The 72,089-nt window shown below is 39.1% G+C and overlaps 1 pseudogene; it reads right to left on the reverse strand.

The window, feature by feature from the left end:
* Positions 1-10: 10 nt before the first annotated feature.
* Positions 11-638, reverse strand: LOC143341123 (uncharacterized; annotated as a pseudogene).
* Positions 639-72,089: the final 71,451 nt, after the last annotated feature.

Raw genomic sequence — 72,089 nt, forward strand, 5'->3', positions numbered from 1 at the left:
GGTGTACATGTTAAGCACCGGTTGATTCATTAATGGGAAACACGTCCGCCATTATATTAAAAAACGCAACAAGACGATCGTTAAAATTGAATTTTCGTCGAAAGAGAAACTCTGCTATGTACCCAATATAATGGTAGGTGCGTATTCCATAGCGGGGAATATTCGCCCGTGTTTCCCGCCATGTTCGCTCTATATTTTGGGTATGAGCACCGCTATTTGGATCCACAAAGTTCATTTTGTGGTTCACCGTTAAATGCTTATAGCCTTTGTGATTCAAACAGTCATATGCCTTCCAACAGTCCGAAATGATTGTTGTCCCCGGCTTAATTTTTCGTTGTATAACGGAAAGTAACGTTTCGCTACTTCGGTCTGGAACCAGCTCAATAAAAAATTGTTTACTGGTACGATCGAAGCCTCCAAATATCCACTGTCCACTCATAAGACGACCTTTATTATATTTCCGTTTGCCAATTTTTGCTTCATTGACTTCGACAATTTGATTTTCGCCTCCTATTTGAACTGAATATTTTTCAGTCCATAAAACACAATTCTCTGTAAAAGCTCGCCCAATCAACAACTGTCGTTGTAGATACACCCAGTTCTTTCATTAAAAATGTTTGCCGGGGTGGCCGTAGCATTATGTGGTAAGCTATAAATCTGCAGATGGCCTGAATTGGTATGCGTGCATGTTGGAACCACGTATTATGTAACGCACTAATTTGTACTACGCATTCTTTTTTCACGCGTTTTTTACTACTATTCTTCGTAAAAAATGTATTCCGACATTTAAACATTAATTTCTTACGATTAAATGCCATTTCCTTCTAACATTTTGTGCAAACCATGCTTCCATGAATTACCTTTTATTCAATTAAATATCTATTAATATTCCGTAGTCGCAACAAATATTTAGAAATTCATAGTTACCTTCCGCTCAATTAAAAAATCTATTAATTTCTCATAGTCATCACAAATATGTAAAAACTCGTATAATTTCATTATAGTTATACGTACTGTAACACTATACGCGAAAATAATGTTATAAAAGTAATTCTTTGGACGAGTTAATTGTGCGTGCTTCTTTACCTCGTGACGCGTACTGCACTAATTGTAAGGAGAAAAAAAAAGAATGAAAACAGAAGAAAGTCTACGCATCGGCAGTGTATACGTGAGCGTATACGTGGCCACGAGTTTTCACGCTGGGCAGAATTCAATATGTAATAGCACTAGTTTTTTACAAATATCTCAGAAACTAAGCGCGAGCGGGAGTAACATGTATAGGAAAAAGTTGTTCAAAATGTATGTTTCTACAACATATTTCAAAATCATCGAAATCGATGAGGTGTACCCTAATCTAAATAATTACCAAAATATCTTTTTTCAAAAATAGCTTTACGTCGCGGACCTATCATAAACTGAGAACGAAATATTCACGTGTTGTGTTTCTTCGTACGGAACAATCAGATTTGCAGACAACGATTGAAATGACTGCTGGGATCGACTTTATTTGTTTAAACAAGAAACTAACACTATGTTTCCAAAAAAATGCGGATAAATAAAGATTTTCAAATGTGTGTCAATACTTTCGTGCAGGTATCAGACGATGATAAAACAGATTTTTATTAATTATATGTTTTTTATTTTATTAATTTTGTTCTCACAAAAAAGAAGTGATATAAACAATTTTTTCAATAGTTTTTAACAGTTTTTATACTGTAAGCGATCGTTGGGGTAATGGCCGCAGTTGGGTGACGGATATTTAGGTTTAAGAGATCAGAGGTGTCGATTTCGGAAAGAGAGGGGAGTAAACCTTTCCGAGGAAAAGCGAATGTTTTGCTAGCAGTCGAATAAAAACTTTTACGAAAGAAGCAGCTCACCGCCCTTTAGTTTTTCACCCTTTTGTCCGCTATAATACCGAATTGCATGGTGTGCGAATAATTATGTCCACCACCGTATGTGTGTGGACCGGGGAAGCGTTATCGTTGGCGTCGATAGAAGTGTTTAGGCTAGGATCGTTGGCATTGAGGAGCAAAGTGTTTAGATTTAAACCAAAATGCATTCGAGGGTCTGCTCCTCGAACGTGCGTAAGAAAAAGAGTCCTCCTTATCGATGACCTCATTTGTGTATAATATTATGTAGATAGGAATCGAGAAGGTTCGACTTCGAGTGCAGAAAGTCATTCTGCATCAAACGCTGGTCGAGAGTAGTCACGGTTTTAGCGCTTATGTTTTTATGTTCTTTTATGTTAAATAGTTATTGTTGTCGGAATACAAATTCATATTTTGCGCGTGGCACATGGCAGAATCACCGGCCTAGTCAAATGAGCAAAGACATTGTTTTGATTAGCTGCGTGTTTACAACTCGTCGTCTGTTTCCCGTTTTGTTGCCTTCTTCCGTCTTGGCACGTGGCCGCGTACGCGTGTGGTGCCTGCGTGTGTTTACTAAAAGTGATTTCTTGTGCATCCTCATGTATCAAACAACAGTTATAATAATATTAAATAATATAGTTTATATCGTTGAATTTCGTGTCCGAATATTTGAATTCGATCACACGCCTATGACCATCCTTGATATCCTTACAACTTGGGATGTTCCTTAGCAGAATGGTACGTGTCTTGCTGTGAAGTTCCGTGAATAACTTGACTATTTTTTTAACATTGTATTAAAGAATGGATAAAGTTTGACATCTTGGCAAGAGAATTACATAGGTAAATTTAAAGGTATGCTATGTTGTTGAACTACAAAGTTTATATTTATAACTTATATTTTAAGGACAAAATAATTTAAATATGTTTGTTTGTTTATATGAACGGTAATTATTTAGATTACGGACGGTACTTCCGATTTCAATGATTTTTGAATATGTTATAGAAATCAACATTTTGAATAACTTTTTCCTATACATATAACCGCCGCTCGGCCTTAGTTTTCGAGATATTTTCGAAAAACTGTCGGAACTGATCCATTAAATTCTGCCTGATCGTGTGCATTTGTGTTACACTTCACGCGTTAGTATGCGATCGCCGCTTTTCTACTGTTTTGCAGGCAGCAGCACACCGACGGACACCAACATATACACATATATAACGGGTGGGCTGAAAAATCAAATTTAACTAATTTTAGCGATTTTGAATCGAAGTTTAGGTCTGGTCGCCGTTAGGCGACCAGAATATTACCTTAGACTCTAACCTAACCTAATTCATTGATTAGGAATATTAGATTAGGTTAGGTTAGGCTATTTTCCATTCCCGGTTGCCGTGAGGCAGTCGGTACACGCGGGTTCAAATAAAAAATCGTAAAATTTGGTTATTTATATTTAATTGTCACTATTTACAGTTGGAAATATATCAGCCGTAATATCAAACAATTTTATTATTCGATTATCAAAATCGTGTTGCCACAGTGCAATTAAATATAAATAATCAAATTTTACGATTTTACGAATGAAAATGTTTCATTCAAGAAAAAGGTTTAGGAATGATTTGGAAAAAAGTAAAGCAGACATATTAATGTAAATATATTTGTATTTATTGTGTAATAATGACAAAATAAGTGAATCTTGCCTAACATAAAAAAAATTAAGTTGTTATAATACAGTGCAGAAAACATCTCACAGCTAAAATCATACACATTAAGAATATTATTTTATATTTAAATTAAATTAAAAATTAGTACTTTGTAGGATATCCTCTGCTGCATTCTACGGCATGTAACCTTGCAATGCCTTTTTTTAAATCACTTTTACTAGAAATCGTATATTTTGTAATCCTTACTTCACAACAATTTCTCGGACCTCCAGTGTTGTCTGCTTCATTTATACTGTTACTACGATTTATTTCCTTGCTTCGATGCAATACCACATTTACTAGCAAGCTAAAACAATGTGATCTTCTTTTGTTTAACGTTCTTCGTTTCTTTTCGGGGATTTCTGGAGAGAAATAGCGTACGGTTTTAGCTGTGAGATGTTTTCTGCACCGTATTATAGTAACTTTATTTTTTTTAAGTTAAGCAATATTCATTTCTTTTGTCATTATTACACAATAAATACAGATATATTTACAATATATGTCTGCCTTATTTTTTTTCCAAATCATTCCTAAACTTCTTTTTTCGAATGAAACATATTTTCATATGTGGTGTACGATTTTAACTGTGTCTCACTGTATCATCAGTAATCGATTTGTTTTAACATTTCAAGCGGCATTTGATGCTGTGGTATGTAACAGTAAATATGCCATACGGGCAAGGAGCTGATTTGTACTTGAAAAATTGCATTTGGCCAGCTTTTCGGCAAACTAGGCCACTGTGCCACCTATACTTTTGGTCGTTGACCTGTTAGAAGTAATATATCAGCGGCATTTGCAATTGTTCAGCCGAAGACTTCAATTTTTTTTTTTTAATGTTGAGATATGTATTTGAACTTATCCATGGTCGTTTTGATAAATTCAATATTACCAACTCTGTTGGCTGCCATACGTCCCCAAAAAAATGATCGCACTCCCGCCGTGCTTGATTGTTGGAATTGTGTTATTTTTATTGACTTCCTCGTTCGGTTTTCGCCAAACAATTATTTCATCATGCGAGTTAAGTAAGGTAATTTTGACTTCATGCGAGAATATTATATTATTCCGAAATTGCCATATTGTTTTGCAAATTCCAAACGTTGGCTCGATTCACCTTCGAAATGTAAGACAGTTTCCGTAGAAATTGTTTGCTTAATTCTTGAAGACACATCCTTTGTTAATTTTGGTATACTGGTTTTGGGATTAATTTTACTTTGTCTCATTATGTACCGCTGATTCGTTTCACTCATTCTCTTCCTCCCACGTCTTACTTTATTATACAGTGTTTCACTGTATTTATAATTATCAATCATTTTCTGTACTGTAAAATGAGTCTTTCCTATTATTTGACCTTATGTCTTAACGATTTACCTCCATAGTACAATTTTATTACAACTTTTTGTACAGAAATATCGGTTTCTGATCTTTTGGAAGCCATAGTGCAAACTCTTACTATTAAACAATGACAAATGATGATCAAATGTAACATTACAACGTAGTAATGTGACCTAGATACGACTGCACAAATTCCAAATCGAAAAAATATATAACAAGTTCTACAAAATTCAGGTTTTTAATACTTCAGTAACTATACGCTCAATTTTGTAACAATGAACTAGGTGTACTTTTACATTTTTCGTTAAATATACATGATTAATATGTTTTATTAAAATTTGTTTAAAAGAATTGTCCGTTAAAATATGAAAATAAAGTATATATTGTGTTTTTACTTTTGAATATATCTGTTTTTACTTATTTCCCTGTCAATTTTCACCGCCAACCTAGGTGTACGTTCAATTTTGTGAGTAACTGTAAATCCAATCGAGCATATATGGCAAAAATTGAAACATTGTTCGTAAAAATATAAAATTACAAATAAAAATGATTTAAAAAATGCTTTACAAGAAGAATGGCAAAAAATAGGGGGAAATATAATAAATAATTTGATTGAATCTATGCCCAGACGATTACAAACGATTATCGATTATAACGGATATCCTACAAAGTATTAATTACTATAAATATGACTGATTCACAAACACAGAAAATTCTGTATGAACACCTTTTTCTCGCTGATTTTCTTACTTCATTCGGCATTTGAGATTTGTCCATTTTATTTTTATTTAAATTATAATAAAATTTATACTATCTGAAATGATGATGATTTGTAATATCTGTTTTTTTTCTTCTGCCAGCCATTTCGATATTATTACTGAAATAAATACCTAACAGATGGTCATTTGTTTTCGGTTTCTTAGCAACCGTATATCAAGAAATATTGAATGAGACTTTTCGCCAATAATATCCTGATTAAAGTTATATAGATACGCAGAATTTAAACAATTCGCCATGTGTATGCTCAATTTTGTTTCGATAAAACACCAGTAATCTTACATTTTCAGTTAAATATAAATAAGTACTTAACGCTATTTTGTTTTTCTTTTGATAATTGTCTATTAAACTGTGTTAATAAATATATACTGTGTTTTCACTTTCAAATATGCATAATTTAATTCACTTTCCCGCTAATTTTCACTACCAATATACAGTGAGTCACAAAATTATTCGCTCAGTCGATAATGCGGCAAAGATGAATAAAATAATCAGACAGCGAAGAATTTTTTAAAGCTTTTTTATTTGGATATACACAACTTAGAGTTCAATGTAACAAAATCATAAAAAAAAATTGAAAATTTTTGATTCATAATTGCAAAAATACAAATTATAATAAATCTTTATGCTTTTTCACGTCACAAAATTATTCGCTCATTTAATATTAATTACTATTTTAACGAAATTAATATTTAGTGGGATACCTCTTCTGTTTTATAACTTCCGCAAGTTTTTTTAAATTTATTATTGTTTGTCAATTTTTTGTCATTCCTCTTGTAATCTGTTTTGTAGTTCAGTTTCATTTGTAATTGAGTGTTTACGTATTTTAACATATAATATATTCTATACCATCTTGATACGATTTAAATCCGGAGACTGAGGTGGAGTTTTCATTACTTTCAGACAATTGTATAACAACCATTCTTGCACTAATCTCGATGTATGTTTGGAGTCGTTAGCTTGGTGAAAGTGGAAGACGTCTAAGATCCCCATCTTTTGAACACTTTGCTTTAAATTTTCTTTTAAAATGTTTAAATACATTATTTTGTCCATTGTATCCGTAATAATCTGCAGTTTACCCACACCATGATAACTAATACAACCCCAAATCATTATATGACCACCCCTGTGCTTAACAGTGCTATGCAGGTTCTTGGGATTCACTTCCGCGTTTGTTTTTCGCCCTTTCTCAGCAAAATTTTGCAGAGGCGACTTTATTCGGAGAGTCCTTATTTTTGGATCTTCTTTAATTTTCCTCACTACAAAACGCTCTTCTGAGCAATTTAATAATTTTTTCCTACAACGGCCTGTTTCGTTTCCTTCGTCCCTCTTCTTCGTATGGTTTAATAACATATCACACTGTAGAATAACTTTTGCAAACAATTTTTCCGATTTCTCTAATAAATTTTCCATTTTTCCAATGAAAAATAATGATTTTTCTAACTTCCAAACTTGTTTCTTTACTTTTTTTACCTATGATACTGAAGTGTTAAAACGGGAAGTTATAAATAAAAATTAATGCTTCCTGTCTGCCTTTCTACATTATACTGCATATTTTCAGCAATAGTCAGAAAAAAATGCCTATAAAATTTATAGATTGCATTTGCTTTAAATGGTTCGTAGTATGAGCGAATAATTTTGTGACATAAAAAAACGTAAAAATTTTGTTATAACTCGTTTTTCTGCAATTATAAATCAAAACTTTTAAATTTTATTTTACGATTTTCTTACATTGATCTGTAAATTGTGTATATCCAAACAAAAGGCTTTAAAAGAACCTTTGTTATCTTATTATTTCATTCATCTTTGCCGTATTATCGACTGAACGAATAATTTTGTGACCCACTGTAGGTGTATACCCAATTTTGTAAGTAACTGTATGTTATAAATGCTTCTGATGCGAAAGTAAATATTAAGCGAGATGCTATATATTTTGTAATGACGTCTTCGACAATGCGGCAGGAATTGTAATATAATATACAGCTACATAGTTGCTAAATTAAACGTACACGCACATTAGAAATGTGATTATTTAAAAAACTGATTATGTTACATTGTAGAAGCTCTTTGTGGAGATCTGGAAGATGGGCAAGCCACAAAGGAAAGCAGCATCGGGTGTAAAATCGATAGATTGCACGCGTCACGGAATATGTCTCTCGAAGGATCGAGAACCTCCGAAAGCGTTCCACGGTACGTGCTAAAGATGTTTGCACTCGGCTCGAAGAAATAACCAAAGGACGATCGGGCTCGCCTCTATAAAGAGAGGATCGCTAGCGAATAGCACGTCATTATAACCGCGAAATAAAGACAGTTTTATGGTGCTTTCTGAGACAAGAATCGTACGTCGTGCCGCGATTCAATAAAGATTTTATTTGTGAATATAGGCATATTTCTTTTTCTTGTCCGATGATCAGCGAACGAACGTCTTGCGCTATACACCATTTATGTTGAAAGTTATTAACGTACGTAACATTCCTTGCCTTATATTAATCAAGAAAGTCATTGTCCTTTCAATAACTATTCTCTATATCTGCTAATTACATTCAGAAATAAATTTTTATTTTAGGATTAGTAAAATGGTAGTCGAAATATCGGCAACGTCACAAGTTCCCGGCCACGCATATCTTCTCAAGTAAATTGGACTACACAATTCGTCGCTCGACTGACGCTGCAACACTCGTGTAAGTGACCACAAAATTTGTATATTGTTATTCTATTAATATTTGCGTTGATTGTAGCATATTAGATTGATACTCGAGTATCAATTTTGAAGGAATTTTGAATGTTGCTACTGTGCTTTTACGGAAATGGTTGCATTAACCCAGGTTTAAATGCATAAGTTGGCTAACAAGCTACATAAATCATTAATTCCTATTATTTTGCTATTATTCGATATAAATTCGTGATAAAATGAATATATTTTAACGATTTAAATTGCCTTAGCCATCCATCTGACATGATAGAAATCTCCAGGAATACGGAAAGGATTTCCTCGCGAAGAACAGTCACTTGCGATGAAATATTACATAAAAATATGGTAATTATTTAGAAAAGGTGGGGTGTCGCCGATGTCGATGATTTTTGAATATGTTGTAAAAATCAACATTTTGAACAACTTCCTATACCATAACTGCCGCTTGGCCTTAGATTCCGTGATTTTTCTTCAAAAAGATCGTTGCTACTACAATGAATTCTATCTATACGTATTGTGGCAGCGGGTGTATAAGCGTTGAATCGCCGATTGTTTATTGTTTTTATAGATACATCGAGGCGGTTTAACGGCGACCGGCATAAAAAAGTCTAACCCAAACCTTATTTAAACCTAACTATTCTACCTAGTAACTAATATAATGGATTAGATCTGGGTTTTAGATTTTCTTTTACCGGCCGCCGTAAGGCGGTCGGCCACGCATTCATTTTCTATTTCAGTTTTTTTTATTGATATTATCAGAAGTGGGAAAGATTTCAGCCATTATTTCGGAAAATTTCATTATTCGCTCATTAAAATCATAGTGTCGACAGAAGAAGAATTCAGCTAAATAGCCTAAATGTATTTAGCGAGTTCTATACTTCGGAATATTCGAACCTTTGATAGCAATGCGTTTAATAACGATATCAGTGCAGAACTAGATTTAGTTTGACATATTATACATTATTTGTCGTTGGTTGTCATGCCGATTAATCCAAACAAGAGAAAAAGTCGGTGATCGTGAACTGACATATACAGAGTCACAGACATGTACATTGTAGACAGAATTCATTGGAGTAGTGGCAATCTTTTTGAAAAAAATCTCGAAAACTAAAACCGAGCGGCGATTATATCTATAGAAAAAAGTTGTTCAAAATGTTGATTTCTACAATGTATTCAAAAATCGTCGAAATCGGTGAGACCTCCCCCTTTTCTAAATAATTACCAAAATATGTATATACAGTTTCGTAAAAAAAATGAGATGATCTTAAGTTTTTTTATTAAATAAACAATTGTTGTCAATTATAGCTATTGCGATTTCTTTACAAGTAATTACTGACAAAATTTTGTTCGAGACGTTTTTTTATTGAATCAACGGAAATGCCTGAAAAATCGTAAGAACATTCCTAGCAAACGAACCGTTCACCGATTGGGGTGAGTTATACGTCATTCAATTGGACTAATTTAGTACATTATTAATATGCATTTCATTATTTGCGGAAATTCGTTATTTTTGTTTAAATTTGTCATAAACTTACAGTAAAAACGTAAGGTTAAACATATTTTGACAGGTTCATTAGTAGAAACAAATGGCTGTTGTTATTGTGTTCGTGGTGTAAATTATAAGTGCCAGGTAGTCAGATGCTAATTTGTTAAACATGTATTCATAAAAGTAATTTTTTTAACCCAGACCTAACTCACAAGTAAACCTATTGAAGAGTCACTTTCCAATTTTCCTGAAATTTGGATATGTTGTAATATATAAAAAACTAAGGTACACGTATTTTTTATTAACGGCGGTGAAACATATTTAGGTAGTGAAACGACGCCTCAAAATGGGGGGGCAAAAAAGAAGAATTGCGATATCTTTGAGACCAGTGAAGCGGTTTTGACAATTTTTGATATGAAAGTATCTTTCGATAGAAGACGAAAATCGGCCTAGATATGTTGGTAGAGGAGTGAAAATTCAGGAGTTAACTATGAACTATCCCTAAAGTGACCAATTTCTTGTCTGCAAAAAATCAGTTTTGATCTGATCGAAGTAGTATCTATTAAAACTTAAAGGGGGAAGCTAATTAAGGAACACGTGTTTCTTTATTTTTTTGTTATGAACGATTCCTAAATTGCCGCGCTCGTTTGGCATTGCACATGGAAGATCTTATGAAACTATATTTTTTAACTGTTCGATCTTTATAATATATTGGTTTTTTAAGTCGCTGCATCCGAATTTGAAATCAGATCTTCAAAATTCAATATGACGGACGAAAACTCGACAAATTATTTGAATAGACAGTAACTCCACATGCGACTTTCAAAATACAGTAATATCGACTTTTGATATTTATTGTTAATTATGTGAAGTGAATTAAACATGTTAAAAACAGTAATTGTTTCTAAGAAAATTGTTTAAACAATGTAGCTAAAAAATGAAATTTTGTTAAATCCGGTGACAGCATTCATTGTACGCAAAAAATTACTATGGAAACATTAGTCACATATTTTATTATTTTTTTGTCCTTGTTTTAATTTTATTTTTTTGTGTTTTTATTTTATTTATTTTTTTATTATTACCTTTATTTAAAAAATGACTGATTTGAAGATTAGATCATTTTTTGAAAGTTTTGCATACATGATATTCCTTAAAGAAATGTATTATGCACAAAGATTTTTTGCACCAAGCTCATCTTATTGCTGCACACACATTGTAGAACCCGCAAGATGTTTTACAATTTTTAAAACAGAAATCAACGGGGTTATCAAATTCCAACAGTTTCTCTTTTATATACCCACTTTTATATCATGAGTATTTAATAAGATTTTGAAATCGAGGAGAAGAAAACTAATTGTGTATCAGCGATTGCAGTTTAATGACGTTATTTCGATGGTACAAATTTATGTGATAGTTGTGTAAAATGACATTATCTGAAAAATAGCTTATAAAATTCTTCCAAGGTCGAAAGAAAGACATCTAGGGCTTGAATCATCCCCGTTCTACCAGCAGGAATCATCGTCGTTTACAGTAGATTAAAAATCATACTGCGGTTGATCAAACGCTTGTTGCAAAAGCCGTATAATATTGTTTGGATTCATTGTGGACAGTGATACTGAACGGCAGTGAATTTTCTTTTCCATCAATTACGCCGCGCCGCTACAGATCTCGGTCACCCCACTATACGGCCGTGCGGAGGCTATACAAGAAAACACGGCGTATCGCGTGTTTCATGCACAATGCCAAACAAGCGTGGCAATTTAGGAGTTCTTTACCCCCCAACATTTATAAAAGTGTCAGATTACTCTTAGATCGGGATATGAAACTACCACTAACACAGGCACAGAATAATAATAGTTATATTTCGAAGACAAGCGATAATCGACACGCTGTGTTATGTCGTTGTCTTAAGCATGCCGTCATCGATACCTATTTACTAAGAAAAACAAAAAGACAAAAAAATACGTGTTCTTTAATTAGCTTCCCTCTTGAAGTTTTAATAGATTTTACTTCGATCAGATCAAAACTGATTTTTTGCAGCAAGAAATTGGTCACTTTATCACTAGGTTTACGGTATGCGTCAATTTGACGCATTCAGATTCTAAACTTATCGTTATAAGACTCATAAATATTATTTGTTAGCAATTTATGTTGAATTGAATTGATGTAACGATATGGATGTATACTCTAATTAAAAGAAAAAACTGCATTTCAATACAACTGTCAACGTAGCGAATTATAATAAAAATATGCGCAACGAGTGTCCGTAAACCTAGTGTTATTATCAAAAGATACTTTCATACCAATAATCATCAAAATCGCTTTACTGGTCTCTCAAAGGTATCGCAATTTTTCCATTTTACCCCCTATTTTGGGGGGTCGTTTCACTCCCTAAATACGTTTTTCCTCCGTTAGAAAAAAATACGTGCTTCTTAGTTTTTCATGTATTATAATAACATATGCAAATTTCAGAAAAATCGGAGAGTGATACTTACGTAGGTTTACTTGTCAACTACGGATGTCTTAAAATTAACATATATGCTAACTTACAATTATGAGCAATGTCATATTATTATATAACTAAAATTAAATAAAAATACTGTTTCGTAATGGTCTTATTTTATAGGACAAATAATGGTCGATTGGCTGTATGAACCTTTCAAAATATACTTAACCTTACTTTTTTATTGCAACTTTTCGACAAGTTTAAACAAAAATAACGAATATCCGCAAATAATGAAATACATATTTATAATGTACTGCATTAGCCGAATCGAATGACGTATAACTCACCCCGATCGGTGAACGGTCCCGTTTGCTTGGAATGTTACGTTCTGGGTAGGGGAGGGTGGTAGGTGGTTGTGAGCGATTGCTCGCATCCCAACGTAACGCTTAAACACCTTCGGGTTTTCGAAGGAAAGTATATGGAATCGGAATCAATCTAAATAAACTCCTCGCTCGTTGAGGACAAGATTGGGAAATGTACATTAAAGAAATGAAACGAAATGAAACCGAAATTATTATACTGGGTGTTCGGCTACCTCTGGGAAAAATTTACATGAGCGATTCTAGAGGCCAAAATAAGACGAAAATCAAGAATACCAATAGTTGATGGAGGCTTCGTTACAAAATTATTAACGTTTAAAGTACCGCATGTAGAATGGCAATCTGCGTATAGCTACGTTCATGCGGAAAGTTGTGGCAGGCCAGTGCTAGTGGTTCTCACGCAGCATGAAAAATTCTACTTACCGACGTTATCGACAGCCTTAGATTTTTGTCCACTTATGGAAATGCGAACACCTTACGTTGAATAAGATTCAACCTGTCTTATGAAAATCTAGAAGGGCATATCAAAACTCGCCCAACGAGATTTTCACAGAGAAAGGGTGAATGTCACTTCCAATACCACAACGTTGTGCACAAAAATCATACACACGCGATCATACACGCCCCCCGATCGTCCAGTGTCCGCAAGTATCCACAAATAATCCTTTCAGGCACTAACCGCTATGCAATTAAATGAACACGCACCGCGATTATGTTATTCGTGAGTGGCTATGTGTACTAGGTGGCCGAACACCCTTTATATCACATGTTAATTATTTGACCACGTGTTGGTTGTTCGAGCACGAGTTCGAAGCTGACGTTTATATTTGAGAAAGAGTGCAGAATGAAAAAGAAAAAGGAAATAGAATAATCTCTCGTATTTATAATATGGAAAAGTCGCAATAAAGCACACAGTTCTTCGTGGCTAGAAAATCACACACACACATACTCCGACAGTCCCTTGTCGTTAACTGAATAGGTACGACTTTCTTATCTAACGCACATTCTTTTCCCACTTGCGAAATTCGAATTCGCCGATAGGGGGCAATGGCCGCCAGTCGTTAACTTCGCGTTTACCGATTCGCACCTACAGATTCAGCCATTCTGATTGCTAGCTCGCCCTCGAACGTTAATACAATTTAATTATGAAGTAAAACTATAACATAAATAAGAATCAATAGTGAACATATGTACATACTTAAATCTATTCGTCACTTATTCTAATCCATGGCTGAAGTTTATCCGACGAAAGAATAGTATTCAATGGTTTTTGCGTTAAACTAAAGCCCGTTATATCAGTCACAACGAATCTATTTTTTTTTCAAAACAGTTTTAAGGGGGGAGTCTCATGCGAATGATAGGAAATTGAACCATTTTTCTTAATTTTTTTTGAGGAAATGTTACATCTGACGTTATAATTCATTTTCGCAATTTCCTTAGCTATCCTTTGGGAATTCAAAATAATTTTTTTATTAATTTTTATTAACTTTTAATGTTGTTATCACGTTCGCAGTAAACATGTGTTTAAACACTGGCGTAGGTGATTGCAGCTCTCAAGATTGACTAAATAAAAAAAATTAAAAAGATTTTTATTCGGTAGGTTTACAGTTATCGTCCATATCAAAATAATTAATTTATGTTACAAATTGACAAAATGGTGAAAGCTTAAAGTAAAAATTGCAAAATTTCGTCGTTTCTTTCGCAGCTTTTTAATAAAAAAAAATATGATAAACTCATTATAACAATTTGATTTTGGCATGGGCGAGAACTATTAGTATGTGGAACAACGTGTAAAAATTTCAAAGCAATCGAACGTATAGTTATTGAAATTTTATCTACGCCAGTTAAGAAAGTAACGTTTCGAGAGAAACGCATTAAAGTCTGTATGATCATACTAATCAATCCCAGCTCCATATAGAATTCCTTTAAGAATGATGGCACTCAGATGGCACAAACGCTAAAATGTCGACTTTTAAAAGCAACACATGTCTCTTGACCCTGTTGTAAATCTTTCGAAAAAGTAATGTCCGAGCTGTACAAGGTAATCACCCGAAGCAGTAACTCCGGTAATTACCGCGAGGGCTACACAAAAAATGTTCTACAATCCACAATACTTGACGTGCATTCTTATATATATGTACTTTCTAAAAAATGAAATAAAAAAAAAACATTGATTTTTTTGGGGTCTCACATGAGACTCCCCCATTAATTTGATAAGGCCCCTTGTATTTTGGGAGCAGTTTTTGATTTGTTCCTGGTGGATATTACAAAATTGTCACTAATACTAAGTCCCCTTCTTTATATTGGGTAGGATTTTATGCCTTTCGTCGTATTTTGATTTCTTATATTCTTGGATCGCGCGGTTTACAATTTGAACTGAATTTCGCAACTTACAAGGGACCATCCCGAGGTGTAAATCTCCAATTTTGATAAAATTTCGCAATTATGTAGTTCTCATAAATCTATTGGACACGTATTTTTTTGTAGTTGCTAATATTCACTTTAAGGGGTTGAAATCAGCCCGGCAAAGTTGGGGGTTCAAAACATACTTTGTTGAATATCTCGGAAACTATTAGAGATAGGGGTGTACTTCAAATGGATGAAATTTATGTTTTTAAACGGCGAATTTGATGGTGTAAAGAGATTTGCAAAACTTTTATTTGTTTAAACAATATGTTAAAAAATAGCACATTTTTAAATTTTCTCGTTGGATATTAATGATTTTTTTTCTCCATTTGTACAGAGAAACTACACATCCATGTACAAAATACGGATAAATTGGAATTTTGATTTTTTCACAATAAAGAAAGACAAATTTTATATCTGTAATTTTTTTTCGTATTTCGTGTTGTACGAAGTACCAGATCGCATGTAATACGGTAAATGCTATGGTCTAATGACTTTTGTTTAATTATATTATAGTATGCTTTGCTGGCTGATCCCAAAGTGGTAAAAATTTCGGTCTAATGACAGATATAACGTTTGCCTGCGCTGCGCTGCGTACTAAAGGGCAGCGTATAAGCGTAAGTAAGGTTTTGGCTTAACGATTGCAGGACCTGTTTATGAGTGTGATACTTTTATTAAGGAGTCTTTACTGAACGAGGGTCGTTTTAAATATTAGTTGGTTATATCTTATGTTCTGATGTTTGAACGTCAGGCAGCTCTGAAAAGAACTGTTTCATTTTCGACCTTTGCTGATTTCCAAGTAATCGTAATTTGGTTGCAGTTGTTACGTCCGTCGTTATAAATACTACTCCGAATATGAACCTGAGATATTCCTACGTATAATATATCTGGGAGCCCTGAAAAGGGCTGGTTGTATTATTATGTCGTGAAGGCTGTGGAAATTAATTAAGAAATTAGTCGCAGTAATTTTCACAAAAATGTTCACTCTCGAAAAAGTGTTTGAAACAATAGTGCTGTTTGCACCATGAACATTTTAAACAAACGACGTCATTATAAGAACAGCAGGTCATTGTATCTAGACACATAAAACAAAAATCAACTGGATTTTCAAGTTCTGGCGTTGTAACCATCGGTGTAACTACATTGATATCATGCGTATTTAAATAAATTTTTATATCTCGGACTGAACAACTGATTGTGAATTAAAGATTGCAATTTCATTATGTTATTTCTGGCATACAAATTTATGTCGATATTTAAAAGTATTGCTAAATCAGAAAGTTTTGCCGCAAAATTTTTCCAAATTCGGAAGCCGTACACATCCAGTGATTGTATTAATGCAGTTGTATTCTTCGGTATTTTTAAAAATTGTATTGTTTTGCCATGCGGAATTGCATTCTGCATCATGTCTTCATCATATCCTGTCCAGGAATCAAATATTAACACGGCCTTTTCTAATACATTTGGAATATGTTCGTAAAAGTTCTTTATTTAATTTACCCGACGTCGATGCACTGATGATAACTATAAGATCGCGACTCGATGCGTATAGTCGCGACGCGTTAATTTACTAATTTAATAGTGAAATAACTAGTTCAATTTTACTTTCGCATTGTCGTGTGGATCTGGATTATACTGGCTCGGGCGATCGGAGTCCTGTCTTTATACGCGCCTTTTCCCGATCGTCCGTTTTTTCTTCAAGCCGGGTGCAAAAATTCTCGCGCGCGCGTGCCGCGGAACGTTCTAGATCCTTCGAAACCATGTTCCACGACACGTGCTCGCTATTGATTTTTGCACCCGGCCCGATTCCTCCAATCGATTGCGGACGGCCCGATTTCGAGAATGTTCGGCCGGAACGATTATTCCACATCGGACGGAACAATAACATTAGGTGCTCTAAACACATTTTGTTGTACCCGTGGTTCTAATTGCACACTTACCTTTTTTAACACAATAAATAACGGCGAAAGTAATTTCCCATCTGCTGAAACCGTTGGTTGGATTGTATAGCTGTGCGTCACTGCTGCTGATGACTGAATTAGGGTACTTGTTTGTTTTGTGGGGGAATCGGGATAGGCAATGAATACTGACTCGATCCACACCATGACACTGCGGGAGTAACACCAACGTTTTATTATAATCTTTACACGAAATACAGGTCAGCGACTCGCGTCGGCAATCGATCGATCCCAAGTGGTTGATTTCTGTGGGCGTTCCACTCGGCTTGGTGATTTCCGGAAAGCGCCGTAATAATCCGTGTAAAACAGACTCCCCTTGTACCTGCTTAATGCTGGGAGTGTCTTCCCGAACCGGTGCGCCTCTCGTTGCCAGCGTGGTGATCTGATCGATCAGCCGCTGATTCCGCACATTGATCAGGAGCCCAAAATGCGCCAGGAAATCCGCTCCGATGATGGGCCAGGAAACCTCGGCGATGACAAACCTCCATGTGAAATCCCGACGGAGACCCAAGTTCAAGGTCATGGTCTTTCGTGCCGTACGTTGCAATCGGGGTGCCATTCGCCGCGGAAAGCTCGTACTCCGAGCGTGCACATGGTCCGCGGATCGACTTCCTCGGGAAAACACAGAGGTCGGCTCCCGTGTCGACCAAAAATTGCGTACCCGAACTCCGATCGAGAACAAAAAGACGACGAAACATCGGGCTGGAGTCGCTAGCCGCCATCAGCGACTGCCCTAGTCGTTTCCCGCCGTCGGTGTAAAAGAACAGGGCGCGACACATCGATGCGTCCTAGCTCCGTATCTTGCATGATACCAGCACATCCCGCTGGCCGACGGCGATCTCTCTCGCGAATTAAAACGGCGCCTCGACGCACTGCGTCTCCGATCGTAACGGCGGAACGGTCGAGGGTCCTTTCGCGAGGCGCGTAATTCCGCGATTTGGCCCTGCATAACCTCCGTTTGGCTTTGCAGAGTGATGAGTAACTGCATCATCTGCTCAGTCACAGAATCCACCGGAGCCAGCTGTGGTGGTACCCCCGCGAGGGCAGCCTCGGCCACTAAAGGACGCCCCGGCATGGTATCCAAGATCGCGTCCGCCAACTCCGCGACCTTGTCCAACGCCGCGTCTTTCTGCGTCGCCAATATAGCCTGCACATTTCCCGGTAACCGACCCAACCAAAGGGTTCGTAGGAGAGCTTCGGACACCGACGTACCCGCTAAGCCACGCAAATGTCGCAGGAACTGCGATGGCTTGCGATCTCCAATTTCTTCGTGCTCCAGAAGCCTTCTCGTCTTCTGTTCCTGGGACACACTCAATCGGCGGATTAACTCCCTCTTTAGAGTGTCGTATAGACCGGTGAGCGGCGGATTTAAAAGTACATCGCGCACTTCGGCGATATATCGCGGCCCGAGCGCGCCCGTCACGTAACTCGTCTTGACGCCGTCGGACGTGACTCCGCCTGCCGCGAAATTGCGCTCCAAAACGCAGAACCACAGCTCTGGATCGTCCGCGGTAAAATCCGGCACACGGAAGTTAACCCGTTCGAGCGCGGTCGTGGACGCAGTCGCCATCGACGAACCGGCACCTTCATTGCTCACCGACATTTCGAAAGTTAGTCTTATAGTCTACACGAGCCACTAACACTAAATAAACTACACTTATACTAATAGAGTCACGATAAAACGTTACTAAAGTTTCTCGCCTTTCCATGATAATGTTCTTGCAGAGTGAAGCTCCAGTTGAAACCCGCTTTGATCAATGTTAAAAATGTATGGTTCTTCGAAGTATTCAAAATATATTTTAACATGTATAACAAAATTCTCTGCAGATGCGGTTATTATCGACAAATTATCATTGTAATTGCGCGTGATTAATTTTGTTGTCTTTCTCGAAACAATGTTATATTTTTGTTTGAAATTCTAGAGCCAATGGTGTGATGCCCGGAAACCATCTGGTTCTCTTGCAATGCCCATCTTCTTATGTCATTATCATGGATTGCTATGTTTCGATCACGTGTTCCTATGAATTTCCTCAAAGTTTCCTTTGCAATAATTTCCAATTTATTAACGCGGGTACCGTCTCTATTTACCTGTTTCTCCCATCTATGTAAATGCCCTACAGACTTCACCTTTCTGTATCTATTTCTTACTGTTTGAAATGATAAATGTTTCCGTTTCCCACTTTTCCAAAAATTCACAACTTCTTCTTTATATTGGATATCTATGTCTTGCTCACCTTCCGATTCTTCTTCATTGTCAGGCGAAGTTCCTGACTCTTGATCAGTTAATTCCGATGTTGAAGGAGTAATAGTTTCCTCTTCATCTTCTTGCGTCAAATTTTCAAACAGTAACTCCTGCTCTGTTTCAATGAATGCATATTCCCACAATTTGTATTTATCTATTAATTCTATGATGATTTTAGATAACTCGACCTCTAGCATTTGCAGGAGTTTTGTTCCTATCACTAGAATAGCTAAAATTTTCAATTAAAATATCAATGATATTCTCCGGATTAACTTTTATAATTGTAATCAATCAAACTGTGAGACAAAAGAAATTAAAAAAAGAAAAATAGTAAAGAACAAATCAAGAAATTGAAATTAAATAAAAATTAAAACGAAATAAAATGAAATGAAATGAAATAAAAATTAAAATAAAATAAAATGAAATGAAATTAAATAAAAATTAAAACGAAATAAAATGAAATGAAATTAAAATAAAATAAAAACAGAGCAAGATAGTATAAAAACCGTGTATCACGACTTCTGATAATAATCACAGTGATTGTATACTGTACCACGAACACGCACAGAACTAGTTGAAATTTTAAGCAGCTCCCTCTTATATAGTTTCAATATGATTGCAGTACTGGTCACTTGTATCCCTACCCTAATTATCGTAACCAACCAGACACGTTTATAAAGTTCATTTTCCGAAAACAGAAGGTATAAAAGTTGTAGAAGGACTTTCCTAACAGTTTAGGAATGTGAACCATCATGGCAGGGTTGGAATAATTGGCAGTAAAAGATCGCATCGATCATATTTTTCGACCTCAGACAGCAATTACGATTGTTTAAAGACCTTAACCGCCCTAAGGGGGGTTATTTTAGTCTGACGTGGTCCGGATTACGAGGGAAAGGACACTGGGAAAAATTATTGAAATAAATTGATGCACCTGAATTTGCTCAAGAAATTAAACTTTTATTTTTAATCAAAAAGAAAAAAAAGGAAAAAAAACCGCCTAGACGTCGGTCCGACGTCTCGGGAAAAAAACCTGGGCCGGCTGCTCCTGGCCAAGTTCGCGATGTGTTGTTCTGTAACAAGGAAAGACAAGGCTGGATTTAAATACCTATTAACGCTTGTCGCGTCGCCTGTCTCGCTCTATCTCGCACGCTCCTGTCTGTGTCGTTCGCACTCAAGAGCGGAGATTACAGACACGTCTCGACGAACTGAGATATGTGTGAGTGGACTATATATATGAACGTTCTCACAAATCGAGAACCGTTCGATCGCTGTGCGGAAGAAGAGATCTAATTTCTCAATTCTCCGCTTTTTAGCGATCGTTGAATGCCACAGGAAAGGACAACAGGTGGAGGTCGTAAAGCTCCAAATGCTGTCCAAACCGCAGTTTCTCACCGTTCCCTGCTTACAAGACGCGGTGTGGTGTAGCCCTTAACGGCGCACGTAGCGTCTTACGTTTAAAGGAGCATACACCACGGTGCTCATTATGCGTTGCTCTACGCACAGGGTACGTACTCACTGGCGGTCAAGGAGCGTTGCTCGAGCAGGTTGAGAGCTAAGAAGTTCGGAATTTCTTAGCCCCGACCGGAGAAACGGTGAGCCCACGTAGGGTATCGGTCAGAGACCACCCTAGGGGTGATATACAAAACCGTGCGGACAATTCAACTTGTCGCACGACCGCCTCAAATGCAGCAGTCCGTACGACAAATTCTTACACGCCCGCGAAACTCAAACGTCACGTGAAGATAATCAGCCTCACACGACCGCGTGAAATGCAGCAGTCCGTGGAGAAATCAGTATTGAGTTGGCCGTAGCCACTGGCCGAAACTGGACTTCCGACGACCGCTGGTTGCAGCGAGACGTTGGAAAGTCAGCCTCACGACCGCGTCAAATGCAGCAGTCCGTGATAATGCCAGCATCGCACGACCGCGTCAAATGCAGCAGTCCGTGGAGTCGTCAGTACTGATCGGGCCGTAGCCCTTGCTGAGACTGGAGTTTCGACACACGGGAAACGATTCTTATCTCGATTCCCCTTTCATGACCGCGTAGCACAAACGTCACATGAAAGTTGGACGAAAACCCACAGTCTTTTAAATTTTGTTAATAACCTCGCCAAGCGGGAACCGAAGTTTATCAATTCCCTCACACGACCACGTAACTCGAGCGTCACGTGTTATTCGGCGAGATTGTACAGTCAATAATCGGGGCTGATAAAATGCCTCACCGATTTAGTTAATTTTGAGCAACAATTTAAAATTCTCAACGAAAGGTTCGAGTGTTCTCAGAACCTATATTCGGAGATTTGGTTTCGATCGCGGCGCTATCCCTGCTCTTCAATGTCTTTCTCTTCTTAATTTCAATATTTCTCTACCTTCTCTGTTTATGGATCTTCGACGATCGATCCCAAGTAAACATATTGGGTCGATCACGTGACTGAGAGCAGCCAACACTCGCGTATGGTTTTTCTAACCTGTATCGTTCCGTGTACCGATCTACGCATCAGAGAGTCTCTGGAATGTCGCGTACACGAAAACAATACTGTACGAGGAATTTATGGTTCTCAGTTATAATTCACGCTAAATTGAATATTTCTCTAAACGGTTCTCAAATCCGTCAATTAACGCGGTATTTAAACAACGATCACTCGGAAATCAGCAAAGGTCGAAAATGAAACAGTTCTTTTCAGAGCTACCTGACGTTCAAAAGTCAGAACATAAGATACAACCAACTAATATTTAAAACGACCCTCGTTCAGTAAAGACTCCTTAATAAAAGTATCACACTCATAAACAGATCCTGCAATCGTTAAGCCAAAACCTTACTTACGCTTATACGCTGCCCTTTAGTACGCAGCGCAGCGCAGGCAAACGTTATATCTGTCATTAGACCGAAATTTTTACCACTTTGGGATCAGCCAGCAAAGCATACTATAATATAATAAACAAAAGTCATTAGACCATAGCATTTACTGTATTATATGCGATCTGGTACTTCGTACAACACGAAATACGAAAAAAATTACAAATATAAAATTTGTCTTTCTTTATTGTGAAAAAATCAAAATTCCAATTTATCCGTATTTTGTACATGGCTGTGTAGTTTCTCTGTACAAATGGAGAAAAAAAAATCATTAATATCCAACGAGAACAATACAAAAATGTGCTATTTTTTAACATATTTTTTAAACAAATAAAAGTTTTGCAAATCTCTTTACACCATCAAATTCGCCGTTTAAAAACATAAATTTTATCCATTTGAAGCACACCCCTATCTCTAATAGTTTCCGAGATATTCAACACAGTATGATTTGAACCCCCAATTTTGAGGGTTGATTTCAACCTCTTAAAGTGAATATTAGCAGCTACAAAAAAAATAGGTGTGTAATAGATTTATGAGAACTACATAATTGCGAAGTTTCATCAAAATTGGAGATTTACACCTCGGGATGGTCCCTTGTTAGTTTATTTTGTGACTTGTTAGAGTAAATTTTGAATGCATTAAACAAAATACAATTGATTAAAAAGAATGCTGTTTTTTTAGACTACTTTATATTTTTTCAAAAGATACTGCCGTTCGCCAAATATTGATCTGCACGATCGACTCCTTTCATGTGTTTATTGTATTGCATTATGCAGAAAGGTTTCACGAAATTATCCGTAGAATTTCTTTTCCGTTTTCCAGTTGATATCATAGACGCATCATGAATAGTTGATATCATGCACACCAACATTTTATTTTTCTATGTGAGAAGAAGAATGGATTCTCTTCGTAGAAAAGTCATTTGCCCTTTTTGAAGATTCTTAGACTTTTCTATTAGTACCTTTAGTAAGCCACGGTTCTCCTGTATGGCACCGCATAGAAGTGTTTTCGTTTCTAATAATATACCAGCTGTAGAAACGCTGTTGTAGTAATTATCTTGATATACATGATGCCAATAATCAAGCTCCGGCTTCAAGACTTATAATATAGTTTCTTGTAGCTTTTTTCCTTCATCCGAATAGATCTCAAAGTTACAAATGTACCCAGACTCACTTTCACAAAGCATTTTCACTCAAAGCCCATATTTCGTTATATTTACCGGATTATATGTTCTGAAGCTGATACGTCTTCTCCATGATATTGCTTCAAGTGATAACTACTGTTTCGGTACATACAGAGATCGAAATTTTGGAATAATTAATCCAATACAGGCCTAATTTTACAACGTCTGTCTCCTCTATATGTATCTTGTGCATTATCCCTGAGATTGAAAAATGTAAGAATTTGCTCGAACCTCATTCTGCTCATAGTTTTAGGGAATATTGGTGCTTGAACCAAAGTGTCCGTTGACCAGTAATTTCCCCAATGTGATTTTTTAGTTTGTCGCATCAATATCAATAACCCAAGAAACTTCTTCATATCCCTAGTTGTAACTTCCATCCATGGTAAAATTTTAGCAGAGTTTTTATGAAATTGTTTCATTTGAAAGTGGTATAAATTGATTTGGGAAACAACCAAATGAAAAAAGTCGTTATCAAAAAATAAATCCGTTACTTTACTGATGCTCGGTGCATCACTAAATTCTATAGTTACAACCGAAATGTTTGAATAATCCTTCAAGGAAGATGTAATGTCATTTTCAATTCAATCTTCAAAATCACATTCACTGTCAGATTCTGTAATATTTCTTTTTTGCCGTTTTGGTGGTATGTCAGATTCATCACTTTCCGAATCACTACAATTTATTTCGAAATTACTCGGACAATCACATAAAGTATCGGCGTATAATTCATTGAAATTTTCTTCACCGTTACGTTCCGTTATGGTTGAAATTTTTGAATTACTAACATTGTGATAAAAATCTAAATATCAAGAAAAGTATTTAAAAGTACGAATTCACTATAGAGTTTTTCTCTGGACAGAAAAATCTCTCTAGAGAAAAGCTCTGTAGTAAATCGGTACCTTAATTTTCGTCATATGACGCAGAGGGAAAATTCTCAAAGTTGTTGTCACGTGTGGCATTTGATCTTAAATTACACTTCTGCTTCTTAGCAAATGTATGATATCAATTTTTTGAATACATGAAAGCTAAATGATCATCATCCAGCTCCATGGACTGAGTTTTCCCTCCGTGCCTTTAACGAAGATTTCACGATGCAAATAGAATTGACGCTGGTCGAAGAAAGATTATTGCGCTTCTTGGTCTTTACGTCAGGTAACATGGAAAACAATCTTTCTGCATCTGTATTAGAATTTGGGAGTAATCTGATGGTATTTAATAACTTCATTAATTCCGGAAATTTGATTTTGTGGTCCAGATTTCGCGTTAATAAAATTGTGTCCCAGAAACCATCGAATTTCATCTCGATAAGCGTTTGTCTATCTTTCGTTGCAAATTCCAAAGGCAATATTGACCATTCTCTTTGCAATTCTTTTTCGTCGAAACCGTCGAATTTTTTAGCTACAAAGAGAACATTTCTGAAGGGACTGTCTCTGTCTATCATTCAACACCAAACTAGGTTGAAAAACATACAACTGGCTAAGAAATTCGAGATTAGCAATCGATGACGAATTTCGATTGCAGTTATAATATAAAACGTCAAATAATTTTTTCTTACGGTTTCTACGTTGCCGGATTTGCCTTCTACATTCAATTGATGCAGGAAAATAACACACTTTGATCCTACGTTTATACTATTGTTACGTCGATCCCCGTCGGTATTAGCAAGAAGAGATTCCCCTAGGCTTACCCGGTCACCTTTCCCTCTGACAAGAAAGGTTTTTCAGGTGTCCGCCTCCGATTGTTTTGAATTTTGGATATGTTCTAAAGGGCCGAAAAATAAGATATACGTATTTTTTTATATCGGCCCGTTTTCATATTTAGGGGGTGAAACTACCCCCTAAATTTTCAGCTACGATAGGCTATCTCAAAAACTATCATAGATAGAAGAAACTTTCTTAAGGAAAAGTTGCATGATTTTTTATGTACATATTAATGCTGGTCATCAATTTTGTAAAAAATAATTTATTTATAACAAAAAATTTGTTTATAAGATTATTTTAAAAGAAATCACAATTTACATAATAACAAAAAAGAATGTGGCGTCACCTCCCATGCTCGCCACCAGAGGGGTCGCGCTCTCGCAAGCGCTCGACCGACCCCTCAGTTCCTATATACATACACTCCTCGAACGACTTCCCAATATCCCGTCGTCTAAGGCAGGGCCTGCTAGAAAAGCCTTACTGATGAGTCCACTAGCAGGCCCGGACGAAACGCGCCCCCTCCTTTCCTTTTCCGTCCGTCCTACAGAATTCATCGAGCAGCCCCCCCGTCGCAGCGAAGCAGCGCCACAAGAACACAATTTCTTTTCTGAATCCATTGATATATCACATAGTATGTTTGCCTCTTACAATTTTGCGTATTTCAATATTATATATGTGTTGCGCACACACATCGGGTGGCGGTCATACCAGATATAATGTATGGTTAATGTTCATTATAATATCTGGTATTTACTATGTATACTAGGCACTAGTAAAGTTATTTTTAGCTTACAATATTAATAAAAATTACTTTAGTATTTACGTATTAATATGCGATACATACATATGGTAAGGAATATAATTAATATAAATTACTTTCCGGTACTACTAACATCATTGGTGCAATTATATTTCAAATGTATGTAAAGATAGTATAAATTTATCACCTGAATTTTTTACATAATGTATGAAGTTTATAAAATGATTCACTTAATATTCAAATTTGTCGCAGAAGTGATATTCATGAAAAAAATGTTTTAAACAAAATGCTTTTTTACACCAAGAACATCTAACTATCGGTGTTACACCATTGAGTGCACATTTCGTTTGTGTACAAACTCCAGTATATGTCTTCACAGACCAATTTTCGTCTACATTATCTTCGTCAACAGCCTCAACCTCACATTCTTTAAATTGATCCAAAAAGTCCAATGACCATTCTTCAGAAACTTCAATTTCATTAAATTCAAATAAGATATCGAGTAACATTTTTTGAATGGTTTCCTTGAGTTGTACTTCCTCTCTCGTTACAGGAGTATCCATTAAATACATTGTTTGAAATGTTGCTAATAGCAAATTAATCACATTCATCAAATTGATAATCATTTTTAATCACTTTATTACAAAATAAATGCTGTGATCATGTCAAACGCTCGGATTTGACTTTACAACTAACCAATCGTCGACGTATATATAGAGCAGAGCTTCGCAAAAAATAACTCATAATTTGATACACTGCTATTGTTGAGTGTACAAAAATATAAAATGACGTTCCATACGATATAATGACGATAAAAAAGTGCAGAGTGCATGAATGATAGTTTAAAGAATTATATATACATATATGATTAATTGTTTACTGCTTGTTTAGTGCGTAATAAGAACCACTTCTTTATGCATCCACTGATACTATTTTATGGAGTTCATACCCATTTAGAGTCAAATGATATATCTCATGCTTGGCCGGCAGAACTTCCCTGGTCATATGATATACATATGTATAGATTGTTGTATGAGAAAGAAAGAAATAATGTGTAGTCGATCATATATGTTGTTTGCCAAAAAATATCGTCCCAACAAAGGCATCGACCGCACGTCATATTTGGTATGACCGCCACCCGATGTGTGCGCGCAACACATATATAATATTGAAATACGCAAAATTGTAAGAAGCAAACATACTATGTGATATACCAATGGATTCAGAAAAGAAATTGTGTTCTTTTTTGTTATTATGTAAATTGTGATTTCTTCTAAAATAATCTTATAAACAAATTTTTTGTTATAAATAAATTATTTTTTACGAAATTGATTACCAGTATTTATATGTACATAAAAAATCATGCAACTTTTCCTTAAGAAATTTTCTTCTATCTATGATAAAATTCAAAATTCAAAACAATCGGAGGGGGACACCTGAAAAACCTTCCTTGTGAGTACAGTCACCGCTCCGGCGGCGAACTTCCCCTCAGCGCTGACGTCACGGATCGCCTTTGGAAATGTTGGCGAATTCAGGATACCTGGGCGGCGGGGTATCGGCCTGCGGCTAGGCGGCGTTGCGGGTTGGTGGCGGGAGGTTTAACTTCGGTGACTAAATTCAAGTAGCGGTTTTGAAGGAGGCAAATTCAAGGAACGGAATAAACCACTCGCGGCTAAATTCAACCACTGTACTTTATTGTTTACAAAAAAAAAAAAAAAAAAAAAAAAAAAAAAGAAAGAAAAAGAAAAAAAAAAAGAAAAAAAGAAGAAGAAGAAGAAGAAGAAGAAGAAGAAGAAGAAACCTTTGCGCGGCTCCAACGTGTAATAGGTTATATTAGTTATGAAACGATCTTCGCTATTTATTAGCCGAGCAACGCCTATCAGTACAATAATTATGTTCACTCATTCCGCTCCAACTCTCTCCCTACTTTCCTGGAAGTCGATGTCCCCTTTTATTACTTTCAGATAAACGGGGTGAGAACCCTTCCCGGTGGTCCGAATTCCTTGCGATACCCGGCGATCCCGATATCCCTGGCTCAGACTTCGCGCCTAGAAGCGTTCCCATATTCCCCGTTACCCTATACCACATGTAGATATCATTCATTTACTTATCGACCGGCCTGAGCTAACAGTTCGTTTTGAAGGTATAAAATTCTCATATTTCTCAGGTTACCTTACACCGAATACAGATAACATTCTTCCACTCATTGATCGGGCTCGACTAACAGCTCGCTTCGAAAATACCCACTCCATTATACATATATCTCCTAATCCTATGCGTATTCAATTCATAACATTAATTAATCATTCCCCATAGCTTTTCATAAAACTGAAATGAATATCAACATATCAACTAATACATAACCTGAATTAAATATCCCGGTCTCCGCGATCCAGCTACTTACTATCTAGTAACTTACTATACAAAATATGGGGAGAAAGGAGTCAGGGTGGGGGAGACGTACGCCACGCGGACGTTACAATCGCATAAAAGTTTTGATGCAGTTTTTTGAAGCAAATGAATTCTTGTCTCTTGAGTTTGAAAAAAGTGCTAAATTTATTAAAAAACTCATGAACGTAATTTAGAAAATATAGATATGCTTTGGTCTCTGGATTCTGCATCGAGATTAACAAACGTTCCCGGAACTCTGCTTTCTCCCGAATACAGAGTTCCAATTCTCTAAATGTGTAACTACGGATGTATAATATTGTTGCGCCAGGGCGAGGCGTTTCTTAATGAACTCATAATAACACAATACAACACACAGTACACGAACGCAAAACTAGAAACTTCATTAACAAGTTTTTAGACACGTCTTCACTCTATGAGATCTGTCGTAGTTCTTCTCTTTCAAACCGTTGCCGGTCCCTCAGCAAGCGGAAGGCACGGGAACTCGCTTTCGCTCGTTCGAAAGGGGAGCTTCACATCGTTATGGAACAGCTTTCACGTTGCTGCAACGATGCATTTTCAGTCCGTCGCAACAATATGATAACCACCGCGTAGAACACAATTTTTAAATTTTTCTGTCAGTTGTCTGAAAGCATAGTTGAAATTCGCGGAATATATCCATACGTTTGGGACTACTGTATATGAAAGTTGCTAGTTTTCGTAACAAGTTCTCGCATACGTTTAGAATGATATTGCATTCTTTGCACACTACCATTGCAGACAGATGACAATGGATGATAAAAAAAATTTGTCCCTGCATTCTTTTGCAAGCTTTGTCATAACAGAACAGCTTTCACGTTTCCGCAACGATGCATCTTCAAACTGTCGTAACACTGGACATGGGAGAATCTGATGGAGACACTAGCCGTGCGGGGGGGGGGGGGAGGACTTTGTTTTACTATTATAACGAATTCTTTTTCGCTATGATTTGTTTCTCCGGCTGATTAAACTTCCTGTACTCTGCTTCTGAGGCTATTCAGTAATGTGGATTGTCTCTGTTTATTTTCAATGTCTCGTATCGATGTTCCTCGTATTCTGGGCACTCGTGCAACATGCAGTCTGCCGCTTCAATTTGATTGTTGCACACCGCAACTCTGTCAAACAGCCGTTGATAGGTCCGTACCCCGTTATCAGGTACACGCACTCTCTGTCCGGAGAAAATCAGCGGTTTTGCCCTTTGAAAGAGACGTGTCCTGTATAAGAGAAAGTGGCCCTTTAATGAATCTTGTCCATCGGGCCTGACATTCTTCGTGTAGCTTTCCCTGAATTCTTCTGTTTCCTGCCCTGAGGTTTATATCATTTGGATTTTTAGCTGCGCGATAGGAATATTTTTTCCATTGAATGCTTTGGTTTCTTCGAACCAGCGCCGTAACTCCTGCCTTCACTTCTTTTTTTTTTTTTTTTTTGAAGATAGGAAATGCTTTTACGTACACCGGTCGGATGTTATGACTGGTAGTGTGGGATTCACAAGATAAATGGAATCGTGCACACCCACTAAAACTCACCTTGTATTATGCCTGAGGATGTTGAGACAGGCAGCACCTTGTGTTCTTCGGCTTATACTACTCTCGTGCGTGGCACTCTGGTGTTAGGGTCAATCGCTGTTGTGCGGTTGAACCTTCAAAACGTGTTTGGCCCTCTGATTATAGCTCGTGTGGATATAATCTTGAGTTCTGATTTTTTGAGTAGGGTATTAGATTTTAAATACTTGACTGATGCTATACTCCATACGCCGCGGTAGGGAAGAGTGACAGTTGTATAAGATACGTGTTGAACTTCGTATCTTTCCTTGATGGCATTTTCGAGTGGTTGGTATTTCTCGATTTTTGTTTTGTGGGCCGTATCCAGTTCGACATTCTTACTGACGACCTGCGCGTCAAAAACGAGTATCGTTGTTCCCTTTTTGGACACAAGATCGGGCTTTCTTAAGCCATTTTCGGTGTTAAAATGGGGTTCCACCTCAACCCTATCGCATTTTAGGCTTATATTAGGTCATCCCATAAGTAATGTCGTCTTTGACGGTGACTTTCGATGAAAAAAATTAATACTTACATTTATTTTCAATCATCGATATATTGACCATCAGTTTCGATGACCTTTTCTTATCTATCAGTCAACTTTCTTATTCCATTTTCGAAAAACTTATGGGATTTTGAAATAAAATATTGATTTAGTGCTGATTTTACATTCTCGCTATTGTTGAAATTTTTTCCACTTAAAAAATGTTGCACTGACCGGAATAGATGGTAATCGCTTGGGGCAAGATTCGGAGAGTATGGTGGGTGTGGCAAAAGTTCTCAATTGAAATTTTTAATTTTTTCTACAATTATCCTTGCTGTGTGTGGCCTAGCGTTATCGTGGTGGAATAGAACACCTTTGCGATTCACTAATGATGGTCGTTTTTCCACTAACGCTGCTTGAAGACGTTCAAGTTGTTGGCCGTAAATTTCAGCTGTTACGGTCTGATTTTGCTTTAAAAGCTCAAAATGAATAATTCCTCTAATATCCCACCACACGCACAACAAAAATTTCCGGGGATGAAGCCCTGGTTTTGGGCACTGTAAAGATGATTGACCAGGTGATAGCCATTGACGTTTTCGTTTGGGATTGCAGTATAAGACCCATTTTTCGTCACCAGTAATAATCTGATCGAGAAATGAACGATTATTTTGTCGATCTCGCAGGGAAGCACAAATGTTCATGCGCTGGATACGGTTAGAAACCGTCTGTTCAGGCGGTACCCGTTTTCCCAGTTTCGATACTTCTCCCAATTGTATTAAATGTTTATGAACAGTACTGCTGCTACTGCCAAATCTCTCAGTGATTTCATCGGTAGTTAATTGTGGTTCTAACTCGATTAAAGCTTTCAATGCTTTAGGATTGAACGCTGTTGGTCGATCGGATCTCGGTTCGTCAGAAAGGTCAAAATCACCTTTTCGAAATTTGGAAAACCATCTTTTACACTTTCTCAAATTCAAAGCATGTTCACCATACACTTCACAAATGTTTTTAACCGTATCCGTGGTTGTACTACCTTTTTGAAATTCCTACAGCATACAATGCCGCAAATGAAGTTCGCACACGCTCATTTTTTAATTTTTTTTCAAGTGAAAAATGTCGATCAAACTGCATCGAACGCAACCGATAGACTGCCGAGAGAGCACTCTTTAAGCTACATAGAAAGAAGTTTATTTAAAGTACGATAAGAGACGACATTACTTATGGGATGACCTAATAGTATGTTTCAAATACGATGTAATTGGATCGTACCTCGCAATGCGGGAAGTCTTTCCCGCTTAAAAAGCGGGTTCCTTCAATGACCCAACGATGCTGCTGGGACTCTTTCTTTGACTCTTTGAGCGCTTTTCCGTCATTTGACGAGAGGAGGGCGTTCGCCCATCTCTGCTTAATTTTGTCCAGTGAGTCAATTACCTGGCGGTTATCAATCAATTTTCTTGTGGCTCTTAGGACTTCTTGAGGGACAAACGGGTCGGTTTGTTGACCTTCCCGCGTGAACTGTCTCAGTTTCAGTTTCCTATAAAGTGGCATAAGCCACCCCATTGGTGGTATGGAGAGACCGCCATCCGCGACATTACTGTGGAAGTAAGCATTTATGGTATCATGTGGGAGGCAACGCCATTTCCTCGCAGTCACACGCGATAGAGCATTAATTTTCTTGAGCGGACTTAGGTGGTATTCCCCAGGGTAAGCAGATGATATAACCCTGGTAAGACCATTACTTGCAAAGCAAACAGTCTTTGCTGAGATTTTAGCGGCGCTTTGCTCAATTTGTCTATCGCCTCGGCTAAATTGATTTCTGGCTGGGCCATAGTACGTCCCTCAGGTGTAAATGGGACGCCGAGATATTTGCAGCTCTTCTCTTTTCAGCGATGGTAATTGGAGTCTGAGGCAATTGAACCTTGTTCTGAAGTCTACCATCGATTTCTTCATGTGAGTGACATTCCTTACCGCTATAGTTGGTGATGTAGCGGCATTGACTCTTATGCCACATTGGGCGAGAAATCCGGCAACAGTGTCGATCGTGAGTTGCAGGCTGTTTGCTGTTGTGGCCATAAAAATCATGTCATCGGCGAACGCCAATGCATTAAAAAAAGTTGCTTCCAACTTGAACTCCGATCTCTGGTGGTAGCCTTTTAAGGAGTCTATCGATTACCATATTAAATAATATGCGAGACAAGGGATTCTCTTACTCGACTTCATATGTTGGACTGATTTCGTCGGATTTCCAGCTGCTTCTTTTCAAAGAAAAGAAGCGTATCCGGGTGGTGCTTATTTGACTACTTACGAAGAATCGTTGTAGGTATTTGAAAAGATATGCCGCAGGATATAATAAAACTATTGAATTGTTATAAAAGTAATACGAAAATGGTTTTTTAAAAAAATTATTTAGAATGTAAAACTTGAAAGCATTCTATACAAGGCTGTGGTTGGTCAGGACAATTTGTACAATAAGTTTTTTCTTTTTTTTTAAATTCTATTATCTATTTGATTCACTAAGAACTAAGTTTTCCATTTTTCTTTTTGACATTGGCACGAATTAGGGCAGAGATTTTAAGTTATACCGCTCGTTACTCGGCAAAGATTCAAACTGATCGTGTAAAGTGGCAAGGTAACAAGTGAAGACCTCAGGAATGCAATAATGGAAACAAATGGACTGGCATGATAACATGGAAACAAACGGAGCGGGAGATTATTCTTGCGACCAGGACCGATTCGCATTACTAAAGTATCGGTCGGAGTACTTAGCAGAGTATGCTTGGTTCAGCGGCACTCGTGGCCTGAAGATTTCATTGGAAACACGCGCGGCAGTGAACATGTTGAAAAATGATTTTTTTCCGGTTTTTTTGGTGCAAATACCCCACTGTGCGCCACGAAACAGTAGCTTGAGATTCGGGGGCCGTTTGAAGAATTGCCATTCTCGCGGCCCGGGCGGTTAAGCCAAGACCCCCGTTTCCTAACCCAGGCTAGAAAAGGAGTTGCGTATGGCTCGGGTTCGCTACCCGTACTATGGCATACTTTGCAGGCCGCGGCCTCTGAGGGTTCTGGCACTCCGACATTTGGATTTCGGCTCCGCGAAAAACTCGCCCGAATCGTGCTGAGCGGCGAACGTGTTAACCCTTTCGCTACGGGCGATTTCTCCGCCGCGGTACTCCCGCTGAACGAACCGGCGCACAGTGGTGCCATTGCACGCCAAACGCGGTAAAAAGTGGTTTTATACAAATATACCCACAATGAAATAATGATTCACTAATAGTTAATGGGACACATGAGCTATGATTTAGTGTGATTTTTTTTATCATTTGTCGATTTTTGATACGACTACATAATTTTCAAGGGACAAATAATACACGTTTTAATTAGAATTACGTATATATTTGGAAACGGAAGAAGTCATGAATCGATGAATGATTCTTCATCTGTTTCTTCATCCGTATTTTCTTCTTCCTCTTCTTCTTCAGTTTCCGAAATTGGGAGAAACGTTTCTGTAACCTCTTTGGTATAAGGTTCTGATTTTTTCTTAATTTTTTTTCGAAGGCTAGATAGTAAAGGATCCTACGTGACTAGAAGCCTATTCATAATAAAAATAGTTAAATAATATTCGATTTTTTGTTAATTATAACGTATTGCAGTAACTTACAGTCGATACTTAATCCTACCTCTTCAAAATATCCAGATTGCACCCTTCTCTACTAAATTTTCTTGCGTGATTTAAGCGATAATTCCGAACGTACTTGTTTCGGGCTTCTATCGCTTCTTCGGACAATTATCCGATTGGCATCAATGCATCTTGTATTACTAATGGCCCATGAATAAGAACTTTATGTACTGGTGGCAGCATTGGATACCAGGAATACAACTGTATATACAATTTAGCTGTGTCCATGATATAAATTCCGAATACTTCCACATTGATTTGGTGCCCACTGGATATAACTTCCAAAATAACTTTGAATCTATTTTTATAACAAAACCAATCTTTTTTCAAAAATGCAAAAGCAAGATGAAGTCTTTTTAAGTTAAACTACTGTTGCAGGATTGAAAAAAAGACGGTTTTTAGTCTGTACCTTCTTATTAGACGCTGACTTCAAAGTTACAATTTTTGTTTTCAAAATTTTCTGTTCCCCTACAGAATAAGTATCCTGGCTCATCAAGGACGACTCTAAAAATTCTAGTTTTTTTTTCAAAATCATGATTTTGATGCTGTGTCATGATATTATACAACTGCATCATTGCAAACACACACGTACTCGTGATGAATCTTAGGATTTAAAAAAAAATATCGCCCTATTAAAATGAAACTTTTGCTACGAAAACTGTATTAACTATATAGAAGATGAAACTACATAGAAGATGAAGAAAAATGGCGAAATTCAAATATATATATGTGTAGGATTGGAACGGTAAAATCTATTCCCTTAATAGAAATGCGCGAACGAATAGAATAAACGTATAACTCTTAAAAATGGGGGAAAAAACACACACAGTAACAAATAACTTTAGCAAACGTAACGTACAACACAACTTGTAATAACCGCAATCGTAACGTAACGTACAAAATATTCGTAATCGTATCGTATGATATCCGTAATCGTAATCGCAACGTTCCCCCGTAACGGAATGCCGTCAATAATCCTCTCGTCTTCCAGACGCGTGCTTTTATCCCTTTCCTCTCCAACACTTGCCGGTTTCACGTCCGGTAAACCTTCAAGAACGGTCTCGTCGTTTCGCATCGATGTTCCTTAACCACAGTTCACGCACTCATACAATCGATCATTTATTCAATCAGAGTCGACACATTTATGTAATTCAATCATTCCAGAACGTTCTTGACGTTTTGCATTTAAACCTTGCCAGTTCCTCATCTGGTATTACTTCCCGAATGTTCCTAACGTTTATAAACATCATTTATAAACATTTATAAACATCACCCATTCAATCATTTAATCAGAGTCGACACATTCAGTCCGCTCAGCTGTTCACCGCGATCGATGCGATTCGACGAAGAACGCTCGTCTCCTACATACTACTGTGTCCAAAAAATAAGGTGACATTTGTTATAAAATGCAAAATCTTTATTTATTCTTACAAATCAATTTCATCCCCTTCAAAGTAATCCCTATTCGACATAGTGCACTTATGCCAACGTTTTTTCCATTCTTCGAAACAGCTGAAAAAGTCCTCTTCTGGAATGGTCTTTAAAGCGCGCAGCGATTCACGTTGAATCTCTTCAATAGTCTCAAACCGGTATCCCCAGAGTGGTCTTTTGAGTTTACTAAATAGCCAGAAGTCGCATGGTGCTAAATCAGGCGAATACGTTGCCTGTGGAACGATATGAGTTGAATTTTTGGCCAAATGATCACGAATAATCAACGCAGTGTGAGACGGCGCGTTATTATGGCGTAAAAACCAACAGGTGCTTCGCCACAATTCCGGCTTCTTTTTGCGAATAGCTTCACGCAAACGACGCATAACACTTAAATAATATTCCTTATTAACAGTTTGACCCGGCGAGAGGAATTCATGGTGCACCACACCAGGATAATCGAAAAAAACTGTTAACATGACTTTGATTTTTGAACGACTTTGGCGCGATTTTTTCGGTCTTTCTGCACCTTTAGCACGATATTCGCTCGATTGGTCAGCTGTTTCCGGGTCGTAGGCATAGATTCAAGTCTCATCTCCCGTAATGATGCGTTTCATGACTGGTTCATAGTCGGAAATCATCTGTTTGCAGATGTTAATACGACGCTCTTTTTCGAACAAATTCAGTGCTTTCAGTACCAATCGAGACTTGACACGTTTCAAGCCCAAGACATCTTTCAAAATGGTATTGACTGACCCTTTTGAAATGCCAACAGTGTCTAAAAGGTCTCTTATTGTTAGTCGCTGATTTTGTAGCACTAGTTTTTTGATTTCATCGACGTGGCTTTGATCAGTAGACGTTGATGGCCGTCCTTGGCGCTTTTTGTCTTCAACGCTTTCTCGGCCATCTTAGAACTCTTTGTACCACTTATAAACATTTTTTTTCGACATAGCCTGGTCTCCGAAGGCTTTTCGCAGCATTTCCGAAGTATCTGCGGCAGAATATTCATTCCGCAAACAAAATTTAATGCAAACTCTTTGCTCAACAAAAATATTCATTATGAAAATCGCCGAATGCACTTTTACTGTTATGGATAAACAAGCGTATCTCAAAAACAATTGAAGATAATGACGTGAAATTTGAAATAGATGACAGTAACAGAGCTACCAAGCTATAGAAAAAAAGTTTATCAGTTTGGATAAAGCCGCGAAGTTTAAATTGAAAAGTCACCTTACTTTTTGGACACAGTAGTATATACAGGGTGTTCGGCCACCCCTGGGAAAAATTTTAATAGGGGATTCTAGAGGCTAAAATAAGACGAAAATCAAGAATACCAATTTGTTGATGGAGGCTTTGTTAAAAAGTTATTAACAATTAAATTCAAAAATTTCAAATCGTTCTGGAAAAATTATTTTTGTCTGTAGGGGTCAATTACAATTATTTTTGGTGAAGAGTCATATCCCCGAAATCCTACTCATTTCCTAGAGAAAAATTCGAGAAGGTGTGAAAATTTCGACAAAATTGAAAAATTTCAAATTATTGTGGAAAAATTATTTTCGGTTGCGGGGGTCAATTGCAATAATTTTTTATGAATATACCTACCCCCGACATCCTACCCACTTTCTAGAAAAAAATTTATTACGTGCGGAACTTTAAACGTTAATAACTTTTTAACGAAATCTCCATCAACAAATTAGTATTCTTGATTTTCATCTTATTTTGGCCTCTAGAATCTCCCATTAAAATTTTTCCCAGGGTTGGCCGAACACCCTGTATATGTAGGATGTGGTTGGGAGGGTGCCGAATATACGGTTCGTACTATTGAAGAATATTTATTGAAAATAGAAGAATAGGTAATATGTCGGTTTGAGCTGTAAACTATGACGCGTGATATTTCTTTCATTCTTCTTTGATGACTGCTCCTGCGGACGATAGTACACATCAACAGCATACGCGTTCCCGTACGCATCTATGCGTAATATTCCCTCACTCGGCCTTTCCTGCATTATCTTCGGTCTCCGAAGACACGTCGCCAATTTCTGTGTTACAATTAAACGGTTTTATGTAATCTACGGCAGTACTAGTCATCATAGGTCCTTCATCATCATTCGATCGCGCTACCTCATATCGATCATTTCACTTAATTTTCGTTACTTTCTTTTGATAAATACTAAATCGCCTTCGTATTGTTTTGCCGATTTTTATCATATTGTCGCCTATTTTCCTCCCGTTAACAAATTTTCTTTTGCCAAACCTCTTAAATCATCGCGGTTTTCATTGTACATTTGTATCGCTGCCTGCTCGATAACAGTGATAATTTCGTGATCTTTTCTGGGTTTTATTTTTCTTCTAAAAAGGACTTCGAACGGTGTCATGCCTATTGTTCGTTGGTATGTGCTATTTATACATTTTTGTTGTGCGAATAGTGTGCTCTGCTTGTCCGTTTCCGCGAGGGAGGAACTCCCATCGTAATTTCTATTTTTTTTATATCTTCTTCTTCACAATACATATTTCTGAAATTCTAGTGACGTAAATGCAGTTCCCTTGTCTGATATGATACGATCTGGATTGCCGAAAATTCTTTGCTGACTATCTAACTTACCAATTGTTTTCTTGCTGCTATTTTCATAGGATATAACCATGTAAATTTGGAAAAACCGTCTATTGTTATCAAAATGTATTTATATGCTTTACTTGTTGCCGTCATTAGGCCTATCCCCTTTTGGTATCAGAGTTAATTTACCTTCCTTTTTTTCTGAATTTTTTCTCAGATAATATACTCGGAATGCAACAACTGACAAATTTTTTCAATTTCTCTTCTAATGTAGGGATATAATATTCTGACTCAATAGCCTCTTTCATTTCTCTTATGCCAAAGTGGCTATTTTCCTGCGTTTCTCTTATTATTTCTGTTTGTAAACAAGAAGGCACCACAATTACATTTTTACCGTTCCTCCGCCTCATCAAAATATTGTTCTCTACTAAATAATCTTCGTATGTTTCTGTGGCGACCAGAAAAGGTGTTAGGAACGGCGGGGCCGTGTACAATCGATTATAGGGATCGGGTCGGGTGCAAAATCGATCGATGGCACGTGCCGATAACTGTTGCACCCGGCGCAGAGATGCCAGAAGTGCACCGAAGGTGCTCTCTCACACTATGCCAGATCACGCGTACGTGAGCTCGTAGAGTTTCGGAAAGTCGACAAAGGCAAACTGACGCATGCCCTCTTTCTCGATTCTCCGAAGCTGCCCGAAGTAATTTCGGACTGCCTCGTGGGAGTCGAGAGAGAAAGGCTCGAGAGATTCTCGACTGCCTAGGCATTTTTACTTTCCGACCTATGTAGGCGCACATAAGCAAAGTACCCATAATGAAAAAAAAATTTTGTAAAATTTATTTTACGGGAATACACGTTTTAAGACCCCCTGATCATATTTTAATTATTGAAAAAAAAGAAATTTTTTTTTATTATACTTATGTGTGAGCGTACATATGTATATTATTAATACGATTTTTCAAAATCAAAATACTTTTAGATTGAAAATTAATAAATTAAAATGAGAGTTCACTCTTTGCCAGTATTGTGCAGACTGTAATATTTTTCAATAAGAAGAATTCTTATTTTTATAACAAACAAAATAGTAGAATTTATAGTTGCAGAAATTAATTAATAATGATTTTCCTCGATATGTTTTGAGATAACCGTATCAATTTGATATGACGAACTAAATATTATGTTTAATTGGGCTTAACTTTGTATAAAAAAATAATTGTATCGGTCCGTCAAAATTAAGAACGTGCACCACCAAACCGTTTAGAAACAAAAGAAAAGTGTTCCTGTTTGACAGTTTAATACAAAGTATGGGTTGGATTTAAAATTTTAAAAGGACATAGTCAAATATTTTTAAAAGTACAAAACATAGCGTTTCATTTTAGAACAGTAACATGAATTAACAGGCAATGTCATAAAACTATTTTACCCATTTATATCCCTTTTTACCTAAAGTATAAGGTAAAAAGTATGAGGTACAAGGTACAACTATCCGAAAATCGTTCACATCTTATCAATGTAAATGAGGCGGCCTTTCCATCAGAGTTAAATACAAAATTTTGTAATTTCTGTAAAAACAGAACTTTCATCGGATGTACGTGGTGCTTGAAATTTGTATGTTTTGACTGTTTTTACGAAAAGTACCTTCCAGATTCATGTACTTCGTACATTGAAAATAACATATGTTAAATGTAATTGGTTAAATTTAACTTTAAAAAAAAAATATTCGAAGGTCATACAAAAATATAATGTCACATTTTGTGTACGATTAAAATATGATTGAAAAAATGAAAAAAAAATTTGTTCTGCCAGAGTTCGAACCTGCAGAGCAAAAGAAGCTCGAACTTGCAGGTAAACACCTCATCACTTACGCCACGCTGATTAGTTCTAAATATAGTTATATTTCTGAAGATAAGTACCTGTAATAACCTAACCCAAAACCGGGTACCATTCTAATTTTTCCTTGTTAGAATCGAGTTTTCAATTTGTCTTAGCGAAAATCGCAGCTGATTAAGCTGCTTACCTGTTTTCATTTACCAAATATTTATTTCTCAATTAACCCTTTACGAGTAAGACCATTTTGCACATTATTCTAAAACATTTGTGGTATTCGTTTTCAATGCGATTTAAGTAAGCGTATAATGTGTTAAAATAGGTGCGAGTCGGTCTTTGGGCGGTTTTCTCCCGTGACTCGATCTCTCACCCTTTAACGGGGAGTCCGAATTTCGAGGGATTGGAATTGTGTGGGAAAGTGAATTGTACATTTAAAAATTTCCTTCGCCTGGTCCATCGGACACAGGCCGTTTATTTAAACAAAAAATAAAATTTAAATTAAACAAAAATGAAGGAAATTTAAAAAATTGAAATTAAATTTATTTATTATTTAAAAAATTGCAGGAAAAAACCCCGAGCTTGATGGCTCGGGAAAAAAAACCTGCGCCGCCGTTGGCCCCTACGGCTCTCGTCTCGGTCTTCTGTAATCAAAAAGAAATACCGAAATCCGGCGGTTAATACCTGTCAACGCTCGGTGCGTTGTCTGACTCGCTCTAATCCGTACGCTCCTTCTTCCGTTTACGGTAAACAGGAGCGGGATTCTTACACAGCGATACACAACTGTGTTAGTGGACTGTATTATTATTTCAACGTTTCAGATTTTGGAAACGTTGAATTGCAGATGGGGAAGACGAGATTCTAATCTCGATCTTCCCACTGCTGCAGGCTTGGTTTTTGCAGGAGAGGACAAGTGGAGGTTGTAAGGCTCCAAAGGTTGTCAACTCCGCGGTCCCTCGCCGTTCCCTGGTCCGTACGGGACCGGTGTGATGCAGAGCCTTAACTGCGCAGAAGCGACTGATTATTAAGGGTCTAACACCACGGTGCCCTTTGAACGTAGTTCTACGTCGAGTGTCCGTACCCACTGACGATCTGGAACCCACGCTCGAGCAGGTCGAAACCAGCCGAGATATTTACCCAGGGAATGCCAATAAGGCCCCTATCGGGTGTTATCCCAAACTTTTGTTTCAACCCTGGAAAACGACGAACCCAACCCAGGGAGTATGCAACAAAGTTGCCCTATAGATTGGATTTTTGAACCGTGCAATAGCCAAGCAGAGAATCAAGAAATTCTCTCGGTTCTCGAACACGACCACTGATTACAGCAATCCGTGTTCTTCGTCGCAACGGTGGCGATAATCAAGCACTATTTAAGTGTAAATTTGATTATGCTCAGCCACCGGTTGCGGGATAAATCTTTGGAAAGATAATCATGCTGATTTTATTCATTTCCACTTCTACACGACCACTGATTACAGCAATACGTGTTTATTCAACACCGATGGCGGTAACCAATCACTATAAAGTGTAAAGGGTATAGCCGAATAAGGGGGTCAAATGTGCCCCCAAACCGAATTGAACGAATGATAGGTCATTCGATAGCTTATCCAAAAAAAACCATGTGTGCAAATTTTTAACTTGAAATCTCGACCGTGGGGGTAGTAATGGGGTGAAAACGAAAATCATGTTTTTGAGCAATTTCTCTTAACTTACTGAGTAAAAAAATGTAAAAAAATTCAGAGACACTTCGGGTACTGGGACACATATTTTGGAAGATTTTCAGATTTTTTGATCGAAGAACCAGGTAGTAAAAAATAAAAAACCGCAAAAAATGCCGAAAAATGCCAATTACGTATCGAAGGAGGCCCGGAACTACTTTTATACTTTTACAGTAAACACGTATTGCTATTACTATTATTCTCAATTTTTTTCAGATTTTTCATTTTGGTGCGCCGCAGTGAAAAAAAATAAAAACCGATTTTTTCCTCATTTTCTGCGTATTAGAGTAACTTACACGTTGAATTTTTATGCATTCTTCAATATACGAGTGTTTTGTACACTGTTTAATGTTTCTACACTAAGCAGAATTACATAACAATTGAAAGAAATAAAATAAACCAACCGTTGAGCGCAACATATCCTAAAAAATCAACGATGTTTTCAACAGGATCGTTGGCGCAGCGTTAGAGTGTCCGACTATGGAACCGTTGGAATTTTTTTTACCGTAGGTTCGAGTCTCTCTTTGGGACTTAGAATTTTTTTTTATTCGTTATTTTTTTTCCAAATTCTAACTATATAACAATGGTTTATATTTATTTATAAATATTCTAAAGGCATTTTACAAATATTTTAACCTGAAATATCTATAAATATAATTTTGGAGCGATTTTTGCATAGGATGATTTTCTTATCTCCACATCATTTAAAAATAATTTCAAAAAAATTAAGGATACATATTGTTAAACTATAGCAATATTTAATATACTGTTAAAATCCAAAGTGATTTGAGAATTCGGTTTATGACACAGTTTTCTGGTACATTGTAGTTATTAGGAATCGTTTTTTTCGTAAGATTATTTTTCGTTATTAGTCACTCTTTAGCAAGTTACTCTGTAGCAAACATTCATATTTATCAAAGAAAGAGAAAAAAAAGGAAAGATCTGCTTGATCGAAGGGGGAGAAGAAGTAATAGTAAGCCAGTATAGAATCTTCTGTTCTAATCCATTCACAATAGTCAAAGGTAAGAGATTTGATAACTAACATTTCACATTAAGTTCAGTTTAAGAGATGTTAAACAATAATCGTGGTTGACAAAAAAAATAAGGACGCAAAGACGCTCCAAAATTATATTTATACATATTTCAGGTTAAAATATTTGTAAAATACCTTTAGAATATTTATAAATAAATATAAATCATTGTTATATAGTTAGAATTTGAAAAAAAAATTCTAAGTCCCAAAGAGAGACTCGAACCTACGGTAAAAAAACTTCCAGCGGTTCCACAGTCGGACACTCTAACGCTGTGCCAACGATCCTGTTGAAAACATCGTTGATTTTTTAGGATATGTTGCGCTCAACGGTTGGTTTATTTTATTTCTTTCAATTGTTATGTAATTCTGCTTAGTGTAGAAACATTAAACAGTATACAAAACACTCGTATATTGAAGAATGCATAAAAATTCAACGTGTAAGTTACTCTAATACGCAGAAAATGAAGAAAAAATCGGTTTTTATTTTTTTTCACTGCGGCGCACCAAAATGAAAAATCTGAAAAAAATTGAGAATAATAGTAATAGCAATACGTGTTTACTGTAAAAGTATAAAAGTAGTTCCGGGCCTCCTTCGATACGTAATTGGCATTTTTCGGCATTTTTTGCGGTTTTTTATTTTTTACTACCTGGTTCTTCGATCAAAAAATCTGAAAATCTTCCAAAATATGTGTCCCAGTACCCGAAGTGTCTCTGAATTTTTTTACATTTTTTTACTCAGTAAGTTAAGAGAAATTGCTCAAAAACATGATTTTCGTTTTCACCCCATTACTACCCCCACGGTCGAGATTTCAAGTTAAAAATTTGCACACATGGTTTTTTTTGGATAAGCTATCGAATGACCCGTCGTTCGTTCAATTCGGTTTGGGGGCACATTTGACCCCCCTTATTCGGCTATACCCTTTGGTACTTTTCAGCCATCGGTTGCTTTTTGAGCGAAGTGGAAAGAAAATCAGTTGGATTTTGTTTCTTTCCAAAATGGTTCGTTCGTCGCGGTGACCGATTTCTGCATGTGAACGTATGGCCGGAATATTTCAACTCAAGGGCAGGATTGTTTAAATCCGCTGCAGTCTCAATTCCGAGCAACTTTGTTCACATGATTCTACGACAAGTTAGACAAAACTAACTTGTCGAGAATCGGTCTCCGACTTCAGACGAGGTCGACGATGAGGTCCGCTCTCGTCGAGAACCAAATAGCGAGTCTACCTGAGACATACCTGCTTAACCGTGGCCACGAGTGAGGGGAAATTTTCATCTCGTGGCGCTGTCTGGTCTAAGCGGTCTGTCTCTTATTAATTTTGAATCCTCTCTTCGTTTCGGCGTAGTAACACCTGTTCTCTTGGAACCGTTACTGGGCCGATCGCGGAACTGTTATCGAATGTAAATACGGAGTTTTTCTATGCGGTATTGTTTCCGTAACGTATTACGCCTCAGAGAAGACTCTGGAATGTCGCGTAAACTAGGAACAACACCGTACAAGAAATGGCCCGTTTTTCTATCGATCACGCGATGGTTTAACCGACGTTTTTCGATTGTCGAATTAACGTGATATTTAAACATAATGTATAAGATTTCATTTAAGTTTTTCTTTTCCAGAGAAGATAGAGAAAAAGTTTATTTAATTTTTTTTACATAAAATTGAATTCTTCCCAAGATTTATATGAAACATTTAAAAGATCTTTTGTAAGTTACGCCTATGTATCGGGGCAACTATAAATCAAGAGGTATATTCATTATTATCCATGGTCTGATTATAGTCAAAGTCTAACCGGACTTTGAAATGAGAACATAAAACTTAAATGTAAAGTTCCATTTAAATTCATTCAGCCATTTATACTCAAACGTATTAATAATATACATATGTACGCTCATACATAGGAATAATAAAAAAAAATTTCTTTTTTTTCAATAATTAAAATGTGATCAGAGGGTCTTAAAACGTGTATTTCCGTAATATAAATTTGACAAAATTATACATAGGTATACACAGGTCGGAAAGTAAAAATGCCTGGGCAGTCGAGAATCACGGCTCGAGATTCCAAATCGTATGCCGTAGACGGGAGGTCGGATTTCAGTTGTTAAGAGCGAGAAGGCAAATATGAGCCTTTTTCTCTCGACTCCCACGAGGCGGTCCGAAATTACTTCGGAATAATCGAGAAAGAGGGCATGCGTCAGTTTGCCTTTGTCGACTTTCCGAAACTCTACGAGCTCACGTACGCGTGATCTGGTATGTGTGAGTAGGGCACCGGGTGCTGAATTGGCATCTCTGACCCGGCGCGAAGGAAACCAAAGGACGATCGGGAAGCGTGGTATACTATAAGCCAAGGCCCCGATTGCCGAAGTCAGTCAGAATAACAGAAATTATTGTAACGCGTCTTTAAATACATCCAGCATTCTACACTACATTTCGCTTTCTAAAATACGCCTAATTATCCTGTAGTCTTTTTTCTTCGGTTTGTTTCTTTTTTATCATTGTGAGCAATTTATTTTCTATCACTAACAACGGAAATCTACTGAGCGCATCTACGTGCTTAAGTCGTATTCCTTTTCGATGTTCTATTCTATACTCAAATTCTTCAAGGGCCAATGCCCAACGCGCAATTTTAGGTGATAAATCTCTTTTTGACAGTGTTTTTGCTTCGCAATCGGTGACTAACTTAAACGGCACTCCCAAGAGATATATGCGAAGTTTTCGAACTGCGTTTATTGCCGCTAACACTTCCAATTTCTAAGAATGACATTTTCGTTCTACTTCGGAAGTTTTCTTGCTGTAATAATACACAGGATGAAATGCGTTTCCGTTTCTTACTTTCTGTAGTAAAACTGCGACGAACCCTTCTTGGCTGGCGTCAGTACTGACCTCTGTTTCTGCGTTTTGATCATAAATCCGAAGTACTGGCTTTGTAGCTAATATAGATTTGAACGCTAAAAATGCTTGCTTATATTATTTCTTCCATATAAATTGTACATCTTGTTTAATTAAATCGGACAGTAGCTTTGTGATTTTGGCATAATTTTTAACAAATTTTCAAAAATATCCCGTTAATCCTAAGAAACTTTGCATATGTTTTTTATTCTTTGGTTTTGGAAATTTTTCGACTGGTCGAATTTTATTGCTACTTGGATATATGTTTCCATTTTCGATCTTCGTGTCCTAAATATTCTATCCTAAACTGCAAAAATTGACATTTATCCCAGTTAATCGTTGGCCCAATTCTGGCTGCTACTTTTAACCCTTTCGCTACACTTTACAGCACGGTCACTAGCACTTTTCACTTTTACATTTTCGGGGTAAGAAGCGGGTGCAGTGACCGGGCCGTCCCATCAGCTGATTTTTATTGGGGTCTTCGACCTTTCCATGATCAACAGGGGTGCACTAACTGGCCCTATTGCAACTTGCAAGTAAATGGGTAAGGCGAATTTCAATTAATTCTCTATTAACCCCTTACATGCGAAGAATGTTTCGGTACGCACAAATCCAGTCTGCTTTTCCAGTACAGTTTTTAATAACAAACGATTACAAATGGTTCTTACCGTATTTATTTTAATTTTCTGAAAATAATTCTTATTTTAATTTTAACACACTCTGGCGAGAAGCGTCACTCAGGTGCGAAGAATTAATTTCCTAAAAATTCCGAGAGCATCTTCCCACATTTTATTTCTTCTTCCTTGGAAACAGCGAATACAAATAATTAATAAATTCGATTTAGCTGACTGATTTATCCAATCTGTATCACATGTATCTGTGATTAATGTATGGCCCCTTTTCTAGATGTGGTTGAAAAAGCGTCATTACAACACTTCCAGAAATCCCAATAGCTATGTTATTTTGATCAATACCTGTTTTTTTCCGATATAAATTATGGAGCCCAATATGTAATTGGTTTTACAGTCACATAGGAGAAATATTTTAGTGCCGAATCTACTTCTCTTGGAAGGTATAAATTGTTTAAAATAACATCTTCCTTTATATAGTAAAAGACTTTCGTCAATGCATAGATTTTCGTATGAAGAAAATGATTGTGAAAACGATCTCCTCAGCTTGTCTACTGCTAATCGTATTTTTGACAGTGGGTCGTCGCTTGCTGTATTATTGTCACTGAAGTATAACATTTGTAATAATAATGTGGGATTATCAGGGACCGTGGTTGTTCGTAAAACACAGCAAGTAACTTTATAAATGCTTTATTCGTACTCATACTAAAGTATTTCTCGCTAATAGAATCACTCCGCTAATACTCGACAATGTCTATCGCAATTCTCCGCGGCTCGTATTTATTTTGTTCAACACATTCACACCTACGATCGGCGATTGCCGAACTTTTCAATCTTTCTCTCTTCCGTCTTTTCTCACTTTCTGGGTTATTCACCCATCAGCTGTTCGGCCGTGCGCTCGCCGCGTGTTGACGGTTTTTTCGACGGTAACCGTCTTCGCTCGTGCCGGACAGTGAACGCTTCGTTGTTCGGCCAAAATTCGTGCGCGATTTAATAATTTTTAACTGCACGGTTCCCTACAATAGTGTGTACTGATCTCGTGTCATTATTTTGCGGAAAATATTGGTTTTCAGCATTTCATCTCTGATGAACTTCTTCATGTGCGCTATCGCTATGGTTGTTGATTTAGCGGCGTTGACTTTCATGCCACATTGGACAAGGAATCCGGCAACAGTGTCGATCATGAGCTGTAGGCCATTCATTGTTATGACCATAAAAATCATGTCATCGACAAATGCCAATGCATTAAGAAAGTTGTTTTCAACTTTGACTCTGATCTCTGGTGGTAATCTTCTGAGGAGTCTATCAATTACCATATTAAATATTATGAGAGACAAGCAAGGGATGTCCTTGTTTGACTCCGCATGTTGGACGGATTTCGTCAGATCCCCAGTCGTCACACGTTAGGGTGTCGTGCATCGCTCATATGTGTCTATAATATATCTGATTATAGGGTTGGGCAGTCCCATGATATACAATGTATCTTTAATTGTTTTCTGCGAGACGGAATCAAACGCTTTCGCAATATACAGGGTGCGGCCGAATAACACGTACTAGCGGACACGAGGTTGTTCCTTATGAAAAAATAAGAACAACATATGGAATAAAATTTTTTCATTTAAAGCGTAGTTTTCGAGAAAATCGAGTTTGAAAATTCTATTCGTACCTATGCTGTTACGGCTAAGTCACGGTTCGTCGAGCATCGTATAACGCGTATCGTGTTTATAAACAATGATCTAAGACTTGTTCTAATAGTTATTTGCCTAAGCAGTCAGTTTTCGTTGATCTATCTAACGATGACGTACACGGTACGCGTTATACGATGCTCGACGAATCGTAACTTAGCCGTATCAGCATATGTGCGAATAGGATTTTCAAACTCGATTTTCTCGAAAACTAAGCTTTAAATGAAAAAATTTTATTCCATATTTTGTTCGTATTTTTTCATAACGAACCACCTCGTGCCCGCTAGTACATGTTATTCGGCCGCACCTTTGTATATGGACACTAGGCACAGCGGCTCAAAATTCTGTCTGTGGTATCTTAACATCATATCCAGGCTGAAGATATTTTCAGCACATCCGTCTTTGGGTAGAAACGCCTTTTGTCGAGGATTTAGAGTAATCGCCGTTGTGAAACTACTTGCCATAATCTTATGGAAGATTCTAGTTACCACAGACTGGATCGTTATAGGCCGTTATTGCCGAAGTTTTTCGCTTTAGTATGACTCTGAGGCAGCGGCATGGGTTTCGCTACCATGCTCCTTGCATTTTGGCGTAGTCTATGCACCGAGCTAGCCTATGTGATAGAATGCGTTCTCGATTGTCATTGGCACTACGCCTCTTTTTCCTCCTGGGTGGAGATGGGAACGTCTCGTGGAGGCAGATCTCGAATTCTGTGTGTATCGTGCTCATTGGCCATGCCGATATGTTGTTGCAAATACGGCGCAGGTGGTCTGCCCGAAACTCGATGCCTGTTATTGGATTGAGATTCGAAAAAATTTCAGTAATCAAAGACTACAAAGAGATTTGTGGGGTAGATGGTATGCCCCCATTTTACGCGAGCTGTTCGCGGTTTTGGTTCCCTTCTTCTTCCTCCATCTCTTGAAGGATTTGGAGAACCTTGTCCTTGTGCCTTTGATACCTTCGTTGCCCTTTAATGGCTTCAAGAGTTCTGTGCGGAAACAGTGGAATTAACGCTTGGTTTATGAACCTTGTGCCGTCAAGGATGAGTCTCGCTTCCTGCCGTGCAAGCAGGGTTGGCTCTTCGGCACTCCACGGTGCTTTCTTTTGGTCGATATTATTGACTTGTCGAGCATCATACCAATTTTTGTTAGCCGAGGTGCGCACGTTGGTAATGCACACCTCGGCCTCTTACTGTTTGGAAGCTTCGGCCGCAGTCCGGATTTCTACACACGAAGGATTTGGCAGCAACCGAACTGGCTTAGTCGGTCGTAAATATCGGGCCGGTGGAGCCTGAGCCCCCCCGGGCCAAAGAATTTTGTTCACCCGAGGCTTGGTTTCTGTTGACTGGGCCGATATGATACGATCGAGCGGACTGGCAACCCAACAAGATCGGTGTTCGCACAGGCAGCTCTTAGCCTCCCCCCCGGGGTACTTGCAGCGGGAACCAACAAGGAGGTGGCATGCTTGCTAACTATGGCCATCTTAGGGACTGGTCCCGAATACTAGATCCACGTGACCCGACATCTCAAACGACCGCACACTAAGAGAGTCATAGTTACTCCCGCCCAGTAACTGTATTGCTGAACACGTCTAGTCTTCGCCCAAGTTTTTTCATCGCAGATTCTATGGCAGGATTAGAGTGTGATCAAGGGTTTCTTTAGTATCCCAGTAAGAAGGGGTATCTTCGGTTTTCATCATGGTGTTGAGCGTAGAATATGGCTGCGGCTGCTAAGTTAGGAAAACTCATTAGGTTGATAGTGCCGTCGGTAGGATTGATAAAACGATAATAGGACCACATATTCTTCGCTGACTTTTCTTTTGATTCGATTATTCGATAAAACTCATAGATCTCCTTTAATATAGCGGCATTCCTATATGTCAGTGTCTTTGGAGTAGCCATGATAAATGATACGATTTCTTTGATGGTCGTCATCGAAGTGTACTGTAAAAGGGAAACTGTAATTTCGAATTCTGTCCTTCTATTACGGTTGTAATAGAGGAATAAAAACATTTGCCTCTTTAGTCGTGGCATTAAACCGAAAACCAAGTGAACTTATTTCAGAGAGGTCTGATGATACAGGTCAGATTTATCGATGGATATGTTTGCGTGGATAGCCTTTTTCCTACGGTCAATAAATGAGGTTAACTGGTTGCCAATGTCCACATTCTTCTGCATACATAGCACAATAAGATGAATGCTGACAATAACATTCGTTCGGGCAAAGGTTTTGGAGGCGGCAGGTAACGGGTGGTCTTTATCAACATTAACAGCAAATTCGTGATTTTCGGTTGGCATTCTCACATATCCATCCGGTTCGAGGAGGTATTTCTGGTAGTAGATTTCGAACTCCGGGTATATCGAAAACATGACAAGCCAACTAAGGACGTCGAAGGTGTCTATATTGATCCTGTCTCGGGGATGCATCTCGGGTTTAGAATTGAAAAGTCATACTAATCCTTCAAATTTTACGGACAAAACAACTGTGGCGAATTTTGGCTCCGCTAAAGCTGTCACAGGGATGGTGTCTAATGGTGCCAACAGGCCTATTTTCCTTGTATACCGGGCTATTGTAGCATTTCTAGCCGTGATGATTTGTGAATTATAGGATAGCTCAATGCTCGGCGGAGCTACAGTGTGTTAGGAAATGATAGGTTCACTCACATTTATTATCGTAACTTATAGAGAAATGTATCAACTGCTCTCAAACTTTCAAGATATAATGTCCTTGTATTAACAAATCTGATTGCTAAATTTCGTTTTGGAGTAATATTTCAAAATGATGTAACATAAGAATATCATAATTTTAACATATTTCAACCGTTAATAAATGATAGGTTCACTTTAAAAAACATATTTATACATAGTCATTAAATAATTCTTAACAAAGTAAAAATTAAAATCAATATTTAATAGGTTTTCCACCACTTTTAATTAATAAATTGATTCGCTTCGGCATAGATTCGACAAGATTTGTGAGTTGCCGAGTAGTAATGCGATCCCAAGCGTTCGTAATTGCCGTTTTGAGCTCTTTGACACTATTTAATTGGCGACAATCATCGTAAACATCGGTACTAGTTGTCTCCATAAATTCTCAATCGGGTTAAGATCAGGAGACCTTGATGGCCATATTAATGTATCTATATTTTTAGTTTTTAACCATTGTTTAGTGCTTGATGAAGCGTGCATTGTTGCGTTATCATGCATGAATGTTAATTTTGCAAACGAAAAACGGCGAATATAGGGCAAAAGGTGTTCTTCTAAAACAGCTTGATATTTTTTTGAATCGAGTCGTGTATCAAGGAAGGCTAATGTCGTCTTGCCAAATCCAGAGAACGCCGCCCAAATCGTCACAGAACCTCCACCAAAGTTACGCTTTGAAAAATAACGCGGTTCTGTACATAGATTGTGCCAATAGTTCGCCAATCCATCTGGTCCATCTAAGTTGAATTTCTTTTCATCAGACCAAATAATCTAAAAATTTAAAAATATGTAAATTGCAACGTCCTCGCTAAAAAATGTGCACATACCGAATGCCACTGATGGGTCCACGTTTGATGCAAATCTGCAAATGTTACACGTGTTTTACAATGCTTCTTTTTAAGCGTTGGGCAGATTACATTTTCTTGTATTCAAGATTAGAAGATTCTTTTAAAACATTCCATACTGTCACATGTGAAACATTTGGCGCGAATTCGTTGCGTAATCGTCGACTTCCTATTGTTGAATTTGATGCACTCGCGATAATCGCTCTTTTATTGCGTGGTCTCAATTTTGCTGGTCTTCCAGGTGATTTTTTCACACCATATTCATCCCCATTTTTTATAAACTGATTCACTACATTGCAAGATCTGCCTATGCGACGACCAATTTCTCGATGAGACATTCCAGAGTCTTTATACGCCAATATCTGTCCTTTCTCTTTTTTTCTCAAAACTTTACCCCTGCCCATTTTTAAAAAAATGCTTTAACACCTTAATAACTCGATACTTCGATACTTTAATACATATCTTTTACACTGTAAATGCATGGGAAGATTCATGAGAAATTGTTTACTGTTTGTTTCTTTTGTAACCAGAATACGTAACAAACGACACGCAAACAAAATGACGGTGTCAAGCAGCCAAATTCACAATGAATGCATTATAATGAAAGAATATTGTGATGTATTAAATTTTGGTACATTAACAAATCGTTTAATCGTCCTTTTAGCAAGTGAACCTATCATTTATTAACGGTTAAAAGCTGGTTACATTCAGTAAAAAATTTCTAGTTTCTTTTTGAACCGTTATTTCCATATAATGTTTAGCAGAACAGTTTGTTAATATAAAAGCTAAAAATTCTGAAAATTTGAAACTGATTTATACACTTCTTTCTAAATTATTATCATAGGTATGACAACCTATCATTTACTAACACACTGTAGTTCGCGGAATTCAGAGTCTTTCACAATTTTAAATAATTTGATCTGATTTTTAGTTACTATTTTCTTTCCATTCTCCTGGAAAACCGGGGATTGCTCTATTGCTCTTGTCAATTCATCCTCTTGCGCTTGTCCTACGTTCATGTTGACAGATATAAAAGAAACTTTAAACTTCTTTTGTTCAATTAGAACCAAGAGTGGGCGGAATTATAGAAACTCTGATTGCGTATACGTAGACAATATTCACTCTTTATTGCGGATATACATAAAAGGACGTATCGTTGCCGAATGTTACCAACGACTAACTACACACTTCGACGCCTCGACTGCACACACGAACAGCCGCACGCACCCACACAGACACACACCAGGCATTCGTTTCCTCTCGGCCGCGTAAACAACTGCGTCCTCTCATACGCTCACCTGTCGCTGTCCGTAGTCCTTAGTCTATTTACCTACAGTGTTCAAAATCGGAGAAGACGCACAATTGAACATCTTTATTTGACTATTCTTATTAAGAGAGTTATAATAATGAAAAATTTTTTCCGTGATTTTTTTAGGAACAACCCCAAGAATTGTAAAAATGTTTTATTTTTGTAATCCGTTTTTCTCCATTAAAGTGTATCGCTGTCATACATTTGAATACCTCTTTGAATTCGTCTTTTTACACTTTTATAAAGATATAATAACAAAATTTAGAATTTTTTGTTTTTTATAAATTGTGATTCTAAAATTTCAAAAATTTATTGCGAGAAAAAAATATACTTTTTCACATTATATTTACTTCGTTAAATAGTACAAATTTTACCGAAACATTTTTTTATATGTTTATAAATAACGAAGATATTTGGATGTTTCTATTTCAATCATTATAAGATATGGAATCAATGCAAGTGAATATACCGTATAAAATGAATAGCCTTGAAACTAAGAAAGGAATATGCAGTGAAATAAAAAATGAAAATTCACATACACCATTAATTCGTCGCTGTCGATCTGAACTTTGTACAAACTTTGCGCCGATATTGTGTTTAACATTTAATGACTACGAGCTTGATGCGATTACGGTACATTGGGACGGAAAACTTTTATCATCCAAACTTTCACCATGGGTCAGGAAAAGTCAAGAGATTACCAGTAATTATCACTTCTAGAGATGTCGAACGATAACTGTGGATTCCCATCATTCCACCTAACAGTGGGAATGATCAAGCCTCTGCGGTATATGATTTATTAGAAGAATGATGCAACAAAGTGCAAGCACTTTGCTGTGACACTACTTACTTCAATAAAAATTGGACGTTTCCAAGGAGCTTGCGTTCTACTTGAACAAAAAATAAACAGGAATATCTGGTATTTACCCTGTAGGCATCGTATATATGAGATTATTCTACAGAATGTATTTAACGAAAAACTATCAAAATCTTTGGCTCCTAATGCTCCGCTATATAACAAGTTTAAAAAAACATAACCAAAAATTGATAAATTGGGATTTGTAAATAAATATGTGCACCAAACAATTCAGACTGCAGTAGTTCAAGAAATAATCCAATTTTGAACAAACATCCTAGAAAATGAGCAACAGCCACGAGAGGATTATAAAGAATTTCTTGAACTTGGTATTAGATGGGACTCCATCAAAAAATATAAGTTTTCGAGCTTCAGGAGCTTTTCATCACGCTCGATGAATGGCGAAAGCTTTGTATTGCTTGAAAATACATTCATTCAAGGAACAATTTAATTTAAGTGATAAAGAAGAAAGTGGGATTAAAGATATTTGTATCTTTCTTGCCAAAGTGTATTCAAAAACATGGATTAGAAGTTCAGCGGTGATGGAAGTTTTACGCCAAGATTTGGAATCCATGACGGTACTTTTGCGTTTTGTGAGATCGGCGAAGAAGTAAGCAAGAGAGGAATAAAGAAATTTGTCGACCACTTGTGGTATTTAACACCGAAAGCATTAGCATTATCCTTTTTCGATAAGAAAATGAGAAAGGACATTAAGTTACGAATGGTAGAGGCGATGGATCAACGAGGCCATAGATGACTCTAGCAGGAGACTGAAAATTTGTACTCAAGATATAAAAAATTATACTAACAAGGGGCTGGACCATTTCGTTTCCCATGAGACCACAAGCTTTTTAAAGAGATTTTCCATGTCAACCTGAGTTTTAAGAAAAGATCCTGACACCTGGGATCATGACGATTATAGTGATACTGCTGAACATGGAGTTAAATTTACGGAAGAATACAATGAATTATTATCAAAAAATAAGAAAGAGAATAAATATATATTACAAATAATTTCGGAACACAGAAAATAGTTTTCTATTGTGACAAAACGTACTTTAATGAACGATATTTTAACAGAATAAGAATAGTTTCATTTTTTACTCCTCTAGATATTCCTTTAATACTTTAGAATTGCTTTTTTTATGTTATATTTTCTACTATAAATAGACTGTTTAAATAGAAATTTGTAAATTCTATACATATCGTGGCTATTTGTGAATATATAACAAAATTGTTCGAACAAAAATTGGATGAACCAAATGTAACCCTAAAGGGAAAAATTTTTTTTTTGAGGTCAATTTTTGAAATTTCAGTCTTATTTTTTTTTTTTTTTCTTTGCAATGATATATTTTTGGTCTATATTTTTAAACAGTGTAAAAAGACGAATTCAGCGATATAGAAAACTGTATAGAAACTGTGAATTAAAATGGAGAAAAACTAGTTACGAAAATAAAAAATTTTCAAGTTTGATGTGCCATGCCTTCTCGTTGTCCGATCAATTTCAGATGTTGCATAGGTTACTTTTTCATCTAATGGCATAATCTTAGGGGGTGTCCCATCAATAATCCCAGTGTTTGAAAATATGTGGCTGAGCCACAGACGAGGTATACGAGTATGTAGACTTGAAAATTCGAAATAGCGTCTTCTCCTCATGGGTGGCGGTTAGTTGAGAAACTATTCACTGAATTAGTACAGTCAAACCTATTTTCGTAGAGTTCTTTTTTATGCGATTTTATTTTTGTGCGATTTATTTTGTGCGATTTTTCTTACGTGGTATATGAATTCCAACGATGTAGGCATTATTACACTGTTGTAGTATTTTCTATCAGTGTACATATGTACAATCGTTTTCTTTCGACGCGCTTTCAGGGTACGGTTCGTATTTCGAATTTTATCTATGTGTAAAATGGGAAATTAAATGTTTTAAATTACGTGTGTAATTTAATTATTTATTTGGTTGAAAGCACTTTCTCACTATTTCGTAAATCTTTGACGTATTTTCTAAGTGCGACTTTTTTTTATGCGATCCCTTTCCACCGCATAAAAAAATTTTCTTTAATATGTTGTAAAAAATTATTTGTTATAAGTATTTATGAAATTTCCGAATATTCTTTTTTGTGCGATTACTTTAATGGGGTCCCTATCTACTACTCAAAAACAGGTTTGACTGTATTATCAGACGGCAAACGTTTGTCCACGGTCGTACGTCGTTTGGCTAGCTGGCGAGAAGACCGACCACGTTACTGTGGCTGTACGAGCACACGTTTCTTTTTACTAATAAACCACGTTTTGTTGATTGATATAACTGTCACCCTTTCGTGACGGAGCGTTCAGAAATGAATTGCGTTCTGAGCAGTCGGCGTGAAAGTAGGAGATCGAAAACGCGGACGACACCATACGCGAGTCATTCTTAACACGGTGTGCGGAGCCGATATGGCTGGTCTTTTCCTTGAGGTGGCTGCCCGATACGCTGGCCAAACAATAATATTGTTACGCCGGGGAGGGGTATTTTTCACTGAACTCATTACAACACAAACTAATGAACACGAACTATGAACAAAGAACTTTATTGGAATAGGGTTTAATGATACATCTGTTCGCTACGAAGTCTCTTGTAATTCTGTTTTTCAAATCGTTGCCGATTCCTCTAGCAACCGGAAGGCACGGGTCCTCGCTTCCGCTCGCTCGAAGAAGCAGCTTCACATCGTTGCGGAACAACCTTCACGTTGCCGCAAACGATGCATCTTCAAACCGTCGCAACACTCTTCCCTCTCTTTAAAACGCGGACGTCCCAACCGCTACAAATTCAACCTGGGCAGGCAATTTCAGTAGGATCTTCTAACCTCTGAATCCGAATTGAATTTAAACAACTCTGCTTGTAAAGGAGATAAACCAATAGATCGAACATTTGAGCCGTTTATTTTGAAAGTGGCCTAAGTCCATTTATACTTAAATTGAGATATTTAAGGGTTTGTGTTTCAATGCAATTAAAAATATACGTACAGGATACTAATGAGTCATACTGCTTAAGTGTATCTAAGGGTGTTAAATTTATGGTTCCTATTAAAATAGTGGCAATTATTAAGTTAATAATACGCGTTTTCTTATCAAGAATGGAGTTAGGCCACTTTCAAAATTAACAACCAGATTCATTATAAAATTTGAAGGTGCTCAAGTCCATTTAACATAATTTAAGATGCTTCTGGTAATATGCTACTGAGGTAGTCAACTTGGGATACGGTAATGCTTTTTGCAAATCGAACGAGAAAGTGAAATAATAATCTGAATTACCTGATACTTGCTCCTGATCTTGTTTTAGTGACTTCCTAGCTGATTCTGCTAGTCTTAAATGGACATCGTGTTCTTCTGTAAGTTTATTCTTTTCCTCATCATCATTCGATGCTTTAATTTTGATGTTTAATAAGTCGCATTTTTGACATGTATCTTTGCGCGGTTGGTGGAAATGTAAATTAAAATCTTTTTTAAATACTTTTCTGTAAGTCCACTCATTAACGGCTTTTATTTTATTTTCCTCGCAATGAAGCTTGTATAAATTAAACATTTTCCTAAGAGTTAGATCAGGATGTAGATATCTTCTATTAGGATTATGAGATCTGGTATAATAGGATTCAAATTTAGCAAAAGTTTTAATATGGTTTTGAACGTGCTTTTTCCCTTCCTCGGATAATTTTCTTGATGATCCAACCATCATCCCACGAAAATCATTACCTATATTTGCAGAGTTTAATACTCGTTTTAAGCGCCCTTCACTTATTTTAAAAGTATCCAAAAAGAATTTTTTACAGACGGGAATTTTTCCGTTTTTAGAATTTAACAAATACCTAAAACTCCCATTTCTTGACGAACCTTTTCCGTTTGTTTGATGTCTTCGTTTCACAATTTTGCGCTCGACAGCTTCGTAAAGCAATATATTTTATTTATTAAGATCTCCCAAACCCCAAAACTTCTCAAAAATATTCTTTCTTTCTTCTTCATCGTAATTTTTTGTGCAAGCTTTCCGACAACGGCAATCTTTGTTTTGGAAAATTTTTGCAGGTACAATATTTTCGGTTTGATTACAATATCTTTTTCCTGAATTCCGTTTAATCTTTCGTACTTTTTGGATGTATGATTCATCAATCTTTTCTCCATTGTTATTCGTATCTTCATCCCCTGAACACGAATATTGTTTTATAATTTTGTTTCTTTTTAAATTTCTTTTTAAATCATTAGTTACTATTTCTTCTTCACTATCTGAATTAAATGGTCTTGTTCTGTTCTTTCCCATGGGTGAAATAATTTCTAAAATTTAATATTAAATTTTAAGTTTTATATTAATTAAACGTACTGCTTATTCAACTAACGCAATTGCCCAAAAACTGAGGTTTACTTGTTAAATACTAATTAATTATTGTATTAATGAGCCCGACAGAGGTAACAGGCTCGCGCTCCCTTCCACGGACCGAGGCTCCCGAAAGCCGTTCGAGAATCCGCGCGACATTTGAGGACAGGACCTAGTATTGGCTTTCCACAGCTCCGATCCTTTCCTCAACGGCGACGTCCCTGGCCAAAGCGGCAGCCCTTTCCGTTGCCCGCCTCTCTTCGGCTCGCTCCCGTTCCTCCACAAACATGGCGCTGTTCCTCCTGAGACTGCGTCGAGATGCTCCGCTGCAGATTTCCTAGAAGTGACTCCAGCGATGAAGGAGCGTCCTCCCCAGCAGCAGAACGCGTCACTATGCTACTTCTGACACCAATGTTGCGCCGGGGACGGGTGTTTGTCGTAGAACTCATTATAACACAACTAATAAACACAGAACTAACGAATACAACTAACGAACAAGGAATTTTATTTAACAGAGCTCTGATCGAACGTTCGCACGCTACGAGGTCTCGTAGTTCTGATCTTTTAAATCGTTGCCGGTTCCTCTAGCAACCGGAAGGCATGGGTCCTCGCTTCCGCTCGTTCAAAGAGGCAGCTTCACATTCTTGCGGAACAGCCTTCACGTTGCCGCAACGATGCATCTTCAGTCCGTCGCAACAATACGTTTCACCTCGTTCTCCATGACTTTCGAGAGTGAAAAAACCTCTGAGTTGTGTTGCGATAAATATTCCTATTTATCCAGAGAGTCGTAGTTTCTCCTACGGATTACCCGCGCTTTTTGAATTTCTTCACCTTGACATTCAGAACACTGGTCAGAAATCACATTGCATCAACACCCTGGGGGGCCATCGCAATGCTTCGTTTTAACCCATTTGCATCATGACCCTACTTAAGGTCCCGCTTGCAAGCATCAGCGACGTTCAGTCGACGACTGGCCCGTATCACCGCGCCGTAGGTGCAGTAAATGACATCTAATTTGTTCATAGAGTTTATCAAAAATGTACTATGTTTAAAGACTTTAACCGCCCTTAGGGGGTTATTTTAGTCTGATGTGGTCCGGATTACGAGGGATAGGACACTGGGAAAAAGTATTGAATAAATTGATGCACCTGTATTTGCTCAATGAAATTAAACGTTTATTTTTAATGAAAGAAAAAGAAAAAAAACCGCCTAGACGTCGGCCAAACGTCTGGGAGAAAAAACCTGGGCCGGCTGCTCCTGGCCTAGTTCGCGATGTGTTGTTCTGTAACAAGGAAAGACAAGGCTGGATTTAAATACCTATTAACGCTTGTCGCGTCGCCCGTCTCGCTCTATCTCGCACGTTCCTGTCTGTGCCGTTCGCACTCAAGAGCGGAGATTACAGACACGTCTCGACGAACTGAGATATGTGTGAGTGGACTGTATATATGAACGTTCTCCCAAATCGAGAACTGTTCGATCGCTGTGCGAAAGAAGAGATTTAATTTCTCAATTTTCCGCTTTTTAACGATGGTTGAATGCCGCAGGAAAGGACAACAGGTGGAGGTCGTAAAGCTCCAAATGCCGTCCAAATCGCAGTTTCTCACCGTTCCCTGCGTACAAGACGCGGTGTGGTGTAGCCCTTAACGGCGCACGTAGCGTCTTACGTTTAAAGGAGCATACACCACGGTGCTCATTATGCGTTGCTCTACGCACAGGGTACGTACTCACTGGCGGTCAAGGAGCTTTGCTCGAGCAGGTTGAGAGCTAAGAAGTCCGGAATTTCTTAGTCCCGACCGGAGAAACGGTGAGCCCACGTAGGGTATCGGTCAGAGACCACCCTAGGGGTGATATACAAAACCGTGCGGACAATTCAACTTGTCGCACGACCGCGTCAATTGCAGCAGTCCGTGGAGAAATCAGTATTGAGTTGGCCGTAGCCACTGGCCGAAACTGGACTTCCGACGACCGCTGGTTACAGCGCGACGTTGGAAAGTCAGCCTCACGACCGCGTCAAATGCAGCAGTCCGTGATAATGCCAGCCTCGCACGACCGCGTCAAATGCAGCAGTCCGCGGAGTCGTCAGTACTGATCGGGCCGTAGCCGTTTGCTGAGACTGGAGTTTTGACACACGGGAAACGATTCTTATCTCGATTCCCCTTTCATGACCGCGAAGCACAAACGTCACATGAAAGTCGGACGAAAACCCACAGTCTTTTAAATTTTGTTAATAATCTCGCCAAGCGGGAACTGAAGTTTTTCAATTCTCTCACACGACCACGTAGCTCGAGCGTCACGTGCTATTCGGCAAGATTGTACAGTCAATAATCGGGGCTGATAAAATGCCTCACCGATTTAGTTGAGCAACAATTTAATATTCTCAACGAAAGGTTCGAGTGTTCTCAGAACCTATATTCGGAGATTTGGTTTCGTGGCGGAGCGGAATCGTTTGTCGATCTGCTCGCTGCGGGGACCAGCTATCGAGTCACGATGCTAAGAAGCGAACAGACATCCGCAGTCGCGGTCACGAGAGGGGTAATCACCACCTCGCGGCGCTACCCCTGCTCTTCAATGTCTATCTCTTCTTAATTTCAATATTCCTCTACCCTCTCTGTTTATGGATCTTCGACGATCGATCCCAAGTAAATGTATTGGGTCGATCACGTGACTGAGAGCAGCCAACACTCGCGTATGGTTTTTCTAACCTGTATCGTTCCGTGTACCGATCTACGCATCAGAGAGTCTCTGGAATGTCGCGTACACGGAAAACAATACCGTACGAGGAATTTATGGTTCTCAGTTATAATTCACGTTAAATTGAATATTTCTCTAAACGGTTCTCAAATCCGTCAATTAACGCGATATTTAAACATACTATATTATACGATTTGTACAAAATGTTACATCACAAATATTTTTTTTTGTAACAGATTTAATTTTACTTTTTTTTATAACAGAGGAAAGAAGGAAAAATTATTTAAATTAAATAAAAATTAGCACAAATTATTTATCGTGGAATTCTTGAAAGTGATCAATACATAATGCTACATGACAAACATGGCATTTAAAGACTGTTTCTCTTCGAATAGACTTAGATAAACACACAACGCATCGCTTTGACCTTCCGTTTCCCTTTGCTGGAGTTGCAGGTATCCGTATAGGAAAATGCCTGCCAGTATATCTCGTTATCGAATTATTGATGGATGCCTTACTTACTTTTATATTTGGTAAATATTGATCAATAATTTCTTCGGCTAATAGTTGTTTATAAACATGAAAAGCTCGATCTTTTTTATGATTTTTAAAAATTACGTAACTGTTTAGTAGTATCATGTCTATGAAGTAAAAAAATATTTTCTTACAGGTTTTTTTTACATCTTCGCATAGTGTGAAATTTACTTAACATTTAATCGCCAACGTCAAACTCATATACCGATTATAATCTATTACTACTGTTGGTTTTACACATTTTTGTCCTGTATCTCGGTTTGGTTTCCCTGTTTCAGCAAAATCTAAGCCATGCATAGTTGTTAGTAAAACGACATCTTTTTTATCCTTCCATTTTATCGCCGCCATATCTCTTATAGAAAATATTACAGCTTCTCCCTTTTGTAATTGGTGTAATTTTAGTTCCCGAGATATTTGTTTTCTATTTATTCTAGCTGTTCCACATACGTTTGTTTCCATGTTATATAGGGTGTCCCGTAAATGGTGTATTTTTTCAGAATTATTTGAAATTTTTCAATTTAATTTTGTTAACTTTTTAACGAAGCCTCCATCAACAAATTAGTATTCTTGATTTCCGTCTTATTTTGGCCTCTAGATTCTTCCATTAAAATTTTTCCCAGGGGTAGCCGAATACCCTCTATAGATGAAAAACCAAATGCATTCCAGAATCCTGTTGAGTATGTACTGCTATTTTGTTGAAAATGAACCAAGATGCCATATCTATGGTGACGTGGCAATAATTAAATGCGCATGGTGTAAGAAATCTTTATGTTTAAAACATTTTTTCGACGAGTACCACTACTGTCGAAACTACATAGAATAATTGCTAGACACACTGTATGTATTTATAATTTATAAATCACTCCACCTTTGCTACGACATCATAGGTGTGTAATAAAAACAATTAATCTTTTCATTGTTGTTAAGAAACTTGTTACTGTTATTGTTACTTGTTACTTGTTACTGTATAATTTAGTGCAAGCATACAGTGCTTCATTAAAATCAAAGTTAAAACGGCTACTACCGTAGTGGATGTGCGTGCAAGATGTAAATCATCAAAATCTACAAAATTGTAAGAGGCAATTTTAAAATGTTACATACCAATGGATTTGGAATAAAATGCTCGTCACTTTTTGTCATTATGAAAATTTTAATAAAATGAAAAATTAAGTTAATACATTTTTTTTGTTAGAAACAAATTAGATTTTGTTAAATTTTTTAACACCATGTTATTGTACATAAGAAACTATTAACCTCGCCCGTTAACAATTTTTTCGTATGTCTTTCCGTTTTCGAGATAGCCGTTTCGAGTCAAAACTTCAAGGGGTGGTTGCACCCCTTAAACTCGAATTACCGCAGCTAAAAAAAATACGTGCCGATTATTTTTGGCTACTTTATAAGTGTACGATGTTTCATCAAAATCGAAGCCGGACCGTTCGCGAAGGTTCCTTGTCAGTAAAAGTCTTGATTGACCTTCCTTTTTGTGATGTTGCCTCACCGTCACTTGGCCCAGCCTGATTTTCATTCACGTAATGTGTTAGGGGGAGGAAGTTCGAAAATACCTCGCCTAACGGGGGTCCGGATCTCGATGGAGGAACTGACGGAAAATAAGTGGTGCAAGTAATTTTAATTTTCGCCTATCCGAAGGAACGGCTACACCTTTTATTTTATTTTCTTTTACAGTTTCTTAAAAATATGCAGGCCGTTCGGTTGCGGTTGCTAGACGTTGTTTGTATGCTTGTGGATTAAACCCTGAAACAGAAAGAGACATGAATAGGCGTTAAATACCTATCGACGTGAGTCACGTTGTGTGTCTTACTCTTTTCCGCACGCTCCTGGTTTGTGCTTGTCGCACTCAGGAGCGGGAATCTGCCGCCGCGATACGTAGCTAAGCTAGCGGACTGTATATGTGAGCGTTCCCTTTAAATCGGGAATCGCTCGGTTATTTCTTTCAATTATGGAATTCAATCTCGTTATCTTTCGACTGCAACACTTGATTGTCACAGGAGAGGGTGCCTAGAGGGAGGTTGTAAGACTCTAACCGTCACCCGGTCCTCGGCCCCTTACCGTCTTCGTATATGTGTGTACGGAACACGGTGTGGTGCAGTCTTTCGACGGCGTATAGGACGACTTACAATTGGGACTGTCACCACGGCGCCTTTTGAGTCGCGTTCTACGCGCAGTGACCGTACAATACTGGCGGTCAGTGAACAACGCTCTGGCATTCGCCGGAAGCTGGGCTTGGAATACCTCGTCCCACGCTCCGACTAAAAGACAGCACGTCCACCCAGGGTATACCCGCCAATAAGGCCCCTATAGGTGGGTGTAAGACCGTTCGATAAATCAAGGGAGGATCGAGTCTTAATCTCAATGCCTCTCGCACGACCGCTGTTCGCAGCAATACGTGGAAAATTCGGGAACTCGATGATACCAATGAGTTTCCCGCAGTCTTTAACCGGGTCGTACTCACGACCGAATCGATTAACCGGTTTAATTCGACGACCGGAATTACACGCAGTTTACTGAGAGCAGTTTAGGGGAGAAGTTTTCCCACGGTCTGAATACGTAGACATTCAATGGTTAAATGAAGCCAGTTATTCCCGCAGGAATTGTAAGGATTTTCACTTCTTTATTATCCTTGTCTATATTTTCAAATCTCTTTTCTGTTTGTCCTGACCAAACATCCAAACACAAAATAGACTTCTTGCCAGTATTAGGCAAAAAGACATATTCAAACCATTAAATAACAATGTCGGATGTCAACTTTCCAGATTTTCTGTTTTGTACATTGACTTTTGTATTATCGGTCCAAAACGGCCGCTTGTTTCTTGCAGAACTATTAATAAGAGGGATTTCAAGGTACCATTGGCAGATATTAAAGGTTGTATTGTATAACTGTGAGTCAAGGACTTCAAAGATTGAGCAAGACACTCCACTTTCAATGAACCCTTTGAAGCCAATGTACGACCAGCATGTGTTTCCAAATTGAAGCCTGACTGATCTGAATTGTAAATGTTTGCTGTCCCTAACGAGCCCTTTTTTTTGTACGTGGGGAAATCATAGAAACTCGCGGGCCCACCCTAAGGGCGGGCCGGCGGGTAGTGCCGGACTCTTACCGGCTAAAACCCCACGGTGACCATCCTCAGGCGCCTGGCGAGGGACCGGGAACTCTAATGAGACATCACAGAGTCCCCCGCCGCGTCGTGCCTCTTCAGGCCCCTCCCGGTGGGAGGCACTCCTCCCACAGGCATTTCCACTCAACCGCAGGCGCCTGGTTACCAGCGCCCGCTGCCCCTTGAGACTAAGTCGTGCCTTAGGTAAAACCCGCGGCAAATATCCCATGCCCCGGGCCACTCACACACACATTCACCCACGCAAAGCATTCATACCGGTGTTTGGTCCGCGGGAGCTTTCGCTCCGACCTTCGGGATGCCATGCGAGGATGTGGTCACCAGCTTCCTCAGGTTGGTGACCCCATCCCAGCGGCTACCCCTATTCGCCACCTGGGGACGCGCCACGTAGGGGTTCACCTCCCCTGTCGCCTGGACAAACAAACGAGTGCGTGGCGCCTCATTTGCCCTACCACATTCGTAACTTTCACTCTCAGATACTCTAAATGCACTTTAAAGTGCATTCTTTCACTCATTCACACACCCAAATACTTAACACTCTCCACATACGCAATCAACTTACCATTCAAACGCACATCCGGACGTCTCGTATCAGCCAAACTCCCTTTCAGCAACATCAAAACAGTCTTACTCTCAGACACACCCACATCAACACGCTGTCCCCATTCACTCACAATCCTCATCCATTCCGTTCCCTTCCTCTACAGCTCCACTCGATTCCGCCCCTCCACCAACAACACCAAGCCATCCGCATACGCCACACACTCGCATCCAGCGGCCACAGGAGTTCATCCATCATGAGGTTCCATATAAATGGACCACAGATAGAACCCTGCGAACAGCCCCGCCGCACCTCCTTCCACACTACATCATTCGCACCCACCATACGCACCATTCTCTCCGTAAAATAATTATCCCATAACCCTATCTCCTCGCATCCCACATCCCTTAACTTCGCAATCACCCTCCCCCATTCAAGATTATCAAACGCACCCTTGAAGTACACAAACACCCCAAGCACATACTTCCTCTCACTATTCTTCACATACTCCTTCACACACAACCAAGCACTCTCCGTCGACCTGCCCCTCACAAACCCATGCTGCGCCGGGCTCATCCTGTCACCCACCTTCCGCTCAAGCCTCCTCACCATCATCTTCTCTAACACTTTCCCAAGCACCGACAGCAGGCATATCGGTCTGTAGGACCCAGGATCCGACCGCACTTTCTCCGGCGATTTCAACAACACAATCATTCGGGCTTTCTTCCATTCAGTCGGAAAGTACCCCTCAGCCAAACACGAGTCATGCAATTTCTTCAACCACTCCGGAATCGCCCTCCACACAACACGCAACATTTCCGCACTGATCCCATCCAACCCCGGTGCCTTACGCAACTTCGACGCTGTCACAGATTCATCCACCTCATTCCATTCAAAACCCACACCACCTAAGTTCCCATACACCCTCCGTCCTTCATACACACCTATGTTGGCAGCAGGGAAAAACCTGTCCATCAACATATCCACTCCATCTCCCTCATGTACTCGCCACCACATCATCCACCTTCATCGCACTCAACCTATCCGTCGTATACTTCCCACGACAAATTTTATACACTGGCCCCCGCGGATCGAGATTAGAAGACTCACTCACAAACTCTCTCCAATTCCCTTCTTTCGCTCTCCACATCTCACCCTTATATTCAGCCAACAACCTTCTATACTCCAACCTCCTTGCATCAACATCCACACCCCGTCTCCTAGCCTTCTGATACCAACGTCTGCCCTTCCTCACCTCCTTCTTCAGCCTCTTCAACGCCTCCGTCCAACACACAATCTTCCTCATATCCACGCGCTTAACCTCCCTAAACCTTCTCTTGTTCGCCTCACGTATCCACGACACCATAACCTCCAACATCCTATCAACACCCATCCCATCCATGTCCCCTCCATACGACCGCAAACTGTCCCTCAAATCATCCATATATCCCTCCCAGTCAGCATTCCTAGTGGACCATCTGGTCCCCACACCCACCTCATCCCTCCCCCACCTGGTCACTCCTCATCACAATCAAAATTACATTGTGATCACTCACTCCCCAATCATGCTCGACACTATATTCAAACCTATACCCCATACATACATCATTCACGATCGTCACATCTATATCACTCTCACCCCTCATACCTGAAAACGTATAATACTCACTCGGCTCATTCAACGCAGACATCCCATTCGCCAAGATCCATTCCTCTAGCACCCCTCCACGCATCTCATTCACTCTCGAACGGGCACCGCCCTTGCTAAACCACAAGGGCGAAACGGCATTCGCATCCATTCCAAACAACACACACCTGTCTCTCGTAAAATTCCGCACCCCATCCATATAAGCCAAATATAGCTCCTGCCCATACCGGCAGTACATCGATACAACATACATCTCCCCAAAATCCCCTTTCAACCAGACACAGACTCCCCACTCATTCGTACACTCTCTCACACACATAACCTCTAGCCGCGCATCATTCACAACCACAGCAGCTCTAACCAATCCACCCTGACACACATACACATCCATACCAAGCGGCAAACCTCTCACTCTTCCATCCATGAAATACGGTTCCTGCAATAGTGCAACACTCACATCACGCTGTCTTACAACCTTACCCAAATCACACATTACCGCATACGCTCTCTGACAATTACACTGGACTATATTAAGTCCCGTATTAACCATTGCTAATTCTCTGTTTCTCTCTAGCTAACATTCTCAAATACTCTGGGCACTCCTCAGACACAACCGCGTGGTTACAATTGCGACACACCACATCACTCTTACAATTACCTCTCAAATGCCCAGTCTCACCACACCACTGATACAATCTCTCGGTCACACTACACTCACGCATCATGTGCCCAAACGCATAACATTTATGACACCTCAATACACTCAAGAACTCTCTCACATTACACGCATGCCATTTCACGTACACACGTTCTTCCTTACACAGTATATCCCTCACTTTTCCACTCACTTCCATAATTACGTTACCAACACTCACATTCTTCCTATTCGCCCTACTCAATATCCTCACCCGCTCCCTAAATTCACTCTCACTAACTGTTAAAAAGCTGATGCTTTTAACGACGAAGCCGGATCGAGGGATCGGATTTTTATTGTGGGAAATTAATGGGACGCGTAAGATTTTCTTTTTTTTCAAAAAATGTTTATTATAATTGTAAAAACCAATAAAATAAGCAGTGACAGAAAATCAAATTCGTTCCTACAGATAATGGTAATTCCAGGCCGCTCGCCGAACTCGCCGGGTTGAGATAGGCCAAGGTTCCTATAATCAGAAAAACACGGCTATGTGTTAGACACACGTAAACACGTTATACGTATCTATTTCGCGTTTGTGTCCTCACGCTCCTGGCTTCGGGATTCGAATGTATAGGAGCGGAGAATTTTGCTCTTTCGTAATATACGAATTCGCTAGTGGACTGTATTTTTATTTCTGGCTTTTGATGAAGAATCAATTCCTTATCTACGCCGTTTGCAGTCGATTACCTTGTGGACGGGATTGCAAGTGGAGGTTGTAAGGCTCCAAATGCACTTTTCCCGTGAGTCTGTCCACTGAGTCTATGTGTCGAAACGCAGTGCAGTGCAACAGCCCAACCGTCGAACTGTGGCTGCTCTTGACTGCTTCAACAGACGACTTATTGGTCAGGGGTTACACTACGGAGCCCGACTGCACGTGGTACACTGCACGTTGCACATCTATTCGTTGCACTTAGCAGTATTTGAACTACGTGGGGGCCTGACCCACGACTCCGTTACTCCTCCGCACAGGTGCTCCTCTAAACGTTACACCGGCGGGATCTCTAGGAGTAAGGACTCGCAAACCGGAAAAGTCAGGCGTCCTTTGTGGACGTCGACCCGACTACAATGGACCCACCTGGATGGTTCACCACGTAGGTGCCTCCCTTTGGTGTCTCCTCAGCCTGGCGGTAATCACAAGAAAATTGAAACGTAATTTTGCCAACTTTCTTATGTCTCGACCGTTTATACGATCGAGACGACCGCTCAATTCTGCACGGAGGGATCGAACACCTTACTGGTGTATATTCTCGATCATTCCACAGGATATCGAACACCTTATTGGTGTATTTTCTCGATCTCCTGTCGCAAGACTGATTTCGTGGAATCTCGATTTGGGAAATCCCATACAAGATTGCGGGGCGTACTTGACCGAATCTAAACCGATCCGTTTGTCAAGGAAAAGGCGGATTATTTCCACGCTTTTCTCGAGTTTTATCGAATTTTCAGCTGTGCGAGGTCAATCAGTGGACCCGCATCAGACTGAACATCTACTCTTTACACTCTTCAAATACAGGCAGAATCGTTCTGAATATTAAACAATTAGAACTTTCCTTTTGTAAATCTTTCCGTTCGAGTGTAATCGAAAGCCGATCCGCTCTAGTTGGAAGTCTACGTAGGACTGCGCCGATTGACAGCCGAAGACGCGGCTGCGTTACTCTAATTAGTCGTTACGCGGCGCTGGCTCAATTTCGGCAGTCTTTCTCCGTCTGATTCTTAGCGCACTACTCTCTCACGATACTGACGTCATCAACACCGTTAGCATACTCGAATCGAAGGTAATGAGCCGTTACCGATGCCAAAAAAACTAGTAATAACCGCGTTTTTCTATCACTGCTCGTTGTACAAATTCTCTTAGAGATAATCTCCCGATTATTGTACGCTAACATGTATTGTCGCTTTGCCCTGAATGGGCCCTGGGATGCCTGTACCCTGCACGAAGGCTGGGCATACTCCCGGTACCAAGCGGTTTTTCTATCTACTTTCCGACGACAACGGCGAAGGGAAGCGTACGGTGTAGGTGTTCTACCGCACTCTGGGCTGGAAATACCCTGTCCTCGCCTTGCGGGTCTTTGGACAAGTTGAATCTACCCCTACGGGAAGCAGCTCTCTTAGCCGACGCTTCAGGTTGCGAAGCAACCTGCAGCGTCGTTACCAGCGGGGGCCACGAGGAGGCGGAGCTGCCAGCTTTCGCTCGATTCCAGCAGGTTGGCGCGAGCCGATTATTGCCTGTAACCACCGCAGCTTCTATCCAGAAGTCTGCCTGCACCGGTGGTCGCAGGTTATACTACCTTAGGGGTGTCCCTCGATGCTGTGTTGTCCTGTCCTTGTGTTGATGTCCTTTTCCTTGTGAGTAGTCAGGTTTTTTTGGATGTTTGTAGGTGGTGATGTGTGTATGCGTGTGTGTTGGCGTGTTGGTGTGTGGTTTGTTGTCCTGGATCCTTTTGGTGTATCCTCTTCTTTCTTGATGTTTCGGTGCACTAGTCTTCACTCCACTATCGCGATCGCGCCCGTTGGAATTTGACGGGGGGGAAAAAACCCGCGATGTCGTGGATTTCGCGGTTTTTCGCGGTTTTTCGCGGTTTTTCGCGGTTTTTCGCGGTTGTCGCGGTTTTTCGCGGTTTTTCGCGGTTGTCGCGGATTTTGCGGTGTCGTGAACTCGCGGTTTCGCGGTTTCGCGATCTCGCGGTCTCGCGGTCTCGCAGTCCCGCGGCTCGCGGTGCGCGGTACGGTACAGTCTGGCGTTCGTGGGCGAATTCGCGGATCCGCCGTCCTCGATGCGCGGCGACGCGGTGTCGCGGTTTCGCAATTCGCGATCTCGCGGATGCACGATCTCGCGGTGCGGATTCGCTGATCCGCATTCCTCGGCGCGCGGTGTCTCGGTTCGCGTCACTCGTCTCGCGGTCCGCGGTTCGCGGTTACACGACACTGTCACTGTCACTGTCACTGTCACTGTCACTGTCACTGTCATTGTCACTGTCACTGTCACTGTCACTGTCACTGTCACTGTCACTTTCACTGACACTGTCACTGTGATCCTCTTCTTTCCGTTGCGTGTCCTTTATTCTTGAGTTTCCTCTTCTTACTTCTTTCTTCCTAATCAGCTTGTTGCCATCCCACGTAGGCTGGGGTCTCCTTGGCCTTGAGCGTGGCTCGTGCGAAGTCGCGGAAGTGTCGGAAATTGGTTTTGGAAACCAACTCCGCTTCCGCGACCGGCCATCCGTAGCCGTTAAGCCGCAGTGCCGTCTTCAAAACCGCCCTGGCCGCCTCGTGCCTCGGACAGTCTAGAAGTATGTGCTTCGGCGTTTCATCGCCGGTCCCACATTCGCACGTTGCAGTTTCACTCAGAGCGAAGGTTCTGAGCTTCCACCTGAAGTTACCGTGACCACTGAGAAATTGCGTGACATAGTGGTCCGGTTCTATCCAGGTGGCCCGGGTTCTCTGCCGGACGTCTCCGAAGAACTCGAAGATCGTCCGACCATGGGTTGAAACCTGCCAACGCTCCTGTCAGGCGTTCAGCATTTCCGCCGCCGCCCGTCTTCTTTCTTCGCCGTAATCACGGCCTTCCTCTTCCTCGTTGTCGTTGTTTCGTCCTCTTCTTTCTTCCGTCCGAATCCAGTATCTTCTTGCCCTTTCTTCCACCACCAGGTCGATCGCGGAGGTACGCCCGCGATCACCGTTAGTGCGTCCGAGGCCGTCGTGCAATATGCCTTGGTGACTCGAAGGAGAGCCTGTCTCTGAGAACGAGTCGGAATCTGTCTTGCCGTTTTGTTCATCAGGTCGCTCCAGCCCGCCGCCGCGTACGTGGTTATGGGTACAAAGAGCCCCTCGTACAAGAGACGGAGTGCGCGGTGTCCCAGTCCCCAGTTCGCTTTGGCCACCTTCGCGAGACTGTTGAACAAACCTCTGCATTTCTCCGAAGTTTTCACGATATGCGTGTTCAACCGGAGTCCTTTCTCAAAATGTACTCCTAAGTACCGAATTGCTGGCTTCATTCTTATACCTCTGCCGGAGATGCGGATGGTCGGTGGACGCGCTGCATCGAGCGATCCTTTGACCAAGAGCATCTCCGACTTTTCGGCTGAGAGTTCCAGCTTTCTCCTTCCGCACCACTCGGACATTGCAGTGGCGACCCCCTGGCCCTTCCTTCTCAGCTCCTCTCTCGAGTTGCCGGAAATCATGACCAGGACGTCGTCCGCATAGGCAACCGGTTCACATTCCAGCTCGTCGGATGTGAGAACCGCCAGCAGATCATCGAAAATTAGGTTCCAAAAACTTGGACCCAATATCGAGCCCTGCGGGCAGCCTCTGGTAACGGGTTTCCGGACTGAATCTTGTTTCCCCACGATCTGTACTGCCCTCTCCGAGAAGTAACTTTCCACTAGCCTGTATAGGTTTCGTGGGCAGTCCCTTCTCTTGAGTTCGTACAGGACATTTGGCCACCATACGTTGTCGAAAGCGCCCGAAATATCGAACGCTATCGCGATCACGTATTTTGCCTCCGCGAATTCCCTTTCCCTAAGAATGCTACGGAATTTAACGATCGCCTCCTCCGTCGACCGTCCAGGTTTAAACCCGTATTGTCGGTCGGAGGTTAGGTCATGATCGGGAAAAATACTCGCGAGTCTGTTCGCCATCAGTCGTTCGAGCAGCTTCCCTACCATTGAAAGCAGGCAAACTGGCCGATACGATTTCGGGTTACTCCTATCCTTGTCCGGTCCCTTGGGTATTGTAATGATCGTACCCACCTTCCAACGAGCTGGGAATACTCCCCATTCGAGGCATCCGTTACAGAGCCTGAGGAGCTCCTCGTGGAGACATCCCCAGGATTTCTGGATAACTTCCACCTCGATCCTGCCCGGCCCCGGACATTTACCTTTTCTGAGGCGCGTTACAGCGGCACTCAGGTCTTCCCACTGGAATGGGGGGCTGTCCTCCGTTGTTGGCTGGATTCGGACTTCCACGCGTGTCCTTGCTTGTTCTGGGGTGTCTGTCTCCATGTCGTCCTCCGGGACGAGCGCCGTCAACATCGCTTCCGCGGTTGATCTCCACGAGGTCGTATGACCCCCGTGCGGCGATCTAATCGAGGAAGTGGCTTCCTCCCTCCTGAGTTTTCCCAGGGATGTTTTTGT

This window comes from Colletes latitarsis, chromosome 4 (assembly GCF_051014445.1).
Source record: "Colletes latitarsis isolate SP2378_abdomen chromosome 4, iyColLati1, whole genome shotgun sequence".
Lineage (NCBI taxonomy): Eukaryota > Metazoa > Arthropoda > Insecta > Hymenoptera > Colletidae > Colletes > Colletes latitarsis.